The following is a 72,089-nucleotide window of genomic DNA, read 5'->3' on the forward strand; positions in this document are numbered from 1 at the left end:
TATTTTATGGGCATTAATTCTGTCTCATTAAACGCGTAACAAGCTGTTAGAGATAGAAATAATTTTTATACTTTTCTTGTGTTAGCCACAGTGGAGGTGGAAGTAGTAAAAATTTCTGATCAGCTAATTGTTCTCTACAAAGAATAGCAATTAAGAAATAATTTAAGGGAGTATGGGTGTTGAAATGATTATTATTTTATGGATTTTTAAAAAAGAAATTTGTGATCTTTTATAAATATAAATATTAAATTCTGTGCCCATGATCAAGTAAATACCTCTAAGGTAATATTATAATTTCTTACTGTGACATAAAACATATCTAAAAGTGCTTCTGACCCTCCATTTTAGACTATGAATAAACAGAGAAAGTGAGAAATTGCCACAAATCTATAAGGAGCTGAAACCAATTCAAAATGAGAGGTTTTTTTTTTTTTTTTTCTGTTTTCCAGATTATCTTTTCAAGGATGCTTGTACAGCAAAGAGCCTCGGGTGGTAGGGGTGATATCTCCCTTTGGGGGAAAAGGTAGCCCTGCTCAGACTCTAGTACAGAAAACGTGGGTTCTTGACAAGAAGAGGCAGATGTAGCTAACACATGGGGCTTGGAAAATGTGTTGGAGATGTTGGAGTTAATCTTACATCTACAAGAAAGCATAAATATGTTTAAATGAAGTATTCTAATAAAATTTGAGTTTTTAAAAGTAGCTCTTGATGATGAATAACTGTTGTAACCGGGTTGGAAAAGGGAGTTTGAGGTATTTGTGAGCTATTCAACTGAAAAGTTGAGTGGGAGGATGAATAAAGACAATTAGGCTGAAGGGGAAGATTTAGAAGGAGTGACAGATTTCTGAATCCGTATATATAAGCTACAGGAGTAGATGCTGTTACCCAGAGACAGAGAAAGGCCAGAGCAGATCTGTGAATAATTTTATTATTGTTTTTAAAGTTCTTATTACAACGAACTGCTTCTTTGAGCTCTCAAAGCAGCTGTGAATACTTTCACCCTGTGGTTCATAACATTGCAGTACATAATTATGTGTGAGTGTATCTTTACCTCTGTGAATAAACTACAAGTTCTTCTACCATATCTCACTTGTCTTTATATCTGGTATAATACCTCATGTATAGTAGATATTCATTTAGTTCTTACCGAAACTTACTGAAGTAACACCTAGGCCTTTTCTATGAACAAGTTCTTAATCCCAAAAGGTGTGCCAAACTGGTGGAGGATGTTTTGGTAGGGTGTGCTTTGAATCATGAAATTATAAATACAGACAGTCACCCATTGTACCCATTCAGGACTATACTTTTTTAGGCTCCTAACTCCCGTTTGTGTTTATTATTCCCATTCAATCAGCTAAATAATTCCCCTGTATGTATTTAGTTATAGTTCTGGGCAGGAATAAAATGTAACCTTAAGAGTCCATTTAGAAAAAAAAATTTGTAAATGACAATTAGTCAATGAAAATTCCCGTGTCCCTAATTTTACAACTTAGTCACAAATGATTTCTTTCTGTGTAATTGTATAATATTTTTATTATGTGAGTGAAATTTAGGTACAATTTATAGCATTTTTAAAATTTTTAGTAAGTTTTTACTTTTACCATGCTTTTAAAAATGACTTCAAATTATAATGTTCAAGTTGATTTTCTGAGCTTTCATGTTTTTATATGGATGTAAATGGCATCTTGTATAGTTACCTCTCTCCAAGAACTAAGTGTAAATGCAAAATTCTATAAATCAGAAGAGCTGTAGAAAATAATATTTGTCTGTGGCAAAATATGAAGCAAATTGAAAATTAATAGATGAGAGACAGGAGAAAGAAAGAAGGGGTAAAAAAGTAAGAATTAAATCATCAAAAGTGGCTCTAATTATAAATTACATTAGATCCATAATAATCTTCAAGACCTATTTCACTCCCTGGCAGTTTAACAAACTATCTCCTCCGTAGCTTGATGGATTTCCACAACCATTTATGTCAACAATATTACCTGGACCTCAGAACCTTCCTCCATGCTCCCAAAGAATCACTAACAGTGCCTTTAAAATGCAGAGCATGTTTTCATCTATAATTGTGGCTCACACTTTTTAATGTTTAAATCTAGAATATTTCATTATAACTTACTGTCATTTTTATTCTTGAGCAAACGTGTGTAGGTGGATTATAGTTGCTTTGACTTCTGTATCAGGACCTGTGTATGCATAACAACAAGGTGTGTTGATTCTGACAGAGGAGAGGACCAGTGCTCGAGTTCTGAGTATTGAGCTGATCCAGCCTCTTTCTGTATTTATGGTGAGCATCTATCTAATGGCATGTTGTATCACTGGACTTTCCGAGACATCAAGGATAGAGCTCAAGCACTTCTTACCAAGAAGTCTCCATGTTCCGATTCAAGTTTGACAGCCTTTCCCTGAGGAACAGTCTTGGTAACCCAAGAGGTTACAAAAGGCAGTGTTTGTGAAGCTGCACAGAGAGGGCCCCTCAAACTCCTTTTCTAATTTATTATTTAGGTATTCATTTTCATTTAATAACTAAGGTAGCTTCTTAAGGAATATGTCTTTTTTAATCCAAGCATATCCTTTGGACAAATATTTATGTAGAATAGGGATACATTCTAGTAATGAAAAATAGACACAGTATCTGATGTTATGAGAGATACAATATAAATAATCAAGTAATTATACCAATAATTAAGAATTCCATTTGTAGTAAGAGCTACATAGAAAAGACTCATGTGAAAGCAAAGGATCCAAACCAGTGTGGGGAGGAGTTAGCGTGGAAAAAATTTCCCAGAGAAATTGACAATTGAGTTGCTAACTGAAGGGTGAGGAGAAGTTAGCAGATGAGGGAATGGAAGACAGGAGGTTGGGACAAAGAAGGAGAGCATTAAAGGGTGAGAAGAGCATATGCAAAGGTCCTGGGCATGAGGGAGCATGGACATGAATATCTTTATCCTGAATTATTCTACCTTGACAATTTACTTTATATATATATATAATATATACTCTAAAATGATATGTTGATCTTTTATATGACTGCTTCTTTAGAGTTTTGTTTAACTAGATTTCTGGCTGGAATTCTGATTCCCACATTCTGTATACCATATTTCCCAAATATATGAAAATTCTCTATCCCTTATATTAAAATTTTTAAAAACAAATGCAGCCTACTACCTAAAATTATACTTATCAAATAATTACAACTTGGAAAATTATATGTCCCAATTTTAAGGTGTTAGATCCAGTTCCCCTTGGCCCCAGGAACAGAGAGGCAAAGTCACTGAGGCTGCAAAAAGGCAAAGGAGTTTATTAACTAGCCCCGGGCCAGGGTCCAAATTCCAGAGCACCAACGCAGTGGCCTCTCCAGGAACTAGGACCCCGCCCTGGGGTAAAGATTAGGCTTTTATACTTTTCTGTATGCTAGTTTTCACACGACACGTTATTCTGCACACAACACGTTAGTCTGCACATGACATACTAGTCTGTACACGACACACTAGTCTGCACACGACACACTAGTCTGTACTTTATCCCCCTTCAGTTTATTTGTTCCTTTTGTTTAGAAGTGGCTGATCACGTTGGCTTCAGGCTTGTTGACTCTAAGTTTCGGGCTTTTCGCACTGGCGCCAGTTGTAGTTAACATCATCCAGGGGAAGAGGAGGGTCTCCGATGGGGGAGGGGGAGCTGTTGTTGCATACCTTCTAGTTTTTGGTTATAAGCGATACTGGGAACACACGCCCTGCACAAGCCATTCATGCACTGATCATGTCTTGCTCTTCTTATTTACTTAGTTGGTTGGAGGGCACCTGGACTCTCCAGCCCTTTATCAGAAAGCAACTTGCAGTTACCTCCCCGGGGCTTTGTTTTCCTTTACTTTAGTGAAGCCTGCCATGGCTCCACTTACGCTAAGCACCAAGCCAGCAAGCCATATATACAGAAGCAGAACTAGGCTTCTCACATCCAGGAAGCCTAGCCTATCATGGAGTTACCTTTGTTCTTATCTCTGTTTTTCATTCTGATTAACTATATTTATTAAACAACTAAAAGCAAGCATAGTCACAGAAGCGAATAGCATCAGTTAGAATCAAAGAGAGCACACATTTTCCTACTATCAATTCCTGTTCTTCAAAGGCTTGAATATTCCTGAATAATAAGCCCCAACTTGGTACCATATCAGCTGAAGAAATGAAATTAAGGAAAACCCATATAAAAGGTACAGATGTGACTCCACGAGGAGCTAGTTTGCTGCTATTTTAAGTAACAGTTAGCCTTGCTCAACATTATAAGACAGAAGACTTAATTGATTTACATTTAATATTAAATAAAAATCATGAACTAAATTCTTGAATTTTATGATTTAGGAGGTTCTTAATATATCATAGAAGAAATCTAAGAATAATACATTTATATATAAATACATATTCCAATCATTTTTTAAATGAGATTGGATATCCTGAATTTTCAGGTAATTGAATTATTGTGAACCAAAGTCTAGTGTATTTGTTTTTAGCACAAAATATCACAACCGGTACTAAAGAAAATACCATTCTTTCTGCCATCTTATTCTCTTGTAACTCTGCATTCAGGAGATATATGGTTATGATCATAATATATTTACACTGAATATCAACTCCCCTTTCTCTCACTGACTTATAATCTGTTGACTACAGCATATTTTAAAGGATGTAAGAATGCACAACCACATCTGGCTATTTGAATTTTTCAGCAAAGATATTTTGGGCAATGAATTATTTTACTGTTGAGATTGTCCTGGTTCATGAATAAATATCATCAGGGATTTTTGTCTACAGAGAAAACTGACCTCTGTCTATTATATGATCTCAGTGAGAGTGTTTGATCTTCCTAAATCCTTGACACAAAATACAATATGGATGCAAATGAGTTCTGGATTTCCAAAATAAGTTCTCTCCACAACACCATTTATTACATTTTTAAAATCCAGCCAGAGAGAGACAATTCAAAGTGCTCGGTATAATGAATTGAATTCCATTCTATTTTCAGCTGCTCACAAATGCAGAAGCTAAAAAAAATCTTTTGGGGAGAAAGAGAGAGAGAGAATAATGTAATTGAGGAATGAGACATGTATAGATGGTCAAACCATGAAGTCAGACAGCTATCATATCCACAATTTTTTTTCTTGTGCATGAAGAGATACAAATTCTAGGAAATGAATTATGTCCTTTTCTGGGGCATTGAGGCCCAGCCAGAGAATGAATTCTGAGACACATGGAAAAATGAAAATCATGACTATAGACTCAACAACAATGTGAATAAACATTAGATTAACAGTAGAATAAGCATGTGGATTTGTGCTACCTGGGGCACTAAGGAGGCAAAAGTTGAAAAATATCCCTCGCCAAGACAGAGTAACAAGGCAAACAGGGTCCCAACTAGAAAAGAAAATGGGGTTTTGTTGCCATCTAAATGGGAAGTGTGACACTGTTAAGGTACTAAGAGAAAACATTTAGTTTCTGTGTGAAATAATCAGAACAAATGGTATGAAACAAGATTTTCAGGTTCGCAATGACGGTACATTAGAAACTAGAAACAAGGAAGGATTATTTAAAGACAGAAAGGAAGTTTGGTGGGAGAAATGCACCTAAATAAGACAATGCATTGTTTTCATATGATGTAAATCTAAGAGTTCTTCCTTGTGTTTTCCTTTTTAAAAATAAATCCCTGAAAGGGCAGTGATTTAAGAGATCACACAATTTCCCTATTCCTTGCTGCGTCGTAGCTGTGCAGCACGTCCGTCACGCCGCTCCACAGACAGCCGTGCCGTAGTCAGAAGGGCGTTTGCAAACAGCTGCAACAAGGAAGCCTAACCTTTTCATTAACAAATATTTTTAAAGTAAATGTTTTTTATATGAATTTCTTTGTCGTTTTAATGGCACAGAACTTTATTATTTCATTTTTTCTATTCTTTGCAGCTTACTTTGTTTACCTTTAGAAATTTTTACTTTCTACTTTATAGGTGGAGTACAGTCAATTATCTTGGCATTAACATAAAAGCACAGTAAGGCATTTCTTCCTATTGAAAGCAAAGAGAAAAGACACCTATTCAAGTTGGTTTCATTTGCCTCTAATGTAATCAGAATTTATTAAATAACATGAGCACATGAGACAGCACATGCCCAATGCTGTACTGGACAAAATTACGGGCTGGTTTTCCTAAATTACCTAAAATATAGACTCTCACCCAATAAAACAGCAATCACCAAATAATTTGTATTTGACCCTGAAAATATAGTGGTATTTATTTGACTATACTCATATCTAAGGATTTGTGAGGATAAAGTTGTAAAGCAAAATGAATAGCTTGAGTTAATGTTAACATTAATTCAAGAGGATCTAGAAAATAATTTTATCTTTTTCACATTACCCTGAATCTTTAAATGTCTCCTTGCTAATTTCAATTCAGTAATAAACATTGATATAATGTCTATCTTTGTCCAGACTCCTGCACATTCCATACCTGAGATGTGGAATTTAAAAAGGCTTTGTGGTCAATGAGATGGTCATGAATCATAGGACCCTACGCTTGCTTTCCCAGCATTGTTCTGTCTCCTCCACCCCATCCCAGGGTGCTGCAAGAAGTACATAAACCAAAATTTTGGCTCAGCAGAATATGACCTTATGCTGTACATCTGACAAGTCTGTGGGAAAAAGCAGAATAATATTCCATGTTGACCTTAAAGATGTAGGTCCCCAAATTATATAATTTCTATATTAAGTTATAACCCAATTATATCATCCACGTACCTTCTGCTTGTTAACATTACAGTTTATGGAATTATTAAAATTAGTGGTCAAAGAAAATTCCTCTCTTGTTTGCTTTCCCCAGAGTCTTATTCTTCAATTCAACATATATTTATTGGGTTTATATACCACATGCCAAGATACTCTTGACATGCACTGATGCAAAAAAAAAAAAAAAGTAAGGCTCCTCCCCTTTTGTAGTGCACATTCTTGCAGAGAGTGAGAAAGACAGAAGATCGACACATGTAATAAAGTTATTGCAGAGTGTGGAAAATACCATTAGAAAGATACATAATGTGAAGAAGCGCAGGCCGGAAGAGCACCCCACTTGAGTGCGAGAGCTGGAGAAGAGACTGCGGTCGGGCTGTGGAGCCCGGGTGCTGGTGCAGCGTGTACGCACATCTTCCCAACTCTGTGTCCGGTGACACCACACTTTGGTAGTTTGAGTTGAACCGTGGTAGCATTTGCACAACAGAAGTCAGCAGACGTGAGGCATCGGGAGTTTTCTTTCTTTCTTTTCTTTTCTATTTTTTCCAGAGTCAGTTATTAAATATTCACCGGCAAGCAAATACAAGCAAAGGGAAATACACTACTGACCGTAAGGAAAGGGGCGCACACAAAGGTGCTGAGCTAAGAGGAGCACTAGACGGAAAGTTGTTTATGAGCCTTTATTTCTATCATGAAGAAATAAATGTACAATGCTTACTATTAATAATGTACTTTTTTCTGATGCAACTGAATGAATATTGAACAAATACAATATGTTTGTTTAAAATGATACCAAATTGTTACCTTGACCTCATTTACTCATTACTTATTATTTCTTGGTTAAAACAAGGATAATATATCATAGAGATTTGTTATAAAGAATAAATCTAACACTACATGTAGAATATATGGCGAAAAGTCCCTGGCACATACCAAAACCTGGATCAATGTTCGCCGTTGTTATTGTTATTATTAATAACATTATTATTTTACTTTGCTCAGGGCACTTGATACTGTAATCATGCCAGAATCTTGGTAGTTTCTGAAATGTAAAATATTGTTTCCTTGCCTTAAATATCTTGGTCTCTTGGTCTTCTCTTGGCCTCAAAAATCCCTTTTTGGTCTACCTGGAAAAGTTCTATTCATCCATCAATCCTTTACTAATTTCACATACTTTTTTTCTTCCTTTTTCCTTCTTGATCTTCTCATAACACCTCACATAAAAGGCCCTGTATCCGACACAAGCCAATGCTATAACTTCTATGTATATTTTCACATGACTTTATCACACAGTAGATTAAGTCTGAAAAGAAGTTAGCATGTTCTTTTACGGAGATGTTTTCTATCTATAATATACTTCAGGGTTTTGTGACATATGTTAAGTGGTCCGATAGGGCAAAATATCAAATCCATTGTAATATATTTCTCATACATTAAAATGCTACTGAATACTTAACTGACATTATAATGTTTTCCAAACTCTATTACTTTTCCACATCTCTGATATTGTATAGAAACACTCTACATGTTCTCTGCTTGCATATTTGATATAACTATCAATTTTATTATTTTACTAATTTATTAATGTTCTGATTGTATTATATATAACATATATAAAATATTATAAATAATTCCAATATACATAATGTATATAGTATATAAACATAAGTAAACATACATATGCATACTTTATTCTGTCATTCATTAAATTAACTTGTATTTTGTATCCTGCTTGCAACTAACAGTTCTGTGTTCTTGATTTATCACAAATTATATCCAAGAATTAACCAAGATTAATAATGTAAATTCTTAATCATTTCAGTGATGCTAGGACCTTAGAATACTTTGCTTTCAATTACTTTCTCCCTCCTTTAGGTTATTTTAAACATGCTTTTGTTAGTACCTGAAGATATTATTTTTGTGATTAGATATTCAGTTTTCAAAAATTTGAATTAAAATAGCATAATTAGAAATTTCTTACATAGGCAACTTATTTTGTTAACAATATAACATTTTAAAATCTTATAAAACTTTGGCTTATGTATTGACCTTATATTTAAAAGTATTTTTCCAGAAGTGTCAGTAACTGTGACCATTTGAGAGATACAAAGTAAGTGATAAAGCAAATAAAAATGGCAAGAAAATCAAAGCACACTTCTGTTTTTTTAATAACTTCTGTTTGTGATGACCTTCTGTGCTCTGGAACTTCTGTTTTACATGAAATTGGAGTTCTTGCGGTCCTTGTCTTCCCTCAGGTTGCCACCTGTTGCCAGAAATGACTGGGTCCGGAATATCTCACAGGCAGCTTTCTTTTTAGAAAAGGTGATTATTTCTTCATCCAAAATTCCCTTCTTCTCTTCAAGCTTCATTCTCTCTTCTTGGTGATCCTAAGCTTTTGTGTCAAATTATATAGTGATAACTTTTCATGCTTCAGTATGCCTTATTGAGGCTGATGTATTGCTGAGAGGAAACAAATGTTTAAAAGTAAAAACATCCAGGTATATAAACCCTTTTGATAAAGTACCTTTGAACCTGCATGTATCACACTATTTTCAGTAGGATGTGTTATGTACTTGTTTAAAACTCTGTTTTTCAGGGAAAATGAATAAGGTTGAATCATTTCATTAGAAATATTTTTTAAGAAAACGTCTATGAACAACTGAATATTAAACATATAAGAATTTAGATAATTCATATTTCAAGGGATATTTGCATTCAGTGCCTTAGTATTCTGAGAACATTTTAATGGTTTCTAACATTTTCTTAACAGTCATAAGTATATAAATTTTCATTTTTTATAGTTGAATATTCAAATAAAACTGACATTTACATTTGACAAATAAAATATATTTACATATTTAAAAAAATCTTATAAAAGCTTATAAATAATTTTATGTATAAAATTACACTTGCTAATCATTCAGATATCATTGCTACTTCATAATTTTGTAAGCAAAATGTTTACTTTCCCAGTTTGAGGGAAAACATATGCACCTAAACACAGAAATACCCATCTAACCAAATTTTTAAGAGCAATAACAAAATACAAAGGTCTAAAACTTAAAACTTAAATTTAAATTGGAATAAAATAAGATTGTACTTCATCTCTGTTATGGAATTCTGCTAATTTTCATTATATTCATCACTTTACTTCACTAAAATCCATAATTGTTTCTCCCAGATTGTAGAACACAGCTCTTCATCTCAATACGTTTTATAAAATATACTCAAAGACATCTAAACAGTCATTTATTTTATTTTCAGCAATTCTGGAACAAATGACAGATGTTGTTTCCAGAGTTTTCTTCCAATATTCTTAAAAGAACAATAGGGTGGTTTTTTTTTTTTTTTTTTTTAAATTTTTACATGACAAAATATTTCAATTAATGTTTTTTTTTTTTTTTTTTTTTTATTTTTTATTTTTTTATTTTTTATTTTTTGTTTGTTTTTCAGCTCATCAAGGGGGTACAAAAGATCAGGCTATATACATTGCCCATGCCACCCCATCCCCCCGAGTCTGAGCTTTAGTTGTGTCCATTTCCTAGACAGTGCACAACACTCTCATCATGTAGGTGTGCACTCCTCCCCTCCCCCCACCCCATCCCCCCCAGAGAGAACTTCAAACGTGTCCATTCCCATAAACACGTGTCCATTCCCCAGGCAGTGCGCATCGCACTCATCAAGTAGGTATACACCCATCCCTTCCACCCAGCCCCGACCTCTGTCCAATACCCAATTGGTGTGAATCCCAAATGTGCTCTCAAGGAAACCAGTTTGCTGGTGAGTACATGTGGTGCTTGTTTTTCCATTCTTGGGATACTTCACTTAATAGAATGGGTTCCAGCTCACTCCAGGAGAACCAAAGAGATGCCATATCGCCATCATTTCTAATAGCTGAGTAATATTCCATGGTATACATATACCACATTTTGCTAATCCATTCATGAATCGATGGGCATTTGGGTTGTTTCCATATCTTTGCGATTGTGAATTGTGCTGTTATGGTGGTTTGATTATCTAGTCATCGTGTATCACTTTACTCATTCTCCAAATCCTTGGCATACTCAGGTACTCAGATAAAAGGGAGCACTTCCCAGTATCACCTTCTGGCCTCTATTTTTACCTACTTTCTTTCTCTGCTCATAGACGAAAAAGGTTATGTTAATGAAAAAGTATTTTCACTTTTTTATTATATATCATAACTCAAAATTTATTTAATGATTGAAAGCAGTAATGAAAAACATAGTTTCTATGCTGGCACATTGTTCTTTGAAAAATTGTTTATTCTTTAGATTTTCTCCTAAGATCTTTCAGATTGTCTCATTTCTCCAATAATTGTTACTCACTGTTAGCTTCTTAGACTAAATAGATAAACTGTAGATGTAGATAGAGATGTAGATAAAATTATATATCAGTTTTCATTTAAGAAATTAATTTGAGAACTATATTTCAGGTGAAAAATAGTTTAAATATTCCTTAGATGGTTTCTTAGTTACTATCTGAAACTTGTATGCCCAAACAATAGAATTCATAAATCCATTCATATGTTTTTCTTTCACTATATATTAAGATTGTGATTGATGCCTATTTGAAATTCCATTATTTTCTGATATGTATAGATTTTATTTACATTGCTGGAACTGTGTAGAACAATGTATTGCAAGTGTGCACATATGATATATTGTGTATTCAGATGTTTACACCTACATATAAGCACAAAATACCACAATGAATTAGACTATTCACTAAGAAAACTTTTATTGATACATTGCTACCAATCGGGCATCATGCACAACACAAGAAATGTAGTGGTGAACAAAAAACTGTCTTGAGGTAAAATAGTATTTTTGCAAACCATGTCTGGGAATATTGATGTTTTGTTACAAATGCGGTATTTGGGGAAGAAGGCAAGGGGGAATGTACTCTGTGAAGGAGAAGTCTTTCGAGCACGTTAGTAGTGTTAAGGTAATGGCAGTGGAGGCAAGATGACGTGATGAATATTTTACAAAGAAACTTCTTCAAGGCCACAATTGGGTACCATGTGATTAAAGCGTGGTTGCTTCTCATTTCTAATTCTTACTAGACCACATGCTATATGAAAACACAGTCACAGAAAAGCCTTTCTTTCCAGCAATTTAAGAGAACCCTGTAACATCAGAAACGGTTTTTCTTAAAGCTGTCATTGTTGAACTGAGCAATAGGAAATGATGACAAATGCTCTGAAATGTGTCGTCCTGCAGAGAAGTGACCCGAGTAAGTGTCAGCTTCTTTCAGCATGAGTGATTACTCTGCTCAGGGGACCTAAGATAACATGTAAACACGTATTTGTATTAAGAGATTTCAAAACTTCCCTTTAAAACGTGTAAGCTATTGATATATTCAACTTGCTTGTTTGTGGTTCTTTCAGGTTCTCTGTTCTTTTATACAATTCAGAACTGTGTGATATACTATCATCCAAATTCAAGTTTCCTTTGTCTTATTATCCTGGTTTGATCTGTGACATGAATAAGAGCTATATGAAACAATCTAAGGAGACATTAGCTAACAGTCAGAAAAAAAATATTTTGAGATATATGAAGGACAAAAATAATCGAAATAAGGCAAATCTTCTCAAGGTAGTAAGTAGATGTTATCAAAAAAAGACTGAACTAGAAATGTGAGCAAAAATCTGTGAAAATAAGTGTAACTAACCCTGGAGGAACAGATTAAGTGTCTTACTACATAATTAGAGTAGTGAGAAAGGCTGATGTCTATGATTAGGACATTAAAAATAGTTTAATGTGCAAAATATAAATATATAATTAAAAGATATGCAAACATTCCCCTATGGCTGAAACTAGTGTGTTTATTATTATTTTATTATACTGAATCAACAAAACTGCCATCCAATAAGCAAGTAGTTATTGATTTGTTCCTTCATTGTTCAACTCAAAATTAGTCAGGGTACACTAGTTATTTCCAATTAACCATAAACTGAGGACAACGGAAAAACATAGGCAAAGTATGAAAAATAAAAATGCTCGAAGGCACTGGAGAGCTAACAATACCATGAGTTTATTGAGGAACAATCCAGACAGGACAGGAAACTCAAGGAGATGAGCCCTGCTTCAGGGGCTGCTTTATCCTGGGGTATCCTCCAATGTGGAAAGGAGATTGAGACGTTTTGGAGAACTTTGAATATTCTTTCAAGGCTAAGTTAAAAGGGACAGTCTGGGCCCTGTCATACCACATCCACACGCCCTTAAATGTAGGTAGGAAGCAAAAGCAGACAAACGTCACCTCCTCTGTCCGTTTCGAATTGCTCGGTTCTCCTGCCTCCAGCTCTTTTAGCCCCTTGTCTTTAAGTTGCATCTTGGGCTGAACAGCTGATGCCCACAGAGTCCTCCAGGTGTCCGTTCCAGAAAATGTCCCTTCACTAAGGATAACCATCTCGGAAGCACCTCTTTGGGCTGAATTGCCTTCTGGAGACTATAGGGAGAGGTCTCCTCTCGGTCCACACTCTTCCACGTCCTGTACTGAGCCTCCGGTGCTACCTGTGGATGGCCCAGGACGGCCCACATCAGCCTTGTTTATGGATGTTGCGTGTGGGGAGTTAGCTACGCTCCCTGCAAAGAGGTCCTTTTCTCTTTGTTCCGATTATGGTCTCTAAGTTGACTACGCCAGTTCGCAGGGAGTTAGCTACACTCCCTGCAAAGAGGTTTTTTCTTCCGATCAGGTCTCTCAGGCAGGGGTCATCGCAAAGGATGAAAAATATAGTAGGAAACAGAAATAAAAGATAAAGTAATGGCAATAATAATAATACACAGAGCCAAAGATATAGTTTATAAAGTAAAAGTTTATGAAAATAGATAAAGGAGGGTATCCAGATGGAAATATTTTACCCGCATAAAATATTTCCCCGACTGAAACTCCACACAGGTATTATATAGGGTACATACAGGCTCCGGTTGCCAAGGGCAATGGGATTTTCATACTAACAGGCAGTTTGCTCTAGGGTCAAAGTCTCCTAAAAGGCTACTACAGATCCTTTGACTAACTCTAACTAGGGGAACAATGAGTTATAAAATCGTCTTGGGGCAAACTTCTAAGTTTTACGATAAGGCTATTACTTTAGCAACAAACAGAGACATCTTGGCTCTGGTGATTGTGTTCTTGGAGACAGAGATGATCCCAGAAGTCAACATGGGCTGTGCTTTGTGTTAATTACTTTAACCGCATGATTCCATCCCGGCTTGGGCATTAGCATATCTATCTGATTAGCTCTCATCTCCGGGGGTCCACCTGTCAGCAGCACCGGCAACTTTGGTCCTAAGGGAGGCCTGCCTTGTCTTTCAAAACAGGTGAGAACCAAAGGCCCAGTTTACAGCTGTCTCTTTGAGATGCAGCTTCTACTGACCAGCAAGACGCCCTCCTGAGACGAGGCAGCTTTTGAACTAACACATTTATTTTTTCCTTAAGGCAAAGTCTTATTTGACTTCTGAAATCAAATCTTGTCTCCAGAAATACAGGGGGCATTTCTATAACTCAGTATTCTTAGGCTCAACAGTTGCGGTCTTTGAGGGTGTGGCTGTGAACACTCCCAGGAGGAATGGGTTTGGCTGGAACCCAATCAAGGCAACCCCTACAGATACATGGTACTCGAAAATCCCGGGAGCCTGGCCTCAATAGGTTGTGAGACTCCGCTGAAAGCCAGTGACTGAGTTCCTCAGGCCTGTATTTATGGAGAAAAATATTAATAAACAGAAACTAGAAAAAAATCACCAGGAATGATTTCTGGTCCTCCACTTATGAAAAACCTGGGAATGCTGGCATTGAAGTTCCTTACAAGAACAAGGAGAGTCACTTGCAAAGTCATGTAGATAATCAATGTAGGACGAGCTTCACCGAGGTTCTAAATCTTACTGTGCTCACAGGAAGTCCTCCTGACATGAAACCCATGGGGACAGCATGCAGTGCCTTCATGGACACTTCATCCCTTCAGAGTTATAGAAAATCTTACCTGGACACAATCCTAATGAATGTAAGGATTGTGGGGCCGTCTTTGGTTGTCCTTCATCATGTGCTAGAGGTCACACTGGACATGTTATTGTATATGGAAAAATGTGAAGAAAACTTTGTTCTTCATTCCTCATTAAACATATGAGAACTCAGTGTCGAGAAGCCTTATGGAAGCATGGAATGTGGGCATGCCTCAGTCATTCCCAGCAACTCGGAGCACCTACACAACGGCACACTGCAGCAGCTTCGTGAACGTAGGAAGTGGGGAAAAGCTCTCAGCGTTACCAGGGGCTGGGGAAGGGGAGAGTGGGGGGATGTTGGTCAAAGGATATAAAGATTTAGTTAGACAGGCAGAATACGTTCTGGAGATCCATTTTGTAGCATTGTGACTTTAGTTAATAATGGTGTATTCTAAGTTGAAATTGCCAAGAGAGTAGATTTTAAACATTCTCACCACCCCCAAAAATGATAAGTATGTGAGGTAATGGAAGTGTTAATTAGTTTCATTTAATCATTCCCCAATGTATACATACATTGTAGCATTACATTGCATACTGTACCCCATAAATATATATAATTATAATTTTTTCAAATAAAAATAAAATAAATTTTCTTCTAGGAGCAAACTTTGGGTTTTTCTTCAAAGTAGCATTTTTTTCCTTCCAATTATCTCAGCATCTATGCAGACCCCAATAAACTTTATTAATAACTTTTCCATATCTTTTTATACCTAGTGTGCACAAGAAGCACTAGGAGCCAAGAACTCAAAACCCTATTTTGTTAGACCATAAATTTGCATGCTTTGTACTAGAGAAAGACGCCAGTTCACCTAAACAATACCCATGAGATCTACACATACTTTCTTGTGGATCTTAAGGAGATTTATGTTTTTTATCTTTTTCCCTTTGTGATATACATGTGCACGTGAATTTTAAATTATCATGATATGAAATTTGAGAACATTTAAACAAATTAACTTAGAATGTGTTAAAGTCATTTTACAGGTGTTTTCCATGTTAGCACAATTCTTATTTGTAGGTACTATGATGTTTACTTTTTATGATAAGCATAATAAAAATGTTTACACTTATGGGATCTAAACATGGGCATGTTTCCAACTATCCCAGTTTGTATGACGATTTCTGAAATATCTTTTTCTATATGCTTAAAAATAACGTTAAGGACAAGAAATGCTGCTAGAGCAACAATTTATTCACATTTCAAGTGAAGTAGAACTGATTTAACTAAAAATAGTTGTGCAAAATAGTCACTTATAATCACTTAAAATATCCATTAGGAATGGAGCACACACTCTCATTACTCACAGAAATAAATGATCCCTGCTGAGTAAATTTCTGGTTGGTATTTTCATTTTCCCCCAAGTACCTGCCAGTTTAAAATGTGCACACACATACACATATAAAAATACATTCTTAAGATAATGGTATTTTCCGTTTTAGAGGGATGAAAGCTAAATATCAGTCTTATTGTGAGATAGTCATGCCCACATTATCATCATTGAACAATATATTTGGTCAAATCAATGAAAAGACACAACAGTATGGAAGACACATGTTTGTATGATAATTATCTTTGGTCTATATTTAAGAAGCTTTACTTTTGCTAAAAGTCTTACATTAGGATTACTTGAAGGTGACTTGGTGAAAACAGAGGGGAAGCCTGAACTTTCTTAATAAAATTCTAACATGCATACCACTAGTTTCAATATATAAAGTAGATGTTTATTTCAATAAACATATCAAACACATGAAATCAAAACAAGGGAATCATCTTGAGAAACTATCAGCATAGTCTGAGGATGGTTTTGTACACACGAACACACACACACACACAGTTGTATTTTTTTCCTTTTATTTGTGCATTACTCCCATCCAAACTATCATCCACTTCTGCCACCTGAGCCCCAAAACATGTTCCAGATCGGTGCCCTGCCCTCCCTGCTCACTGGCCCCTCCCTAGTGGAAGCCTCATGTCTACCAGGCACGTGCAATGGTTTCATAACGGTTCTCCTTCGGTACAATTCTGACCTCTGTATTGTTCATCAAGCAGTCAGAGCGATCATGTTCAGGCTGTAACCTGAACACACAATTGCCTCTTACAAACCTCCCGCAGTTTCCCTTCGCACCGTGAGTTTACTTCTGCTCCGCTCGGTTTCTCGGTGCAGCCTGAGTGTGTTTATGTTGTGCTCTTCTCACCGTCGCCCTGGAGACTCCAGCCACACAGCTCTCTGCCCCTGCACAGTCCAAGGTCAGTTGCTTCGAGTCACGTGATAGCTCCTCTCTGGGCTTGGTACACTGTCACAATTCATACTTGCCCAGCTGCCTCCTTCCTGTCCTTTTATACTTCTTGGCATTTCGTTAAAATGTCAGCCAACTTATAGAGTCTCCCCAACCCCCCAATCTGAAGAATTTACCCAGTCACTGGCCTTAGCATAGACTTTTCTCTTATTCTCCACATAACACTTACAGTCATGTAATGTTCTTCTTGCTTATTATTATTTTTTGAAGAATGTAAGTTTTCTGACACAGAGACATTTCCTACCTTGCTCCCCATCGTATCTACATGCCTGCTGTAGTATGGCATGTGTGTGGCACTGTGAGGACAGCATTACACTCTGACACAGACTAAACCTTTCCATGTAAGTTTAATTTATTTGGTGAAAATATGAATAAAGATATGAGAATTGATTAAATTGAAAAATAAATAAATCAATGAAAGAGAAGAGCCTTAAGACTACGATTCTAAGACTTCTCTTTAACAATTTTTTTGGTTATAATTAGCATAATACAGGTTATTCAGCATCGCATGATGTGTTCATGGACTGGTTTTGAAGATTATCTTTTATTCTGAATTGATTTAATTAACAGGTGAAAATGTATGTATACTAAAAATACACAAATATATAACAAAGTTTCATACTTGTAGGAGGTTATCTGTAAAATGCTGCTATGGTTTTCTATGGTTTAAAGGTTGTAGTATTAAAATCTTGTTATCCATGTATATGACTATATTTGAGTAAACCATAATGCAAACATAATCTATTTCATTTTTTTCTCCCTTGAGATTGTTATTTTCTGCTACATATCCACTGACAGATGGCTTCTTAATTGGATTATTATTACTTACCCTATGCTAGTGATCGATAAACCTAGCTGCTCACGCCAATTGCATAGAGAGCTTTGTGAAACTACACATTCTAGGACTTTTTCCCTAGAAATCATCATTCAGGACTTTTGTGTGGTGCCGAGGAAGATGCAGTTTTTCATCAGGGCCCCAGGTGATTCTGAGGTGAGGTAAACCGACACAGCATGACACTCCGTCCTCACACCTTCCCACTCTACAGCAAACTGCATCTGATTAATAAAAATGTTACAAACGAGGTTAACCTGGGTTTTCATCTTTAAAGATTTCAGGGGGAGTATCTGTTCCTTATGATTAAATCAACAAACATCCTTCTGAAGAGGTAGTGAGAGCAGAGGTGTCACCTTAACCTGCCGTCTGTGAGTGAACTTGTAACTGCCGGAGACACGCGGCAGGGCAAACCACCTAAATGGACCAAGGCAGCTGAAAAAAATGAGCTGAGAATCAATCAGCATCTGGGCCAAAACAAAAATCCTTAGAACTTGGCGAAATAGTGCGTGAATGAATGAGTTACTTTGACATTCAGCATCCAAATTATTTTTGCCATCAGTTTTAGAAGGAATACCTAAAAATCTAAATTTTACACTCAGGGGCATTTTAAAGCTATAATTATTTACTATTTTCTTTTAAGGTGATTAATATAACATTACATGAAAATTTAAAATTCAGTAGCCTTTCCTAAGGGCAAATCATATATTCTTTTTTTTTAAAAATTTCAATTTGTTATGGGGGTACAAAAGTTTATGTTATGTTTCTAGCAGCACAATTCACAATTGCAAAGATGTGGAAACAACCCAAATGCCCATCAATGCATGAGTGGATTAGTAAAATGTGGTATATGTGTACCATGGAGTATTACTCAGCTATAAGAAATAACGGTGATATAGAATCTCTTTTGTTCTCCTGGAAAGAGTTGGAACCTATTCTACTAAATGAAGTACCCCAAGAATGGAAAAATAAGCACCACATGTACTCACCAGCAAATTGGTTTCCCTGATCATCACTTAAGTACACATTTGGGTATTCTTGATCTCTTATTGAGAAGACATTTAGTTTTGTCTTTCTCTGCTTGTGCTCATGTGCCATCACTTACGATGGCCGACACGCCCTAAGGAGAGTCCCAGTGAGTCGGGTCCCCAAGTGATCCCCTCTCAGTGAGTGTGGGCAGCACCCCTGACTCCTTTCCAATCACCAGAATATGGCAATAGCGATGAGATTTCACTGCCATGGTTATGTTATGTCATATTCTATTGTTAGACTGTTTTTGCAGACTGCAGAGAGAGATTTTTCTGCTGGCCCTGAAAAAGCAAACAGCCACACTGCGAACTCCCACGTAGAGCACCACGTGGCGGGGGCTGTGTGCAGTCTCTAGGACCTGAGGAAGCCCACGGCCAAGTCAGTGAGAAGCAGGTTTCCTCAGTCACTCAGCGGCAGGAAAGCGAATTCTGCCACGACCTGAAAGAGTGTGGAAACAGATTCCTCCCCGGCAGAGCTTCCAGACGAGAACACAATCCAACTTCTGCCTGGACTGCAGCCTTGTGAGAGCCTGGGAAGTGGACCTGACCGAGCCATTCCAGGATTACTGACTCAAAGAGACTGTGCGATTGTATGTTGTTTTAAGTGACTAGGTTTGTGGTAATTGGTTGTGCAGCAATAGAAAATGGATGCACAGATTCATATGCAAATTGCTATTGAAAACTTACCTTTATAATTCTAGTATCCCACCTGACACCAAAACATGGTTTCCATTTTTAATTTACTTATTTCTCCACATATATATATATATATGTTGTGTGTTAGTAATGTGATAGTACAAGAAGCAACAGATTCTCATAAATGGTTTCATCTATGTAAATGTATTTTTTATATCTGTGTATTCAGAATTTATCTTCTACATTAAAAAAATACTAATTGAATTTGGACTCCTTTCAGTAGCCTTGCTTATTTTGACTCCAAAGTCTATTTGCTTGCATTTTACAGTATCATCTGTTCTGCTTTACACAACTGCAAATCTGGAGGTGTATACTGTGTGTCAGGCAGAAAATACACTCTTTCCTTGATTCAGTAGCAGTTAGCTCTCAGTTCATTGATAATCAGATTTGGTAACACGTTGTCATTTCTTCTGGGATGGTCTGAACACCACTTCATTTGGCATTTATGTTATTATATCTCCACTAGCCACACTGTCCATATTTATTTTATATCCTCAAATTTTATGTATTTTTGAATATGGTCATTGCTTTGGTGACTACAATCATAGTGAAAGCTTCACTTTCGTCTGGTGATGATACAATACATGTCAGTTGTCTTCCATTTCCCGGGCAGTTTGCTCTGAAATCTTTTGTCATGAACCCTGACATATGTTATTTCCTTTTCTAATGATGCAAGTATCACAAAATTCCTGTAAGCCTACAACCAAAAGGCAGATGTACCTTCATAGTTTTTCTTTATTTTTGCCCTAGAGGAAAGTACATGTTTTTGACTGATTCTACTTTGTATGTAATAGATTAAGCCCAAATGAAATCTCTTTAAATTTCTCTAATAACTGCATAACACTCTTCAGTATCAGGTGATACTCATTTCTAGATGTTGCCTCAAATCACTTTATCATCATTAGCATTTTGGACTTTAAAGGTTTCCTTTTCATTTGCAGCTGATCCTTCTTCCAGATTAATGCTTCTGCCTTGATTTTTTTCTATTTTCTTATCATAAAAGGTGTTTTAAAAAGAAATCATTAGATGATGCTGATAATAAAATAGATATCAAGATGACTTCCAGAATATATTGATCTTACTTTGTGGCTGGCAGAACACTGAGTGGCAAATACTAGAAAAACTCACATTTAAGTGGATTTGCCTTTTATTCATTTATTTTTTAATACCTCTTTCCTCCCTGGGTGCCTCCAGAAGAAGATGCTTCTAGCACTTCTCCTTAACATACAAGGTTGAAGGTAGTTGCTACTTTGTGGATTTTACATTTATGATAGAGAAAAGCTCCAAAACTAAAAGGAATATAACTAAACAGTTGCGTTTTAGGCACCGTGACAGGCAGTGGGGATGTGATTTTAGGCAGGCACCTGACTTGTGCTCCTCTGTAAGTGTGGCAGGAAATGAAAAATGCCAGCTCTGTCCAGACACAGAGTAAAACCCTCCCTGTACCCGCACCTGCCTGTGAGGCTGTGGACAAGTTAATTAACATGTTCAATGCTCAGTTTCTTCATCGACAAGTCAGTCTGTGGCACGTATGTCACTACTAGAGATTTAAAATGATTCTCTGAAAATATACTGATGCTCTGGCAACTTCCAAAATATTTGTTTGCTTACAATACACACATTAAGTTGAGCAGATAAAAGTAAAAATAATAAAATATGAATGCATAAAATTAATTAAAGGAAGAGGCGAATAGGGTCAAGAACCAAAAAGAGAAACAAATTTAGTCTAACATTGCTTTTCCAATATGTTAAGGTAAAACCAAAACATGATGATGGGTTATGTGTTTTTAATTCAAAAAGAAGAAAGAAAGAAACAAACAAACAAACCCACGTGCACACACACATACACACACACACATTTAGAACATACTAAGTATGTCTATATGGTATTAAACTATACCTTCAATAGATCAATAAGTAGATATATATGGCATTACATGTTAAAAATTTATTGTGGAAAATCTTAAAAGGGACATTAACTAAAACTGATAAATTTCAATAAGTAAATAAAAATTTTCCAGTAAATAAATAATGCCCAAAGAGAAAAACCTCATGTGGAAGATGAGATTTGTTAATGAATGCTAAATGATATAGAGTAAAAAAAAAAGTGTTTAGCGTCATTCATACAAGCACTGTGGCTTCTTAGGGCATCTTACATAACTGAACTCCATTAGCCAGAAATCATCTATAATTCCAGAAGTCACCAACAAATTTAATTTCTAGATCATTTTAAATTTGTGTATATTCATGCATACTTCAACTATTTCATAATTTATAATGGTTAAAGCAAAGCATCTAGCTGTAAATCCAGTTAATTTCCAGCAAACAGCTTAGAGAATGAGTGTATGCAATAATAAAATAAATGAGAAAATGTTCAGAAAAGCCTCTTTAAAAAGCAGTTGACACAATCATTTGCTCATCACCATTCACGATTTACCATCGCTGAACACCCACCTGCCTCGTGCTAACCACTGGGTGAGACAAACAAAAATGAAGGGAAAAATAGTTCACACTTCCTTAGTGCTCACCATGTACCCAGCCCTTAAATACTGTACATGTGTTATTTTTTAATCCCCTCCATAACCATATGAGGTGAATTCTATCATCTTGCTTGTTTCACAGGTAAGAAAGCTGAGGCACAAAGAGTGTAAGTAACTTGCCTTAGATCATGCCGGTGGTACGCAGGGAAGCCTGGTTTTCCCATGCCTGCGACTGGCCCACAGAGACTCCGCTCTTAATGCTCTACACTGATCTTCAAAAATATGTTAATGGGCAATGATGACACAAATCGATAAGTATTTTGGTAGAACTAATCATGGTGGAGAGAAAGGCAAGCGTAGTAAATAAATGTCAGTTTATTTACCATTGATAAAATAGGGAAATTTTGACAAAGAAGAGGAGGGACCCCGTCCAGCCTCCTGTAAAAATATTAGGCCATTTCCAGCCAAATGATAAAATGGGAGTCAGGGTGGTGGAGGGGCATTGCAGTCTGATGACAGAATGTGTGCGAAGGCTTAAAAGTAGGGATACATTTGACAGGTTCAGGTACAAAGAGTGGCTCCACTGACTGCAAGCCAGGAGGAGGAGAGGGATGACTCGTGAGCCGGGCTAGGCAGAGCTGGGGCAGGGCACACAGGCAGGGGCCTGGTCACAAGTGGGTCACGCTTGCTGGGGGAGGCAGGCTGCATCTTAGGGGCTAGACAGTTTGGAGCAGGAGAGAAACTATATCAAGTTCCGGTTTTAGGAAGAGGAAAAACTCTGGCATCAGAATGGATCAGAGAGGGCAGTGTTAATGACAGGAAAATCATATTGTGGCAGAAATCCAGGGGAGAAATATTCAAGTCTTGACAGGGGAAATGGAAGTGAAGGTGTGAACAAACTTTAGACATTGAAGATGTAAACTGGATGGGTCTGGGACCAGGATGGGAGGAAATAGATGCAGGAGGTGAATTCAGATTTCTGACATGGGAAGGGTATGCATAAGCGTTTCCTCATGAATGTTTAGGATTCAGAAGGAAGAGCAGGTTTGGAAGGAAGAAGAGATTGGAAAGTGTGGGGAAAAGAGATGACAGTTGCTCTGTATGCATAGTGATGCCTGAGAAATCTGGATGAATATATCGAGGAGTTATGTCTTAATCAGGCTAGGTGTGTGCAAAATGCCAAAGCAGTGGTTAATTTCAACAAAAGCAGTGGGGAAAAAAATCAGTTAAATATAAAGTAATTAAAATCACTTTAATCAGTTAAAGCGAAAAAATCAGTTAACATAAATGTATGTTAAATAATTGCCACTAGATTTTTGTCATGGACTTCATATTGTGATTAAATTTTAAGCATTAAGATCCACTGTGTTTATACCTCAGAACTCAGACTTTTCTACAAAATAATTTTAGACCAGGATTAAAACACTATTATTTATTTCCATGTCTGTATTGGAATAAAGGACATAAGCAGCTAAAGACTTGTGTTTATATTGAGGATTTTAAAATAAGATGAATGTGTCAGTTTTTATAAGCTATAATACTTAACATCATATAGTGCTTAAGTTTTTGCAAAGCATGTTCACATTTTCTTAATACTTAAAACAATCTTTTGAGGAAAGTATTACTACAAACCACTTTATAAGTGAGGAAACTGACTTTCTAATATTTTATATTATTTTCTTCTAATCAAAATTAATTACCTAATAAGCAGAGGGCCAGGCCATTACTTCAGTCTAATTATTTACATCATAAATTCAATTCTCTTTCTCTATTGTATCTAAGTGAACCTTTAATGTATTTATTTGGAAGTTGGAATTCTGATTAAAGATACTGTCTTCTGAAAACTCCAGGAAAATTACGGTAAGGAACTAAAATGGGAAATATTATAATACATCTATGGTAGCCAAGAAAGTTAGAAATCAGCCAGTTGGAGGAGAGAGATGCCAATACATTTATGGAAGACAAAATTATGTGAAAATACGGAACTAATGGACTGTAGTGGAGACTACACTGTGTAGAATCCATTGTGACAAGACTGGCAATCGTGATGTCTGCTATAGTCACAGTGGGACCCTAGAATGTTTCTAGGTTCTAAGTCTCCAGCATTAGAAGAAACAGCTGAAATATGGCTAAAAACAGGGGCAATAAATAGAGGTCCACCTGTAAAAATGATCTTTGCCTATTGTGGATCATCCCAAAGAGTTCAGGATGAATGCAGAGGCAAAATGTGGGCTATAGATCATGATTTGAAAATTCTCAATCTTGAAAACGTGAAAGCAAATCCACAGTAGGCTAAAGACGGACAGTCAAAAAGGTTAGATAGAGGTAAAAAGTGGGGCACAAACACCTTTATTTTGTGTAGTGGAAAATCAAGAGACACTTTCTAATGTTAATCCACCAATAAACAGAGGGTTAAGTAAAAGCTTAAGTTAAAAGGTAAACAATAGAACTAAACGTAGTTGGCCAAAATTAGCAGAAAGGGAGAAAGTTGAAGGAAGATAATGTAAATGAGAAAAGCATTCGTGCTTCAGACTTGGGAAGCAATAGGTGCCATTAAGAGCTGCTCGCCTGAAGCTTGATGCACATGTGGATTACTTCAAGTTGTCAAAGTAGCAACCAGGAGAATTAAGAAAGGGAAGGGGGGAAAGTGTAACCTCTTTGAACGAAACTGGAGCAGGTGCGAGTGAACAGGAGACTGCTGCTTTTTACATAAATACGTATTTCATGTAAGGATATTCCATAATGCTCTATGCTTTTGTCCAGGAGCATGATTTATTTTGATAAAAATAAAGACATTAGCTTCTAAAATAAACAAAGCATATTGTCCTCTATACATTTTCTCCACTTTTTGTCTTATGACGGTATCTATTGCTTTCTAACATTGAAAGATAAATATTTTATTAAAAGCATAATGAAGTTTAAACATTTTAAAGAGTTTTAACCTACTTGAGTCAGCCCACAAAACCAGCTTCCTAGATTGATTTTCTTTGTTCAACGATCTTCACGTATTCAAGTAATCTTTGACCGCACTGCATTGCATTGCCCTTTGCATTGTCTTTCTTATATTCTTTTACTGGCAAATGCAGAAGAAGCCAAGGTAATTAAAATAAACAGAAAGAGAGAAACAGACAAAAAGTAGCAGCTGAGACCAAGGTACCCACAGGGGCTGGATGACACTTATGCCAAGAGTGGATTGGTTCCCTGCCAGCACTCAGACCTCCAAGACTAGCAGGTTTGTGTGCAAACAGGAACAATTAGGAAATAGTCTAAGCTAATGAGTTTAAAAGTATCATTTGTTTTACAACTTGCCATTTACTTCCTCAATTTTTTCTTTGTATTAGATTGGAACAGTTCCTTTGGAACAAGAGAAAAGGACCCAACATATAAATTCATGTTCATTCAGCAAACATTCATTTAATGTCTGCTGTGTGCCAAGCACTCTTCTAGACACTTAGAATAAATATCGCAATGAACAAAACAAGTGAATACTCTGACTTTGTAATGAATTAGAGAGAACCAAGACTGTTCTCAGATTATTTAAATATGAAGTTAAATTGCTGTGTCTTTACTGGATTTATCATAAATATTCATTCACAATTACTAAGCTATGCAGATATGATATAGAACAAAGAATTAACGTTGCTTAAAAGGCATAAACCACAATGAATAGAACTGGAGTGTAACAGTAGAATGCAACTCTCAAAAGATTAGAAATGGAACCATGACCTGATGTTAATAAGTCAGAACAGCTGCTACCTGTAAATTAGTTTAAGAATAGAATAAGATGAGGAAATACTAACACTCTGTCAGCATAGTAAATGGCTCAATCTCCTAGTTATTAAGGAAGTCGTAGTAAAATAGCAATTATCTGGAGAAATTTATGAATTTATGCTTTTAAATTTATTTAACAAATTCAGCTCTGTAACACAATGCCAGGCATTATTTTAAGCACTTTACCATTATTACTACATTAATTCTCATAACAATCTGAGCATGGGGTACTTTTCATCCCCACTTTACAGATAAGACAATTTAAACACAGAGCTTGAACAACTTGAAAACACACATCTAGTAAATGGTGGAGCTGAAATATGAGCCCAGGTAATTCCGCTCTAGTGTGTTTTTAACCACCACACTATCCTAAGAGGAAAAGTAGACTCTGACACCTTGCTTTTAGGAGTATAAATGGCTACAACTTTTAAAAAAAGGAATATTACAGTGTATATTAAAATCTAAAATTCACACATCTTTTTGCCCAGAAATATTACTATTTTGGGGAATTTATCTCTACAGAAGTAATGGACCAGGATGTTGTACAACATTGAGTATAGTGGCAAAAAAATAAATAAAATAATGAAAATAAAACAAACCAAATATACACAGACACACACACATACCCCACCTCAGAAATAAGCAGGATGATTAAGAATAGGTAAATTTTGAATAAATTGTAATATATCCATTCTAGAGAACAATGTGTCTGTTGAAGTAAAGCAGTCTGATATAAATGTATACACCAAGGAATCATTAATAATATATAATTCAGGCCAAGAAAAAAAGCAAACATTATTCTGCAAAGTATTGTTCAATATAATCTCATTTTTACACAAAACAAGACACTATCTGTACATACATGTTTGTGCTTGTGCTATTCACAATTGTAGGTGAAAAGTGTGTGACAACGCATACTACACCGTGACACTGATCACCTTAAAGAGCCGGAACTGAAGAAAAAGGTATTAATCAATGAACAGTATTAGCTAAAGTGCATCAAGCACTGAACATGTGTCAGACACTGCTCTAAAGAGACCAAAATGCATAATAAAGATAAGGGCAATAATCAGCGAATCATGGACAAAAAACCAAAACCATAGAGATGATTAACAAAGATAAAAGTGGCTCCTTTAAAAAAGATAATAAAACAGAATAATCTGTGTCAAGACTAATTAGAAAAAGACAAATTAGAAATAAGTCTAATACAGAATGAATTAGAAAAAATGAATCCAGACACAATAGAAATTAATAAAATTATAAAAATATTTTATGATAATTTGTGCACCAGTAAATATTAATGAATTGAAAAGTTTATACCACAAGACAAGATTTTTATAAATACAATTTTGGAGAGACTAACAGCCAAAAAATGTTGCTAGGAGAACTTTCCCCAAAATAACCCAAGTCCAGATAGTTTTACATGTGTATTCCATCAGACTTTTAAGAGGCAGGTGATATCTATTTTTATCTTTTATAAGTTGTTCCAGAAAAAGTCAGAGAAAGTTGCCCAGTGAACTTTAGAAAGACAACATAAACTTAATTCCAAAATCAGATGGCACAACACAACCAGCCATGTTTACAAATTTCTTTTTTTTTTTTTATTTTAGAAGAAAGTGTTTCTATTTACATTAACGGAACCAAGGCTTAACAACCCAGCATATTTAAACAACAAACTGATGAAAATACTCACTTTTTAAAACATAATACTATTCTCTCTCTCTCTCCCTCTTCCATTCTTAAACATAAATCAGTCTTCACTTTCTACTTAAATTGCAATGAGCAACCCCACAAATTAGGTATTTGAAAATCAGTGGGCAAACTAAAATTGTTAAATCCAAACTTCTTTAAACCAAGTTATTTCTTACACGTCACACATATTGTCAACTACCCACTGACTCAATATTTCACTACAGAGAGTAGCGCCTATTTTAAAACAATGTGAGAAACTAAAAAAAAAAACAAAAAAAAAACTTGAGGGTTTGATGTGAAAAATATTGCAAGATGGAGTCTATCAACCAGAAACCACCTATTTTAGTTGCTACACTCCTAATGTACTCTTAATTTCAAAACATAGGAATAATTTTTTAAAAATCCAATACAGCAAATACCTAAGTATCTAGATGTGTAACAGTTCAGCTCACAGGCTTGACTCAAGACTTTGAACTTATTACTTAGAAAGATTAAGATTTTGGACCCAATTAATCAAAAATCCACTGACAAACCCATAATGCAGTTTGTGTTAATCGGCTGTACAAATCAACCACGTAACAGCAGTCAGATGATTCTCATCTCAGTCCAACAGAAGCAGCAATAAAATTAGAAAGTAGTATTTCTTTTTAGTGATTAATCAATATAACAGCACTGGGATAAAATGAAGAGAATTTCTTATTTCAGCTTCTTGTTCAATAAACTTGTTCCTCAATTTTATTTTATTTATTTATTTTTTTTGAGACAGAGTCTCACTTTGTTGCCCAGGCTAGAGTGAGTGCCGTGGCATCAGCTCACAGCAACCTCAAACTCCTGAGCTCAAGGGATCCTCCTGTCTCAGCCTCCCGAGTAGTTGGGACTACAGGCATGCACCACCATGCCCGGCTAATTTTTTCTATATATATTTTTAGCTGTCCATATAATTTCTTTCTATTTTTAGTAGAGATGGGGTCTCGCTCTTGCTCAGGCTGGTCTCGAACTCCTGAGCTCAAACGATCCGCCCACCTCGGCCTCCCAGAGTGCTAGGATTACAGGCGTGAGCCACCGCGCCCGGCCTTGTTCCTCAATTTTAGATGAGGATAAATGTATCACAACCAAATATGGTAAATTGCTTTCTCTTTATTTAGACTTTCGGGACAAAACTAACTTTGGTCACATATTATCTAAAAAAACAAAACAAAACCAGTTTTACATATTTTTAAATAGATAGGACTAAGTGACTACACATTTAATTTCTTCTGTAAAATCTGGCCAAATTTTATCAAAAACCTAACAAAATGTAATGCAAATTATATAAAGACTGCTTGGGATCATAACATTCCAAATGTATGACAGTGGTTACTCCATCCAAATAGGTGTGAAAGTACTTGCTCTCATGTTGCTTTGGTCCAAAGAGAAGAGCTGGGTAAGAGGAAACTATCTAATCTTTTGCAGAAATATCCATGATGAATAGTTCTACTATAACAAAGGATAATTAAAGAATATTTCTCATGAACATATCACAGTATCAAATTTTTATAAGAGAAAAATATGAAGGAACAAAAATGCTAAAATAGCTACCACAAACAAAAAGAAGGGTCCACCCATCACTGCATCTGAAGGGGTAAAAAGGTGAGATTAGAGGGTTGATGATGCTAATATGAAAGGAGGTTGAGTGCTGTATTTATTTCTTATTTTGTACAACTCTTACTCTTCACAAAAAGGCTATAGTCACGCCCATAAAAGTGTAACCAATGGCATTTGAAAGCAAAGACTCTTTGTAATTATTTAAAAGGGACTTTTTAAAAATTATAATACAAAGGTCTGTGCTCTATAAGCAGTCCTCCACTGTGCATCATAACCATAAGGCTTACTTTTAATACAAAGACTAAGTGTTTGGGAGTTACGAACCACTGGATTTCACAAACATCATTTTATAGTTGCTTTTTGCATCTTTTTTGGTTTTGGGATCCTCCACCTCATCAGGGTGCTCAGCAGCTTGGAGTTCTTCCGCAGATTCTCCCTTCTCTGACTCTGAATCACTTTCAGAGTCATCTGGACTTTCAGGATCTGGTGAATCATCATCATCATCGTCACCATCTCCAGCCACGTCACCTTCTCCATCAGGATCTACCTCACTGCAGCCAAGTCCACAACGTCGCCGACATCTTCCTGATAATTTACTTGTCCATATTTTGCTGATACTGAGACTCCAGTTCTCCGTTAATTTTCTTGTCTTCTTCCCCCGTTCGGAAGTGCGATGTTGATTTGTGATCTCCTATAACAAGACGACCGGTCTGTTCTTTCTTTCCTGCACCATCAGTCTCAAGAATTTTGTTTTCTCTCTTCATTACCCACTTCTGCCGCCTCCCGATTGCTAGATCCAAGACCGTCGTCTGGGGAGGCTGAACGCTTCGCCCGGGGGGTGAGACCCTCTGGCCCCGCTCACGGCTGTCGGGGTCCCGGCGGGAAACGCCGAACCCACCCACGTTCCCTCCGCCGAGACACCGGCAGCAGCGCGACTCCAGAACGCCCATATTTACAAATATTAATAAAATCTCATGTAATATAATCTATATTAAATCCAACTATAATTTTCCTATAGTTGTCCATTATGATGAAATGGCGATTCAGGATGGTTTAATATCGGAAAATCTATTTATATAACTGGCATTATTAAGGACTAAAGAAAAATTTACATAGTTATCTCAATAGGTTTGAAACCATCATTTGATAATATCCACTACCTACTGTAATGACAAAAAAGTGCTCTCAGATGAGTCAGAAATTTAGGGAAATAACCTGATAAAAACCACCTGTAAACAAATATACAAAAAATAATTCGGAGAAAACATTACATCTATTACATTTTATGATTTCATCAAGATCAAAAATGATACTCACAGGGTACCCCGGGGACTGTGTGGCTGGCGCCGTGCAAGCAGGGCGAGTGGTGAGTGAGTGACGGGAGCCGCAGTCACCGGAAAGGAGCGGGAAACGGCATGTCACCAAACAGTGACACTGCACTCGGTGATCACAGTGGAGCATTCACCCCGGCTCACGGCTTCCGTGGTCCCGTGCACGCTACCTATTCCTGTCCCTGGCCTTGACTGCGCTCTCTCCTGCGGTTCTACCACAAATGCCCCGCGGCCTGGGCGCTGCAGAGCCTCCTTTCTTCAACCCAAGTCTCTTCCAAATTCCCTGGCGGGGTCAGTGACACCGCCGCTGTCTTTCCATGGAACTGACGATGGAAACCTGGAATTTGCTCCAAATGGCCCCTTTTCTCACAGGTCCACATACACTCAAAGGACCCGTTTATATCTCTGATCTTTTTCCTTTCTGCTCCTAATGTCATACACTAACTTAGATAGCCATAGAATAGGATATTTAGGACACCATGGCAACAACCATTTAATTGTTGGAGGTTAAAAAGAAAAGAACAAATACACAAAATAGGTAGCAAACGCTAGGGTTAACACAAGAATTAGCATGAACAGAGAAACAGCAGTGTCAGAATCAACTCATCCACTCCAGGTGATAACTGAGGAATTCTGAACTTCATAGAGATTTTTTTCAGAACAGTACATACCACATTAATGCTGCACACAAATCTATTTCACAGTTCATTATTGCGTTAATATAAATTTGCAGTACTTCGTTAACAGTAAGTACATGAGTAAATGCAAAATGGGGAATTTTTAATTTAACTATGTAGAATTAATATTTTTAGTAGTGAATAGTGGGGTGGAGGATTACTTTAAATGACACAACAAAATGGTGGTTCAGTTGGTTAAAATGAATTCATTATGAAAAAGGAAAGTAATGGAAAAGATAACACAAATGATTATACTTCCTGCACAAAATCAAAAGAATCAAGTTAACCCATTGCCCAGGCTACCTCTTAATCGGGCTATTCTTCAATAACAGTGATTCTCTGACATATATACTTCCAAGTGTTTGCATATGGCACTCCCTTCCTTTGGACTTTCTCATCTTTTTTCTGCTCTTATTTATTATAAAATCTTACTAAGCTAAAGTAACTCCTCTTTGGAAAGACCTGTTTGTGGAAAACTTTATATTCTCAGAAATAAAAAAATATATAATGTACATGACATAGAAAACAATGATACATAATATGGGAAAAATAAAATGCAGGTGGAGACATGGATTGCTGGGTTGGGTATGGGGAAAGATATTGCAACTTTAAATCAAATGTCATTTCACGCCTGTTGGAATGTCTACTATCAAAAAAAAAAAAAGCTGAGTGGTGGTAAGGATGAGGAGAAAAGGGAACATCTGTATACTGTTTTGTTTTTTTTTTTTTTTTTTTTTTGAGACAGAGTCTTGCTCTGTTGCCCAGGCTAGAGTGAGCGCCATGGTGTCAGCCTAGCTCACAGCAACCTCAAACTCCTGGGCTCAAGCAATCCTTCTGCCTCAGCCTCCCAAGTAGCTGGGACTACAGGCATGTGCCACCATACCCGGCTCATTTTTTCTATATATATTTTTAGTTGTCCATATAATTTCTTTCTATTTTTAGTAGAGACGGGGTCTCGCTCTTGCTCAGGCTGGTCTCGAACTCCTGACCTCCAGTGATCCACCCGCCTCGGCCTCCCAGAGTGCTAGGATTACAGGTGTGAGCCACCACGCCCGGCCCTATATGCTGTTGATGGGAAAATGTGCAGCTACAATGGAAAACAGTATGGAGATTCCTCAAAAAATTAAAAATAGAACTACTATAGGACCAAGTAATTCTAATTCTGGGAATGTTTCCAAAGGGACTGAAATCAAGATTTTGAAAAGATCTACTCTTTAACACTCATTGCAACATTATTCACAAAAGCCAAAGTATAAACAAATTATCCATCGGCAAATGAATAGATAAAGAAAATGTCACACACACACACATACACACACACACACATGCACACACCCCACAGTGGGATCCTAGCCTTAAAAAAGGAAGGAAATCTTACCATTTGCCCTTTGCAGCATTGCTAACCCTGGAGGACATTGTACTAGATAGAACCAGCCAGACACATGGCAAATACTACGTGACACCACAGAGATGAGGAATTTAAAACAGTCAAACTCATAGAATCAGGCAATAGAATGGTGGTTGCCAGGTCTGGGGGCAGGGGAAATGGGCAGTTATTAGTCAAAGGATGCAAAGTTATACAAGATGAGTAAGTCCTAGAGATCCACTGTGTAGCATGGGGCCCATACTAACAATACTGTATGGAATACTTAACAAAATGCTGCACGGGTAGATCTTATGCTAACTGTTCTTATCACAAAATAGTAATAGTAACAAAATAATAATAAATAAAGATAAAGAGGGAGGGAGGAAAATTTTGAAGGCGATAGATATGCTTATGGCATAAATTGTGATGATGGTTTTATGGGTATAAACTTACCTCCAAACTCATCGATTTGTATACATTGAATATGTACAGCTCTTTGCACGTCAATCAGGCCTCAATAAATGTATTTGTTTTAAAAAAATCAATAAGGCAGTCTGGAAAGGCTTCACAAAGAAGGTGACATTAGAAATGCAATTATTGGTGTATTTTTCATATCTCCATCCCAAAGTAAAGAAGAATAAATTATAACATGTATTTAAATCACGAAGTGTGAGTTGTTATTCAAAAGAACTTATGCTTGAACAAAGGTAATTTTGACTACAGTATATTTAGGATCCTCATTTCTTTGGTATAATTGATGTATTTTAAACATACAAACTACAAATACTATTCTGAAAAATAAATACAGTTGAAATAGATCAAAACTCTACAGTAACTCTTACATATACACTTAGAATGTTTTTAATGGACCATGTTTAATTCCTTGTTTGGACTTGTCATTAGCTATAGTAAAATAATTTTGCAAACTCCCAAGATAACGTAGGTATACAGAGAGTCCATAAGGGCCATTAAAAATGCCCTGGATTATTTTATTTGTCAGCATAAACATCAGCCAGGACGGTTATTAAACTATTAAATAAATTAGTGAGAAGCACAGAGAAAACTCAACACAACCAGTAATTTATTACGGATTCCCTGTGCTTTGTAGATTTGAGTTTAATGTAATGAATGGGCAGAGGGCATCTTATAGAATTATTCGGTCTGGTTTTATATCTCATCATATTGAATTTGAAATCCCAGCATATACCTTGTTTATCTCTTAAGATTTTTGCAATAACCACTTCCCACTTCCAATATTGCTTGCTGCTCTATGAGCTTAAATTGAGTAAAATAATCCCACTTGCCCTTATGTTTATCCACAATCAGGTCAGAAGGAAGCAGTTAAAAGGCAACACTAGAAAACATAACTATTTTACCACTGAGTGGAAAAGGAATTGTTTCCTGCTTCAATGGCTACATAAGGTTCCTTGGTTTCCCATGAAAAACAAAATACTGGGTTTGGGAATATAAATTTCATACCAGTATGGGCTCTGGTGAATCCTAGCTTCACCACGTATTAATACAATATTGGCCAAATTATTTACAATTTTTGTATCTTTATCTATAAATGGATATAATACTATAATAGTAATTACTACATCGGTTATAGAGAGGCGTCATGGAGCGGCTGTATGGAAAGCCTGGCACAGAGCAAGCGCTAGATGCATGTCGCCCTGCCTCCCCCTCCGGCCCCCTGTCCCTCCTCCTCCGGCTCCTCCTCCTTTTCCTCCCTCCTCCTCCCTCTCCCTCTCCTCCCTCTCCCTCCTCCTCCCTCTCCCTCTCCTCCTGTCTCCTCCCTCCTCCTCCCTCTCCCTCTCCTCCTGTCTCCTCCCTCCTCCTCCCTCTCCCTCTCCTCCTGTCTCCTCCCTCCTCCTCCCTCTCCCTCTCCTCCTGTCTCCTCCCTCCTCCTCCCTCTCCCTCTCCTCCTGTCTCCTCCCTCCTCCTCCCTCCATAACCATCGCACAATCATCCTGAAGAGAAGGAACTCCTGTGCGTTCTCGACCCATACAGATGACTTGGTGGCTGTCATCTCTTCCAGTTTCTTCCCAAGAAAATACAAAATATGGAATGTTCAGAAATAGACATAGGAACTATTACAACGAATGACTTGTGTAAGCTGAGCTTGCGACCAAGTGGCTCTGACTGCGGAACGGGCATTCTATCATCTCCTTTCAGACACTTCAGTTTTCCAAATGGCAAATCTTAAACTCATGCGACACCTCTCACATGTCTAGCATGTGAAAATATTGGCCCAGATTTGTTTTTGTTTTCCTTTCCATTTGCGGGGGCAAGATACTCTAAGACCTTCAGTGGGGAATGGTCTACTTTTTCTTTTAATTTTGAAAAACGGGAGACAGTTGTCCCTATTAAGGAGGAAAAAGAGAAAAACGACTGTGGCATTGGGCAGGCCCCCTGGAGGGTGTTTTGACTTCTAAAGGGGTCACACCTTACACAGAGCAGCCCCATGCCTAATAGAACAATAGTAACAAGACAAAGACATCCTAGAAAAAGCGAACATTAAAATATGACCTTCTTTACAGAACCGTGAAGCGAGAGCCTGGGCGGGGCAGCCGGGAGAGCTCCCGGGGGCTGGAGGACCGTGGTCCCCGCCCCGCAGCCCAAGGGCCCTGAGGCCTGATCAGAAACTGATGGCTTGAGACAAGGGTCTACACTGAAATGCCAACCGCAGACAGAAATGTATTTACACCTGTGATGACAAATATAAAATAATGGAGGTGGCCAGGCCTAGAAATGAAAGATTACGTGCCTCATATTTAAGGAACTGAAATAAAAAAGCAAAAGCCAATGTGCAAGCCAATATAGTATCTGCCCTCTGCAGGATAAGTAAGAGAAAATTTATACTCTGGAAGTAAATATTTTTTAACCTCTACTTGGTATTTGGTGATTATGTAACTATTTGCCAAGCTTTCCTTACGGATGTAATTTTTTTAAAATTTTATTTTGTTAGGCTAGTACTAAAGTCTGTATATTATCAGTTTCTTGTTATAGAAATGTTTGCCAAAATATCTGCAGGCTGATCATCTGTTAAATAGGATACAGATTAATATATCAATTTATATCAGTCAATCGGTGTCTACATATACCTATATCTATGTGTGCATGCCTGTGTGCAACCATAAACAGAGCTTGTTTTACCATAATGAACTCTATGAGGATTTTGAAAACAGGTGAAATTATTTTTCTTTCTTTAAAATCATAGTTAAATATTATTAATTTTATAACACTTCATATTTTACATAACATGTTAATCCAACACTAACTTGATCTTTAATTTTTTTCACTCATTACCAAGCCATATTGTCAATAGCTAAATTGTTTAAAATCAATGTTAACAATAAGTATACTGACGTTATGTGTGTAGTCATTTGTCCATATTTTCAGCATGGGAACTGAGTGTGTGGGAAACCATAATTAATCCTGAGTTATGCTGCATCAGTCACCTCTGATGCACAGGCACAGAGTCAGCATCTACTTTCTTTTCATTAGGAGTTCCTTTTTTTTTCATTCTAAATTTCTCTCCCTCAGGACCTTCTCACTCTTAATTTCCATTAGGAATTCCTCCGAGGGGATCTACGTAGCAGGGCCTCACAGAGTATTTTATAGCTGAATTATAGCAGCTAATTCAGGCTTTCCTAAAGCAGCCACAATGTTACAGGAAGGTTTTTTTAATACAAAATTTATGAGGAAACGTGCACAGCTATATCTTCTTATCTATTTTTTTCTTTCTTTGCCAAGAAGAAAAATTCCAATGTGATTAATCACTGAAATATTTAAGAATACAACTCCATTTGACTAACATAAAAACTGCTTTTCTAAATACAAGTTCTCTACTCAAAACTAACATTGATTTTATGCAAAACTGGGTCATTTCTACTCCTAAGATATTGCATATCTAAGTATTCCCAAATGAAATGCCTTTTCCTTTAATCCAGTTTCTGTTTTCCTTGTTCATAACCTTATTCAAACACTCCATTTACCACCACCAATAACAACAAAACCAACCAAACATTTTGCTATTTACTCTAAATTTTATTATTCTTCTATTCACTCACTCACTGTTCTTTCAATATTTCAATGCTCCTTTTTGTCTGTTTACGTTGGTATTAACTGGAATTCCAGCATTCAATAAATATTTGCTGAATGAATGAAAGAACACAAGATGTTTTGCCTGTATATAATTATATTCTACCTGATTTTTCACTCAAAATGGTAATTTCATTACATTATTACTTTTAAAACTGATTGTAATGAGTATATAAGCCACATGGCATTGTTTAGCACCACATGGTGAAACTAACTCCTTCCCTGCTACCGGACAACTCCCAAAGTCACTGCCCTGTTAACAGGCACTGCAGGAATCTGAAATCTGTTAAACAATGAAGCTCAGGAAAATTATCTCAATTTGCTACACTAGTGAGCGTTGACAGATTGCAGGGCAATGAATTCGATTCCGCATATGGATTCAAAATATATACATGCCTACTGAAGGAAAACGTTATAGTCACGATATTGTAGTCATGCTGAAATCTTTCAACTGGAGGTGTTCATGCTTTGATAATTCTTAGGTATTTTTATTAATATCTTCCAGTATTCAAATATGATTTCTGAAACTTTTAAAAAAAAATGTCAGTGTGATTCTCAGATTGTGGATGCTTCTGCAAACCTTTGTTAACTTTCTTTGTGGAAACTGAAGCTAATCCCGATGGCTGTCTTTAAATGGCTTACAGAATGGTACTCATGTTTCACAGAAAAAAGTAATTAAATGATCAAAATGCCTCCAACAAACCATTTATAGGAAATGTGCTGTCTTCACTTTCGTTTTTCATTTCTTACAATCTTTCCTAATTAAAATGGCAACTATTCTGTGTCTCTGGGGCCCACAAAAAATACTCTGAAGCGTCATCTTCTAACTCCTGCTTGTAACATTTTTCCAGTAGGCACTTTGTTGCAGAAATACCAATGAGTAATCGCTCTGAGGATGATGCTGAGAGTATAAATTTGATCAAGACACCAATTCTGAAGGCTGTAGCAACTGGAAGTAATTTTTCTGATGCTGACTAATGAAAAAGAAAGCAGAAGATGTATTAACTGTGCCAAATTCATTGATTTCTATTTCACAAGCAAACACAAATATGAACATTTCTGGGTTGATTAAACAGCATTTCAGTGAGAGAGCAATAACAGAGAGATCCTCCTCGGGGTAGGAGCTCTTATGTTTTTGCACCGTATCATCTGCTTATACACAGCAGCTTGAAGTTGTGTTTAAAACTAAAAGAAGCTTAAACACAAATTCTGAATAAATTATAGGTATGAACTTGATTACTGAAATCCAGAGTAATAAACCATTAAAGTATGGTGCAATTCTTCAGCACTTACACTCTTCGTCTCGGCTAGCTCATTCCCGCACACAGCTTTGAATCTCTTCTCTGTGAAGACATCATCTTAATTTTATCTCCCATTGCATCTGAAATCTAGCACTGCATTTCTACCTCCTTAATAAATATATCTTCTCTCATGTTCCATGGAGATCCCAACATCAGCGTATCTCTCAAATCTCATTCATTCAAGGCCCTTCATTCCTTTAAATTGAAATACTGAATTTGTAATCAGTGGCAGGCTCTCTATTGAGTGCCTAACTACTGAAATTAAAATACTACCCTCTTGCTTCAAGACTAAAGCAGATGAGTTTGGACTAGTAGAAGGTGCTCAGGATGACCTTCCAGGAGTTAGCAAAGCGTTCAGAAGAGAGATAGGTGAGCACAGGTGTGCTAGGTCCCAGGGCACAGACAAGGGGCTAAGGCATGGATCCCTGAGACAGAACACACAACTGGCTAGGAGCCAGTTTGTAAAGGAACCTGTATCTTCTTACTATACAGTTAATCAACCTTGAACTGTCAGAGTGACTTCCTCCCTGGTCTATCCATTTTCAACTTCCCACTCAGGTCTGCCTTACACACCACTGTTAACACACACTTCTTAACATGCAACTTTGATAACTTAGCTCCTCCAATGCTTTATTAAGCCCACAAAATACGTATTTTCTGCAATATGGTTCCAACTCTCTCTGCTCCCTCCGTCTACATATTTATGTACATGGCAAGGTGCGGTGGCTCACGCCTGTAATCCTAGCACTCTGCAAGGCCAAGGCGGGTAAGGTCAGGAGTTCGAGACCAGCCTGAGCAAGAGTGAGACCCCGTCTCTACTAAAAAAAATAGAAAGAAATTATCTGGCCAACTAAAATATAAATAGAAAAAATTAGCCAGGCATGGTGGCGCATGCCTGTAGTCCCAGCTACTCGGGAGGCTGAGGCAGTAGGATCACTTAAGCCCAGGAGTTTGAGGTTGCTGTGAGCTAGGCTGACGCCATGGCACTCACTCTAGCCCGGGCAACAAAGCGAGACTCTGTCTCAAAAAAAAAAAAAAAAAAAAAGTCTACATGTATATACATAATATAATTTATGATATACATATATGTCTGTGTATATCTACATCTATATCTATATTATAGCATCAATATCTATATCTATGTCTTTAAAGAGTAAAATACAACTCAATTCAATTGCCTTAGAGTTGCTGGATAATCACACAACATAAAATTCAACAAATATTTGGTCCATCACCTGCTGAAAGGCCGTACGACTTTGTCAGCTGTGTTAACTTTCTGTTATGCTGTGGAATGCAGAAACCGTGTGGGAACAAACCAGTTTCATATCCTCCGTGGAAACACACCAGGATGATCGGTACTGGAATGAGGACTGTCCACTCTCATTCGTTGCACTGCCTAAGTGGGTTGACTCAGAAAGGGAATGGACTCTTTCATGACTAAATTGCAATAGGTAATTTGCAGACAAGCATGGAAGGATTTGTTTATCAGAACCTTGTGGTTTGTTTACCATAATAGGAAGGATAAAGTTTATTTATTCTGTGAGAATCATTGGTCATTCTGGAAAGCCACAGAGACCCTCCCGCTGCTTCTCAAATGCATATGAGAAAAAAAATTCTCCATATATTATCAGGTACTTGGTGGTTTAAAGCTATTTTTTGGCAGGATGTTATGTAGCTAAGATGACGGGAATGGGACAGAGAAAGTAGGGAAAGAGGAGGACTTTAGCAGAAGTGAAAAAGTGTTTCAAGCATAATTAGCAAGAAGTTACACCCTTTGAGAGACCTTGTTCAATATCTTAGATACTTTACATGACTGCCAGAGGAAGTAAAAAATCAATTATCACCACTATCTCATGCCTCAGCCCAAATAAACACACTGTCTCACTCCAGCCTTCCTAAAATGTAAATAAGAACGGCAGAGCATATCACCTAGCCTCATAACCAATCCACTTTTCCTGACTTTTTAATGGCTGATGTGAAATCTTTGAGAATAGGCTAATTATGTCAAGTATTCACAAGAACACACAAATTCAATCCATACACAACTAACAACTATGTGTATGTTATATACTAAAACAGTATATCATTTTAAAATGCAAAATATAGAAAATATTTCTGCAAGATCATTTATTCATCTAAATGGTCTTGCAGAAATATTTTCTATATTTTGCATTTTAAAATGATATACTGTTTTAGACATTTTTATTTGCCTAAAGAGAAAGCAAAAGATTAAGAGAATGGGATATACCTCTCTCTCTCTCTCTCTCTCTCTATATATATATATATATATAAATATAATGAACTTAAAATACTGCCAAAATACATAAAATCAGATAATTATGAAATGGCAATATGTTAATCACATTTTAGCAGTCGGGAACAGCAACTACAACAAAAGACCCATGGATTTACAACAGAACAAAATAATTTTTTAAGCACCATGTTAACTATGACAATAACACAATGACAGATTGTTGAGCTAAGCCAGGATGTATATGACCTTCCATTTCCAATTTCCCACCAAAGCGGCTCAAACAACGTTAGAAAGATTTTTATTTTTTACTGAAGAAAATAGAAAGAGGTCTTACCCATCAATATTCAGCAATTTTTGGGAAAATGGTGGAGTGGTAATAAAAAGTGGACATTATTGACCTATTTTATTAACTAGTAGCAATCCACAGAGCTTGGGGAATAGAAGAAGGCTTGGTTTTGTATGCTTGTGGGAAAATGCAATAGGGCACAATGATTGTCACCAACTCTGCTACTGTGCACTTTGACATAACCTGTAGAAAGAATGGAAACTTCTACCAACTTGACAGCCTGCATCTGTCAATTTCATAGAGAGAGCAAAGGGTATTTCTGTGTTCAATATCCTCATGGTAGCCCACTGGAGAAGTAGCTGTTACGTCTGCTGCCACAGGTTGTCTGAATAAATATGGAGAACGGTGAGATTCTATACAAATGCACGTTCTCTGGCCCTCTCACACTCTCTTTTCATGGAGCTGTATTCTTAGCTTTTCCAAATTAAATGTTTCCAATACTGGCAAGGAAAAATATCACAGTGAATACATTGGTGCTCATTCCAATAGAATGATTTTGAGGATAGTATTCTATTTCTCCAGCTTTCCATTAACTGCAGAGAATTCACCAAACAATTATCTTTTACATTAAATAAATTCACACTTATTTCTGGTCACTCGATGCCTAATAGCTAACAAAGCACTCAGGTGAGGTATGTGTCCTTCAAAATGCAAATGGCCTCATAAGGCACTGCGCTTCTTTCCTGTTGGTGGGATTTAGCAAAGACAGTAACTTACCTCATGCTGCCTATGGAACGTCTCTTGTGTCCCTAGCTCCAGTTATACCCAAGAATTTAACTGACGTGTCTGGCCCTGTATTTTATCTGACCAAATAAGCCAGGGGCACATGCTATAGCAATTCTCACATATCCTTTGTCTTTCTCCGTGATATCATCAATGCAATAAATTCAGTTGCTTTTATGATGAATCATAACTAAATACAAACAATGGCACCTCGGGCAAGATTCACATGGACACTTAGCAGGGTAAATGAATCCTTAATAGCAAGAATTATGAAAACAAAAAACAAAATGAACTAGGTCTCTAGCATCATTCCATTTGGGTACATTAAAAACACATGCACATGAAACTATTCTGTATGACCCAGTAACGCTGGACACGTGTTTATTTGTCAAAATCCATAGAATGAAGCACACAAAGAGTGAACCCTAACTATGGACTTTAATGAATAATAATGATATATCAATACTGGCTCATCAATTGTAACACATGCAATAAATATGTAATAGGGAAAAATGCATGGAGGAGGGGATATGTAGAAACTCTCCACTATTTCTGATCCATTTTTCTATAAACCTAAAACTTCCTTAATAAAGTCCATGAATTTAAAAAGTAAAAAATTAAATTAAAAAACCACACACATGTAGAAAGTGAAGGGGACAAAATATAATTTTTTTAACCCTCATAAGTTCTTAGGAGAGGCACTCCCCTGAAAACAAAAGTCAGGAGGCTGGTGGATCGTTAGAGCTTAGGAGTTCAAGAACAGCCTGAGCAAGAGCGAGACCTCATCTCTACTAAATGTAGAAAAATTAGCCAGGCATGGTGGCAACTGCTGGTAGTCCCAGCTACTCAGGAGACTGAGGATTGCTTGAGCCCAGGAGTTTGAGCTAGGCTGATGCCACAGCACTCTAGACCAGGCGACAGAGCAAGATTCTGTCTCAAAAAAAAAAAATCCGTATGTGAACATGGATACTTTTATTCCTTCTTGTCCAATTTGTATGCCTTTTCTTTTTCTTGCCTAATTACTCTGGCTAGAACATTCAAGAACTTCCTGTACTTTGTAGACAAGTACAGGCTAAGTATCCCTTATCTGAAATCCTGGGAACAGAAGTGTTTCAAGTTTCAGATGATTTTTTGGGCTGGCAGATTTTGGAATATTTGCATATACATAACTTGGACATGGGACCCGAGTCTAAACACAAAATTCATATAGGTTTCATGTACACCTTATACACTTAGCTGGAAAGTAATTTTATACATTATTTTAAGTGATTTTGTGTGTGAAACAATGTTTGTACGTTGAATCATAAGGAAGCAAAGGTGTCACTGTCTCAGCCGCACATGTGGACAAGCTGTGGTTGTTTGGCGTCGCCATCACTCCTGACTCCACTGACAAGCAATCACTTCCTTATGCTTATTCACACGGAAGTATGAGCGCACGCTGCTCCGGTCCTTCAATAAGCCCGTCACATATTTTCATGATGTCATCTATGCACACTTTTTCTGCAATGTTAACACCCTCTTCATCATTGAGGACTATCTTTATATTTCAGAATTACAAAGATCTGACCCAAGAAACCTGGTGTACACTCCCTAATTACACACCACGGGAGAGTCTTATTTCCCTGACTTTTTTTTTTTTTTTTTTTTTTTAAAGACAGAGTCTTGCTCTGTCACCCTGAGTAGAGTGCAGGGGCATCATTATAGCTCACTGCAACCTCAAACTCCTGGGTTTAAGTGATCCTCCTGCCTCAGCGTCCTGAGTAGCTGGGACTACACGTGTGCACCGCCATACCAGACTAATTTTTCTTTCTTTCTTTCTTTCTTTCTTTTTTCTTTAAATTTTTTTGTAGAGATTGGGTCTTGCTCTTGCTCAGGCTGTTTGTTCTCAAACTCCAGTCCTCCCACTTTGGCCTCCCAAAGTGCTAGGATTACAGGCATGAGCCTGGCCTTGTATCACGTTTGACCATAGTTTTAAAAATACAGTGTTTAAAGATTCAAAATGTTTCTAGAAACTCAGGAAGACAGACAGTAAATGAGATGAAAGAATATGATAACTTATGTTAATTACTAATTCCTTTTAAATAAAATGTTGTGTTATTCTAAATGAACTGGGTGTTAACTTGGTGGTGAGGGAATGAAACCACAGGTTTTTCCCTTTAAAAATTCAGTTTCTGCTGCTTGAATCTATGCCAATAAAAAAAATAAAATAAAAAACAAATAAATAAATAAGTAAAAATTCAGTTTCAACTTCGGTTCATTTGTCCTAAGTAGGATTTCACCCTTCTTCTTTTGTGACCTTGGTTTATGAAAACTGCAAATATAAAACATGCATATATAAAAATGAGGCAGTTTTCACATCTCAAAAATTGAGGTGTTTTTCATATATTACCCTAATATCATAACTCACATCATGAAACACAATGCTTCTGGCTACCCCTCTTACAGTAATAGAAAGCCATTAAAATTTTCCCACTTTGATGATGTCAAATATACCTCATTTTCCACTAAATTAGGATATTACTCAGTAAGTCCCTAATACCAATCAAGATAGTGATATTAAAATCTCACTAAGTATATAAAATTTAATTGTAAGAAATAAAAGACTCTCTTCCATGTGGAGTAGGCAATATAGAAATACATTTCATTTTGTTTGTTAAACAGAGGGGACACTCACTGCCTTCTGAGACAATGTAAACATATCAGTTTAACCTAACACGCACATCTCTGAGACGCAGGTGGAAACTGGAAACCGGAGCACACGAAGAAAACCGACACAGACACGGAAAGGACATGCAAAGTCCACACCAGCGGCAGACCCGACCCAGAATCCATTTTTTTCCTCATCGTTATAATGAAAAATTGAGCCAAATGACATTATTTAAGGACCTGTTATATACATGTATACAGTTTTAAGTGTAGCTGTGAATTTTCATAGGTGTATAGTTACACCATCACCAAGTCGGAAAACAATCAGGTGGAGAGGAGATATGTGTCACCATTTTTTTTATTTCAGCATATTACAGGGGTACAAATGTTTAGGTCACATATATTGCCTTTGCCCCGCCCAAGCCAGAGCTACAAGTGTGCCCATCCCCAAATGGTGCGCACCACACCCACTAGGTGTGAATATGCCCATCCCTCCCCGCCACCTGCCTGACACCCGGTGAATGTTGCTACCACATGTGCACATGAGTGTTGATCAATCAATACCAATTTGATGGTGAGCACATGGAGCTTGTTACTGAATCCTAAACCTTTAACCCCTGAGGGGGGTTACATCCCCATCCCTTTGCCTTCGCTAGAAATTATACAAATAAAACACCATTTGCCCTATGAGTCCCTCTTATCAGATTTGATGCCACATTTGCAAAAGTGCCTAATTATATGAAACTGGCAGTATTCTTCTGAGTTTGATCCTTGGACAGTGCCCAGGACACGTGGTGACACATTCGGCCATCACACGAGAGACTCTATTGTTACGAGGTGTACGAGTTTGGGTAAGGCCCTGTGCTCCCTCTAAAATGGAAGGAATGATTTTGGGGAAATGGAGAAAGGATCAAATGAGATACTAACAACCACGAAATTGCATAATCTCTAAAATGGGAAGAGAAATTAGAACTAAAAAAGGGACAACGACTGGATTTCCTCTGTTCTTAGATAACACGCTAAGCTGTTACTCCCCACCTTCCACGACCTGTTTTGAAGTCTACTCGTATGGAAATGGTACCTGCGAATAGAAAATGGACCCTGGGGATTTGTGGATCACTGGAACACAATGTTTCCAGCTATTCCTCTTACAGAAAGACATTAAAAATTCCCCACTGTGCAGATGTCAAATATACCTGCCTTTTCACTAAATTATATTACTCCAGTGATAAGCTCTGTCTGCAGCTCACCCCAACTATTCCTTGGATAACTGCCCTGAGCATCCATAGCTCCTTTTGGTATTTCAACCCGGACATCACAGCGGACTTGCACAGACACCACTCTGCTCATAGGAAAACACCATGATGGGCCAGCACTGTGTAGATGACCAGTCCTTCCTCAAACTAGGAAAAACTCCATTTTAAATGGTGTACCTATTGCATCACTCACTCCGTACACCAGCAAAATGACGCTACCAAATATCAAAGGCTGTTTAAAATCTTGAATGACATTGAACAGATACACCACAAACACCTGTGGCCCAAAGTGATGAGAAGTCTCAAGTCCTAGAATTGCATGTCCAAACTTAAGGTGACATATTACATGCACTAAAACTTCTATCCAATGCAAAAATGAAGATAAACTATACCTGTATGTTTACCTCTAGGGGAATCATGACTTCTAATCCCCCAAATTCAGGACTGGTTATATTGCTCCCTAATGTCTACATCCACACTTGGGCAGTTCCTGACAAGTGTTGAAGATGTATTAGATGTGGAAACAGAAATGATCAGTGATGATATCTTCACTGACGCTCCTATCCTCCGTAGAGAAGACACACACACACACAACTAGCTTTCCTATTATCTCACATGTCATCATTACACTTTCCTTTAATCTCCATCCTGTGCTTTTCTTTAATCTCCATCCTAAATACCAAAGCGTTACCATTCATTCACCACCTCTTTTTTATCACAAAAATATAAGCACCACAATTGCAATGATTTGTTTTCTCACGCCTCTATATTCAGAGCCTGAAGGTCCTGGATTATTTGCATTTAATTCTGTATGTTTTTAGTCCACATCTAGCACAGGAAGAGTGTTGAAAAATTAGCATCAAGAGCACATTATCTGAGCAAGGCTTGACTGGAGTGATACTGTCTCTGTCCCTTCCTAGGCTTGTATTCTGACAATTTACCTAAACATTTTGGCCTCTTTATACTTATAAAGGAGATTTTTTAAAAAGCTTTATATAGCCTGCTAAGGAGTGAAATTATTTATTTTAACTGAGGTACAGACAATCCCTGACATACAATAGTTTGACTTACGATTTTTCAACTTCGTGATGGTGTGAAAACAATTTGTGTTCAGTAGAAACTGTACTTCAAATTTTGAACGCTAAACTTTCCCCGGCTAGCAGTATGTGCTACGATGCTCTCTCTTGACGCTGGGCAGCAGCAGTGAGCCGCAGCTCCCAGCTGGCCACATGATCACCACGGTAAACGACTGATGCAGAACACCGTATTCCATAAATCATATGAGACGGTCAGCACTCTGTTATAAAATAGGCTTTGTGCTGGATGATTTTGCCCACTGTAGGCTAAGTGTTCTGAGCACGTTTAAGATAGCCTAGGCTAAGCTATGATATTTGGCAGGCTAGGTGTATTAAATGCATTCTCAACTTATATTTTCAAATTAAGACGGGTTTATTGGGACGTACCAACACAGTTAGTTAGTGGGGGGCCATCTGTGCTTTATGGAAAACAGTGTCCAATACATCACAGGAAATATTTCAGTGTTTGGATAATAAGCAAGGCAAAAACAGTTCCAGAAGACTAGAATCCAGTCTCAACTCATTGCAAATTCTTACGCTGTTAAAAATTACATCATATACCTCAAATATTAGACCGTGCTCCTCTGTAACCATGATGGACCAAGACAAAAACAAGGGCTTTCTGTGACCAAGTCTCTAAAACTGGTAAAGGAGAACACATTCCCAATCACAGAAATGACAAAATTTCTCCTTTTCCTCACTACTAAGACTCCTAATACAGGAAGTCCTCACTTAACATAGTTGATGGGTTCTTGGAAACAGACTTAAGCGGAATGACATAGCATGACATAGCGGATATTGTACCGTATCCCATAGGAACTTACCTCTTGTGCGTACCAATTAGCCAATGGTAAAAAGTTTCATTATTTAGTAAGTCATTTCACTTAAAGTCGCAGTTTCCAAGAACCTACTGAGGACGTTACGTGAGGACTTACTGGACTTCTCACGAATTAGGTTTCCCTCCCCTCCATTCTTGCTGCCTTCCAGGTAAGAACTATTACGACTGCCAAGGACAGAATCAAGTTCACCCCTCACTGCATCCAACAGAGCGAAACGTCTCACTTCCTTAAACAGCAACCGATCCACCAAAAACAAACACAGATTTGTAAGAAATTCTATTGAGAAGCCACTTACTGATAAATGACGCAGTCATTTATGGTTTGAGGTCGTATTTATTACCAGAATTTATTACACTCTCTTTGACATAAGGTATGGTTCTGGTGTCTTTGGCAAGAGATCACTCCTACAGCATGATTTAACTTTTGGTATTATGAGTGAATGAGAAATTGCTATCAAAATAAAAAGTGTAACTATATAAACATGAAAAGTAAAATTTATATAAGAAAAAAATGCCTAAAGTTGTATATTCCTGTAATACTGACTCACAATGTTGAACCAATAACTTGGCAGTTATAAATCTGATCCGATCCATAGTGCAATATTTTAATATATCTTCTCAGTAGATAAAAAAGATAACAATTGCTAGTACACAAGTTGTTTAAAAATAATAAACATCTAAGAAACATAAAGAAATTTTGTTTGAAAAAAATACACACTGTGTTTAATCACACAACCGAACATAGCTGAAAATGAACTGAGGCAGCCCATTCAGCAGTGACAGGAAACACCTGCAATCTTCCTGCTAGTAATAAAAGGAAGGTGATTATCATCACATGAGTACAGGATGAGACCAGTCACAGCACAGTGTGGCAGACGAACAGGCATTATTACGCCGATTTCACAGATGAAGAAACCAAGGCTCGAAGAGGAAAAGCAATCATCCCAAAGCCACCCAGCAGAGCCAAAATTTCAGACCAGATCTGTCCGAGGTCACTCCCACTTTCCCAAAGCTCCAGCTGGGACCCTGGGTTCAAGGGACTCACCTGCATGATGTTGGCACTCTTGTTGAAAATCTTCATGTAGGGCTTCAGGATTTCAAAGTGGAAGGCGGGCGTCAGCAGGTGGCGGTGGCGGCTCCAGTTGTCACTGGCACTCACCTCCTAAACCATGGGGATAGGAGGCCAGCAGTTGAGTCAGGACCCTCAAGCCCTGCTCTGTGGGGTGACCTGCAAGGTGGCTGTCACCTCCCCAGAAGGAGCCACAGCCCATCCCCCCTGCAGCCTCCAGAGGAGGGTGGCCTTGGCAATGAGCTGCGTGTCTGGATTCTGCACAGATGGAGGGAATCTCTGCTAGTCCTGCTCTCTTCCTCTGGGGACCAAGGTGCATCCCAGGACAGAGAGAGAAGACCCACCTCCGCCCATGGAGAGGGTCCCCTTGGTTCATGGGGAAGGGTTTCCTCATTCTGAGAGAGCCCCCATCCCGGGGCAGCCCCGGCGAGAATCCCTGCAGGGGAGGCTGGCAAGAGGCAGGGAGCCCCGGGCTCTGCACGTCTGAGGTGGTCACTGGGCCAGGGGGGCCTCTCCTGCAGCTGGGGCTGGGCAGGCAGCATTCATGCCTTATCCTCAGAGTCATGGGTTTTCAGCCCAGGAGTGTCGTGATCTAAACTAAATTTTGGAAAAGTCTCTGCAAGGCTGAGGAGAGAGTGGACCAAGCGGGGCAGGAGAAGCAACAGGGGGGCGTCCAGGAGACAGATGGCAGCGTAGGGGGCCGGGGGTGACAGGAGGATGCAGAGAAGGGACCGATTGAGGAGAGATGGTCCAGGTGTCAGCACCATATGTGCTGAGAGATGGAATGTGTGGGCGAGAGAAACAGGGGGTGAGCGGACCCCAAAGCGTGGGGTCTGGGCAACTGATGGACTAGACCGAGGGTGGGGGTGGTGCAGGGAAGGGGCCGTGAGTCATCTCAAGGGAGCATGATAGGGCTGGGGAGCAGGGGAGGAGTGAGCGGGCAAATAGAGGCAGGGAGTGAACACAGCTCGTTGCCCACGAGGGGACGGCAGACGAGCCGGCTGGCAGTTTGGGTGCAGAATGAGGTGCCCTGCACAGGGGGCGGGTGGGAATTTACATGTCACCCGTCTGTCCTGTTTTGTGACTCTCTCCTGCACCCCTGCAGAGAAGCCTCAGAGGAGTTGGGTGGTTTATCGCATCCAAGGGGAAGGTTTTTCCAAAGAGCCATGAGGACGGGGGTTCCAGGCTGGGCTCTGGGACGCATCGGGACAACACGGACACTGGACGCTAGGGTGAGAGGAGGAAGCTGCCCCAGGAAGGGGGTGGGGAGAGACTGCGATTTCTCTCCGTGGCCCAGCTGTGTGTGGGCAGGGGTCGCAGCTGATCCCTGTGGGGAAGCCGCTGGCCGGAGAGAGGCAGAATCTGTCCTGAGGCCGACTGAGATGGCCCAGGCAGGGGACAGACCCCGGTCAGTGCTGTCTCTGAGGAGGTCTCAAGTCCAGTGATGAGACTATGGGTGGAGTGGGGTCCCTGCTCTGTGCAGCCCGCCCTGGAAGCCCCCAAGTAAGAGAGGGGTGCAGTACAGTGAAACAGACGGGCAGAATTTGACCCGAAGCAGGCTTGGGGCATGGAAGGGCACGAACGGGAAAGGCATGGGGCATGGGCTGGACGGAGGGAGGAAGGGATCTGGTGGGGCAGTGGGAAAGAGGGGCTCCCCTCAGCCACCCTCGCTTCTCCTCCGTCCCAGACCCCAGCCCACCTCCACCCCCGGCTCCCTGAGCCCCTTCCCGGCCCTGGGGATGTCCACCCACCTTGACACCCCAGTCCCGTCCTGCTGCCACACTCACCAGGCCCAGGTGACCCCAGAGCCAGCTCCGTGTCGGGGACTGCGGGAAGCAGCGGAGGCGGCTGCAGGTGCCATAGAAGGCGTAGATCCAGGCCAGGACGCGGGCCAGGAGCCAGGAGGCCCCGACCAGCAGCAGCAGCAGCCACGGGGAGGCGGCCACCAGCCTCAGGCCCAGCCAGGACAGGCCCAGCTGGGGCATCCTGCAGGGCAGACAGGTGCAGAGGGAGTTCCTGAGGCCCAGGGGAGGGAAGGGGGCTCCAGGGCCAGTGCAGAGGGGCAGGGGTGGGAAAGGGGAGGGCTCAGAGATGGGGACCCAGGGACCCAAAGTGAGGGGACTCCCAGACAAACCAATCTTTTGGGCGTTGGTGTTTGTACAGGCATAAAGGAAAAACTACTACCAACCATTGGAATGGGAAGGGGGAGTGGAAGGTAGAATTTTTCTCATAAATGTCTACATTTACCAAGTGTTTCCTTTTCTTATGCAAAAGCTGTATAGCATTTTTAGTTATACTTACTGATCTATATAATTGTAAATTATATTTTTAAAGGAAATTGCTTAGCATCATGCCTGACACATAGTACGACACAATCTACGTGACTGGTGAGAAGGCAGAGAGGGTCATGATTAAAAACAAGGATTCCAGATACAGACAGCTTGGTTCAAATTCAGAACAGCTGTGTGACTTTGGGCCAGTCTCTATACTTCTCTGTGCCTCAGTTTTCTAACTTGAAAACGGGGGCTAACAACAAGGTGACTGTGACAATTAAATGAGTTGAAATGAGGAAAGTGCTTACAACAAGCATCCCCAGCACACAGTCGGTACCCAGCGTGCTTGGCTTTATTACTCTGATGGCAGAACAGGGACACGGGCACCGGCCATGACCTTGGGACCCTCTGGCACAAACATCAGGAAACTTCCTGGCTTTGAACATCCCTCATGAATTCCTGTGGCCCTTCGCAGGGAGGAGTCTCTCAGGAGAGGAGCGAGTGCCCAATTTGGGGACAGACAGGCCATTGTCAAAGCCAGACTCTGCCACTGGTCAGCTGTGTGACCTTGGGAAGGTGACTTGCCTACTCTGAGCATCATAGTCCTCGTCCATGAACAGGACACGATGATAGGCTGAAGGAGGTTAGAGGAGAGAGCTGACGTGCGTGCCTTCCCTTGGGTTCCCTGGAAGTCGATCCTGATGCAAAGATTCGAATGCAAATATTTCATCTGGAGGTGACCCTAAGACAAGAATTCAACTGGGAGGCAATCCCAGGAAACACCAGGAGGGCAGTGGGGAAGTGAGATGGGAAGGAAAACCCAGCAGTTAGGGGGACTCATTAGAGGAATTTCCACTGTGGGCAGCAGGGGCTCGGCCCTGCCTGGTGCCTCTGGGAGACAGCACAGGACACGCACCTCGGAGTCATCCCAGAGCGAGGGGACAGGGGCATCGATCCACCGACACCCACCCGCCATTACGCAGGGCCGCTTCCAAGGGCATTATTTCTCCAGAATGTCCTGCCGGCGCTGCCAGGGTCAGACCTGGGGACGGGGTAGGGGCTCTGACATCAGCTCCAGCGGTGAGCAAGAGCACAGCCGGTGTGGGCTGTTACAGCCTCTCAGTGACACCGACACACACACACACACACACACACGTGCACACACCACAGTCACCCTCCAACACAGTATGTAAGCACACACACACACATGCACACATACACACGTGAACCCACACATGCACATATCATACACACTAACATACACACAGGCACACGCTCACATATGTCACAAAAACAAACACATGGACATTGAACTAATGGAGACCAGACTCCTTAGAGCCCGTTGTCCCCAAACCATCCAGCAGAAGAGGGAGCATCCTTCACACTCAGGAGAGGAAGGAGACTCCCCCCAGGGTAGCCCCTGACGGGACCAGGCCTGGGTGTGGTTTGAGAACTACACACTCAGGTACAGCAGAGTCCCGGGGACCCACAGACGTCAAGTGTCCCCGCTCCCTCTCTCATCCATTCACCATCACTCCCCTCGGGGATCCCAAAGCCTGTTGGAGTGGGAGAGGAGAAATCTGACACCCTGACGTGCAAGTGACTCTTTGAAGGAGTTTGCTGCATCATGGAGCAAAGATACGGAGCCGCAGCTGGCGAGAAAGTGAAGCCAATAGAAATTTCTTTGACAATGAGGAAATAGCAGCATTATTTGTAAACCAGTGGCAATGACTCAACAGAGTGCAGGACACAGTCAACATACAAAACTCAATTCCATTTCTGTATTCCAGGGGTCAACAAACTATGGTGTATGGACCAAATATGGCCTACGGCCTGTTTTTTATGGTCTATGAGGTAAGAATGGTTTTTATATTTTAGAAGATTATAAAAGGAAAAGAAGGAGAAGGAACCAGAAGGGACATCCAAGGCCTAAAATATTTACATGGCCCTTTATAGGAAAAGTGTGCCAACCCCTACCATGTAAAATAGTATAAGCAAAGTGAAAGTAAATGTTTGAAACCATAAATTTTTTTAGTCTCCTCCACCAGAAAAAGTGAAATTCTCAGCTGTAAATTCAACAAAATACATGCAGGATCCTCATGGTGAAAGCTTCGAGACATTGATGAAAGAAATGCAAGAAGACATAAATAAATGGAGAGGTATACAATGTTCAGGGATTGGAAGACTTGATATCATGAAGATGTTAATTCTTTTTCAATTGATCTACAGATTCAAAGAAATCCCAGCCAAAATCCCAGCAGGTCCTTTTGTAGAAATAGACCTGCTGATTATAAAATCTACATAAAAATACATACGACATAGAATAGCCAAAAATTAATTGAAAAGAAAAAACATACTTAAAGCATGCTAATTACCCCTTTCAAGGCATATTACTATATAAAGCCATAGTAACCATGGCTATGTGGTATTGGCAAAAGATGGACCATAACAGGGAGTTCAGAAATACATCCACCCAAATTTGGTCAATTGATTTTTTACAAACCTGCAAGCCATTTTAACACAAAAAGAATAATCTTTTCAAAAATGAAACTGGAATAATTGGATGCCCACATGCAATAATTAAAAACAATGAATAAACAAATAAAAATAAATAAAATCAATTTAAGAAATAAAAATAAGTCAAACCTTACCTCACACCTTACAAAAAATTTTACTAAACAAAGATAATAGAATTAAATGTTAATCTAAAACTGTAAAACTTTTAGAAGAAAACATAGAAGAAAATGACTGTGATCATTGGTTAGGAAAAGAGTTCTTCCATGTAACAGTGTAAACATAATTCATAAAAGGAAAAAATTGATAAGTTGTACTTCATACAAATTTAAAACTTTTGCTGTATGAAAGAAACTTAATGAAAAGACCAGCCACAGACTAGGAGAAAACCCTTGCAGATCACATATCTGATGAAGGGCTTGTATGCAAAATGTATACAGAAGTCTCAGAATCCAACAATAAGAAAGCAAATAACCTACGGAAAATTAGTGGGCACAAGATTTGAATAGACACTTCACCAAAGAAGATATACAAGTGGCCAATAGGCACATGAAAAGGTGTTCAACACCATAAGTCATCAGTAAATGCAAATTGAAGTCTCAATGATACACCAGCTCACACGCATAAGGATGGGTAGAAAAAAACTGACACCACCAAGTGCCAGTGAGTTCGTGGAGGAACTAGAATTTGCAGACATTATTGACAGGGATTAAAAATGACAGGCACTTTAGGAATGGTTTGGCAGTTTCTTACAATGTCAAACGTGCATTTATAATATGATCCAGCCATTCCACTATGACAGCTACGAAAACGCAAGTTCTCATGAAAATCTGTACACAAATATTCATAGCAGTTTTATTCATAATAACCAAAAACAGAAAACAATTCACAGATCCTTTAATTGGTGAGAAAAACTGGCCCATCTGTGCTCAGAAACGAGCACTAAATATTACAAACTTTATTGATGAAAATTTGAATATAATTATAAGATGACACAGAGGGTGATTACACATATTATTTGCCTAAATATACTATGAAAGGCTACATAAAAGTAAAAGTGTTTACCTTTATGATGAAGAAGAAACTGGGCAGATGAAGGCCATATGTAGCACTCATATTTCTCACTGGGTGCATTTTATTTTGTACATGAGTGAATGTATTTCCTGTGAAATTACTACAGTTGAAAATTTAGGCACCATCTGTCAAAGGGTCCAATCTGTTAAGTGGTTCCCAGGTGATCTGATGTGCTGAGGGCTGAGACCCCCTTTGAAAACCACTTTCTCTGCAGGTTAAGGCATGACCTCTGAAGCCACACTGATCACATTCACTCCAACTCCACCTACCACTGACCTTAAGCAAGTGAGTTAATCTCTCCAATCCATAAGACCAGTGTGAGGAAGAAATCGACATATTTACCTGGGGGAGCTGGAGTATCACCTTCTCCCTTCTCAGTGGTCTACCTCTGTTAATGGAACCAAAAAGTCAGTGTTTGTGGAGTCTCCAGGCCATACCTGTTCTGTGAAAGGTGTCTCACCACACCCATATCTACTATGAATATATGTGCATCTATTGCTACAAAAATGAAGTATCTACCCCAACATTATTTGATGAAGAGTAACTCAATTTGTAATTGACAATGATATCTCAAGCCATCAATGTGTATGCAGAGAATTCCTCAAAAGTGAGACAAAGCACTTTTAAATTGTTTCCTAACCTAATGCCATCTTTCTAAAAAATAAATAAAGGGTGGCTTGAACACTTAACATAAACATTTTAAAGATAGCCAAATAATATTTCATAAGATGATTTAATGTCATGGAAAGATGTTCACAACATATTCCTGTGTGAACTACAAGATTAACAAATAAATAAAATAGCAATTTTTTGAGATAAAACTGTATCACATAAAATTCACCATTTTAAGCATTTTAGTTTTGTACAATCCCATAGCATTTAGTAAATTCACAATGTTGTGCAACCTTTACCACCATCTAGGTCCAGAACATTCTCATCATTCCAAGAGGAAATTCTTTACTTATGAAGCAGTCTCTTCCCATTTCCACCTCCCCAAGCTCCTGGCAACCGCCAATCTGCCTTCTGTCTCTATGGATTTGCCTAGTCTGGACGTTTTACATAAACAAATCATAAAATATGTGAACTTGTGTGACTGACTTTCTCCTAAGTTTAATGTGTTCAAGATTCACCCACGTTGTAGTGTGAACCATTACTTTATTTCTTTTACGGCTGAGTAATTTGTGTGGATGGAGGACACATTGTCTACCCATTCATTTCTCAGTGTGTATTTGGATTGCTTCCACCTCTTGGCAATGGTGAATAGGGCTGCCATGAACATTTGCATACAAGCTTTTTGTTTGAACACCTGTTTTCAATTCTTTTGAGTCTATACCTAGCAGTGAAATATACTGTATTCGGATAAGGTCATAGGACAGTTCTCTGCTTCACTTTTGATGAACCTCCAAACTGTTATCCACAGAACCTGCATCATATTACGTTCCCACCAGGAAGGTGTAAGGGTTCTTATTTCTCTGCCGACATTTGCTATTTTCCCGTTTTCATAATAGATTCTAGCCATCCTAGTGGCTGTGAAGTGGCACCACACCGTGGTTTTGATTTGTGTCTCCCTAATGACCAATGATATTGAGCATCTTCTCATGGCTTCTTTGTATTTAAATACAAAGCATTTGTATTTAATGCTTTAACATAACATAGCATTTTAAGCAGAAAAGTACACACAAATGGAATTCATTTGGATGTCAATAAAAGTTTTCACACGTAAAAACATTACATATAGCTTGGTGAGTGGGCTCCACCAGGCGGAGGTTGGACCCCGCCGGTATCCCTGTGGGTTGCCATTTGGAACTCCGGATCCTAAACTTCCTGTCTTGTCCTTTGTATGTTTTAGGTTGGGGGCCGTCCCGCACCTAAGGCAGGAAGATGGTGGCTGCAAAGAAGACGAAAAAGTCGTTGGAGTCTATCAACTCAAGGCTCCAACTTGTTATGAAAAGTGGAAAGTATGTGCTGGGCTACAAACAGACTCTGAAGATGATCAGACAAGGCAAAGGGAAATTGTCATCCTCGCCAGCAACTGCCCAGCTCTGAGGAAATCTGAAATAGAGTACTACGCCATGTTAGCCAAAACTGGTGTCCATCACTACAGTGGCAATAATATTGAATTGGGCACAGTATGTGGAAAATACTACAGAGTATGCACACTGGCTACCATTGATCCAGGTGACTCTGATATCATTAGAAGCATGCCAGAACAGACTGGTGAAAAGTAAATTGTGCAAATTTTTTCTTTAATAAAATTTGACAGTGCCTATGATATATATATAAAAAAGAATACATATATATTAAAAATCTGGAAGTGCATGTCAGAGAATGTTAACATGTTTATTTTGACATGCTGCGATGATGGAGGATTTTCCTTTCTTTTGCTTACTTGTATTTTTTCTATAAATACACATCTTTTCAATAAAAAATGTAAATAAGAGCTCTAAAGGCAAAAAAGCAAATTTGACTTTTATCTTAGAATATACATCTAATTCCACTCTAATTAGATATATATTCTAAGATCAAAGTCATTCCACTCTAATTAGGTCTGTGACCCCTCCCGCTTCAACCCAGAAAACATCAAGGAGAGGTCACCTCTGGCTTTTATTCCCTTCTCCGCAGGGCCCAGGTGAGGGTGGTGTGTGGCCCAGGCAGGGATGGGGTGATGGGTGCGGGGGTCTGGGCATGACAGTGGGAAAAGGTTGGGGGAAGGGAGCTGCAGATGGTCACAAATCAACTGTCCTTCCCCCTCCCACCCCTCCCCCACCTCCGCCGAGGTGAAGGGCAAAGTTCCACAGAATGGGGTCCCTGGGAGGGGACAGCAGTGTGCTCAGAGCCCCCTTCCCCTGGCTGCTGTTGTGAGTTGGGGGCTGCAGTCTGGAAACTGAACCATTCACACAGGTTTGTCCGGCTGCCGGTGGTGTGTCTACACACCCGTCCATCCTTCTCTCTGCCCCCGGGGGCTTGAGAGTACGTGCCCTAGGACACACCGACATTGCAGCGCAATAGTGTGAAAAGCACTTGGAGGGGAGAGACATGGCTGTCTTATTATGGGCTATTTGTTACATGTGATAATAGCTATCATATTATGGGCTATTGCTTACATGTGACAATGGCATGGTGGCTCTATCTATAAAAGTGTTAGCTTTGCATACTGTCAGTATCACAGCCAATGAGGTTTATCCGAGGTGTGATTATTGCTACAAAAATAAATAAGTAAATAAATAAAATAAAGTGTCACGTGTCAGAGGTCCATACTGAAGTCATTATGGGTTAAGTAATACAGTGCTTGGGATTTTCTTAGCAATGCTGTAGCCAATTCATGGCAGGGTTATAGATGAAACAGAACTGGTTTAGTGTTTACAACTATTGAAGCTGAGACATCAAAAATCATTACATTTTTCTTCTACTTCTGTGTCTATTGGAAATTTCCACATAAAATGTAATCAACACAATTTATCTGTTATTAACTATTTAAAAAGAAAAACATTGTTTAAAATGAAAATCAGTGAAGTTGGAGTAGAAAGGAAATGTCTTAGCCTGTAGAAGGCAACTACTCATGAACCTTCCATAAAAATCATGCTTAACAGTGAAATGTTGAGAACATTCTATTCTAAGTACGAAACAGTCTGTGCATTCCCACTGTTGTTATTTCTCTTTAACATTATAGCGCAGGACCTAGCCAAGGATGCAGGAATAAAACAGAAATGCATTAAAAATTGAAAAGGATGATACAAAAGTATCACAATTCATAGATGTGACTAATTTTTTCAGAGATACAAAAGAATCTACCCAAACAACTTGTTAGAATTGCTAAGTATGTGCCAAGTTTTTTCATTCAGTGCACAAAGATTAATTGCATTTGAACGCAACAAGAACAAATTGAAAGAAAAAAAGAAATATATAGAAAGATTATATTTACAACAGTGTAAAATACACGTATTCATAACAAATTCTGATATTTTAATGTCTGTAAGTGAAGAATTAACAAAACTGTGTACAAACACATATCAGAAGGCCCCAATAAATAGTTGGTGATAACCTGTTCCTGAATTAGAAACTCATATTGTCAAGATGTAACTCTCAGAACTGCTGCAAGAACTTATACTGAGGGAGAGACATGGGCAGGATGGTGGAATAGGCGATCCCAGCCTTTCTGCCCTCTACAAAGAACAGCAATTTGGCAGCTAGTCGTGAATGAACCTAACTCTGGAAGAGCTCTGGAGTCCACTTAAGAAGGTTCAACAACACCGTGGAAGATGTAAATGAGAACAACCACACGAAAAGGGGAGCAGGAAGCTTCATCTGGGCTGTATCATCCCATCCCCAGGTCAGCCCTGCCCAGCACCAGAGGGAAGTCCCTGGCTCATGAGCGCCCCTTGCAGAGTACAGGAGAGCCAGGTGGAAAACCGGCATCCCCAGGCTTTGAGGCACTACTGGAATGACTGGCTTCACTTTCGCCCTGCTGAAATTGCTGTGGGAACCAGCATAGCTGAGCTGTCTGCAGACAGTGGGGAGCAAGGAAGAGAGACAGGGGTTACCCGTGTCAGGGACCTACTGGGCACAGGCCTTCAGCAAACTCCTCTGCTGAGCACCTAGTAGGACTCCAGGCTGCTGTGCACCCCCCACCTCGCAGTGTGCCAAGGACCAGCAGTGCTCACCACTGCAGACCCTGGGGGGCTGAACACACAGGACCTAGCGGCTCTTGACCCTGAAGAAACCAACAGCCAGCTCAGCAGTAGCGGACCTCCTGCAGCTGTCACCACTAAGGGCCCCGTGATTTGTCCCCTTTGCAGTCTCCAGCTGCCTGAGCCAACATCCTTCCCTCCATCCCGCCCTCTTCTCTTTCCCCGCCCTCCCACGCAAAAGCCCAGTCACCACCCTCCTCCTCCTCTTCCCTCCCTTTCCCCAGACTGTGCCCCAAATTCTTTTTTATTCCATTTTTCATACAGATCAAAAAATTTAAAGAACTCCCTTCCCACTAGCTTACACCTTTACACCTGCTCACTTTCTCAGTCTCTCTCTCTTCCCTCCCCCCACTTGTATTCTGACATTCTTCCCTCAACTCAACTCAAAATATAATGTCCCCTCCATTAGGGTACATCTCTCCCAAAGACAATGAGAGGAACTATAAATATTAAACCATTTTTTTCGGAGACAAATAGATTATTTTCCTTTGCAAATGTCTTCTAATTTAAAGGATAATATTTATTACACACTGGTCACAGTGCCTGAGACATAGAAAAGGTGCAATGCTTAGTGGCATTAATATTTTCATTATTTTTTCTTGTTTTTTCTTATAGTACAGGACAATAAAATCTTTCCTTGCTCCCCCAGTCAAGAAGAATCATGTGCATAAGTGCCCAGACACATCCATGTGATGATCCCCACTTGTCCATAGGCAGAAAACATATTTATAGGCACAGATAATTGGATGAAGTCCATCAAAATAAGTCATAAGGGATTATGATCACTTGAGCCTAAGCAAGAAGTGGGGGAAACAATAGCTAGCATGTATCAGACACCCGTTGATGTGGGTATTTTCAAACCTGAATCCTTACCACAGTCCTACAGAGACAGACATTGTCATCCCCATCCTCCTGTCATATTTCTCCACCACCTAGCTGGCCATCGGGAGACTAGGGTGGAGAATCTTCTGCGGAAGCTTTCTTTTTTTTTTTTTTATTTCAGCATATCATGGGGGTACAAAAGTTTAGGTTAGATATATTGCCCTTCCCCCACCCCTATGTCAGAGCTTAAAGCGTGTCTGTCCCCTAGATGGTGCACATCGCACTCATTATGTATGTATACACCCATCCCATCCCCCCCAAATCTGCCCGACACCCAATTAATGTTATTCCTGAATGTGCTCTTAGGTGATGATCAGTGAAACCAATGTGATGGTGAGTACATGTGGTGCTTATTTTTTCATTCTTGGAATACTTCACTTAGTAGAATGGGTTCCAGCTCTATCCAGGAAAATATAAGAGGTGCTATATTCCCATTATTTCTTATAGCTGAGTAGTACTCCATGGTATACATATACCACATTTTATTAATCCACTCATGGATTGATGGGCACTTGGGTTATTTCCACATCTTCGCAATTGTGAATTGTGCTGCTATAAATATTCAGGTACAGATATTTTTGTTATAGAATGTCTTTGTTTTTTTTTGGTAGATACCCTATAATGGGATTGCTGGATCAAATGGTAGGTCTACTTGTATCTGTTTAAGGTATCTCCATATTGCTTTCCACAGAGGTTGCACTAGTCTGCAGTCCCACCAGCAGTATAGGAGCGTTCCTGTCTCTCCGCATCCATGCCAACATTTATTGTTATGGGACTTTTTCATAAAGGCCATTCTCACTAGAGTTAAGTGAGATCTCACTGTGGTTTTGATTTGCATTTCCCTGATGATTAGAGATGTTGAGCATTTTTTCCTATGTTTGTTGGCCATTCTTCTGTCTTCTTTTGAAAAATTTCTATGTGTCTCCTTTGCCCAATTTTTGATAGGGTTGTTTGATATTTTCTTGCTGATTTTCCTGAGTTTTAAATAGATTCTAGTTATCAGTCCTTTATCGGATGTGTAGCATGCAAAATTTTTTTCGCATTATGTAGGTTGTCTGTTTATTCTCATGACAGTTTCTTTGGCTGTGCAGAAGCTTTTTAATTTGATCAGGTCCCATTTATTTTTGTTGTTGCTGTGATTGCCTTTGGGGTCTTCTTCATAAATTCTTTGCCTAGGCCAATGTCTATAAGAGTTTTTCCACATTTTCTTCTAGAATTCTAATAATTTCACACCTAAGGTTTAAGTCTGTTATCCACCGTGATTTGATTTTTGTGAGAGGTGAAGGTGTGGGTCTTGTTTCAGTCTTCTACGTGTGGCTATCCAGTTTTCCCAGCACCATTTATTGAATAGGGATTCTTTTCCCCAGGGTATGTTTTTGTCTGCTTTGTCAAAGATTAGATGGCTATATGAGGATGGTTTTATATCTGGATTCTCAGTTTTGTTCCACTGGTTTGTGTCCCTATTCTTGTGCCAATACCAAGCTGTTTTAATAACCACAGCCTTGTAGTATAGTTTGAAGTCTGATAAATTAATACCTCCCATGTTGTTCTTATTGCCTAAAATTGCTTTTGCTAAACGGGGTGTTCTCTGGTTCCATACAAAGCATAAAATTATTTTTTCTGTATCTGTGAAAAATGATGTTGGTAATTTAATAGGGATTGCATTGAATCTATAGATCACTTTGGGTACTATAGACATTTTAACAATGTTGATTCTTCCAATCCATGAGCATGGTATGGTTTTCCACCTGTTTATGTGCTCTGCTATCTCCTTCCTCAGTGTTTCATAGTTCTCCCTGTAGAGATCTTTTACCTCCTTAGTAAAATATATTCCTAGGTACTTTATTTTCTTTGTTGCTATTGTGAAGGGTATTGAGTTGGTTCTCCGTTTGACTGTTATTGACATATATGAATGCCTCTGATTTGTGTGTATTGATTTTGTATCCTGAGACTTTACTGAATTCATTGATCAATTCCAGGAGTCTCTTGGTTGAATCCTTGGGGTTTTCTAGATATAATATCATATCATCAGCAAAGAGTGAGAGTTTGATCTCTTCTGTCCCTATTTGGACACCCTTGATTCTGCTCTCTTGCCTGATTGTTTTTGCAAGGACTTCCAGTATTATGTTGAATAGCAATGGGGACAGTGGGCAACTTTGTCTGGTGCCAGTTCTGAGTGGGAATGCTTTCAATTTTTCCCCATTCAATATGATGTTGGCTGTGGGTTTGTCACATATGGCTTGTATCATTTTTAGATAGGCCCCGTCTATGCCTATTTTGTTAAGATTCTTATCATAAAAGAGTGTTGAATTTTATCAAATGCTTTTTCTGCATCTATTGAGAGGATCATATGGTCTTTGTTTTTGCTTCTATTTATGTGGTGAATTACATTTATATATTTATGTATATTGAACCATCCCTGCATCTCTGGGATGAACCCGACTTGGTCATGATGGATTATTTTCTGTTAAGCACCTGGGTTCAATTTGCTAGGATTTTATTGAGAACTTTTGCATCTATATTCATAAGGGATATTGGTCTGTAGTTTTCTTTTTTGTTGCATCCTTTCCTGGTTTTGGTATCACAGTTATGTTGGGTTCATAAAAATGTGTTGGGGAGGATTCCATCTTTCTCAATATTGTGGAATAACTTTTGTAGGATGGGCACCAGTTCTTCTTTGTAGGTGTGGTAAAATTCAGGTGTGAAACCATCTGGTCTGGGGCTTTTCTTTTTGGGAAGGTTTTTTATTGCTGTTTTGATTTCAGTTCTTGATATTGATCTGTTCAGGAATTCTATTTCTTCCTGGTTGAGCCTAGGGAGGCTGTGTGTTTCTAAAAATTTGTCCATTTCTTCCACATTTTCCAGTTTGTGTGCATGAGGGTTTTTTTAGAATTCAAAGATGATATCTTGTATCTCTGTAGCATCAGTTTTAATTTCATGTTCCTGATGGAAATTATTAGAGATTTTTCTTTTCTGCTCTTGGTTAGCCTAGCCAAAGGCATGTCAATTTTGTTTATCTTTTCAAAGAACCAACTTTTTGTTTTATTAAACTCCTGTATGGTTTTTCTGTTGTCCATTTCATTTAGTTCTGATTTGATCTTATTAATTTCTCTTCTTCTGCTGGGTTTGGGGTCAGTCTGTTCTTCTTTATCCAGCTCTTTGAGTCCATTCATAGGTTGTCTATTTGGGAATTTTCTGTCTTATGGATATAGGCATTTGTGGAAATAAATTTTCCTCTCAGGACTGCTTTAGCTGTGTGCCACAGATTTTGATAACTTGTGTCTCCTTTGTCATTTAGTTCAAAGAATCTTTTGATTTATGTCTCAATTTCCTCATTTACAAAATAATCATTCAGGAGAAGGTTGTATAGCTTCCATAACTTTGAGTAGAAATGAGAATTTCTGTTAGGGTTAATTACTACTTTTATTCTGCTGTGATCTGAGAATATGCATGGTATAATTTCTATTTTTTTTTTTAATTTTTAAAGACATGCTTCGTGTCCTAGGATATGGTCAATCTTAGAGAATGTCCCATGAGCTGATGAGAAGGATGTATATTCAGTGGACTTTGGATAGAATGTCCTATGAATGTCAGTCAGGCCCATTTATTCTAGGGTTCTGTTTAATTCCATTATTTTTTTGTTTATTTTCTGTTTGGACGATCTGTCCCGTGTTGTCAGCGGGGTGTTGAAGTCTCTGGCTATTATGGTGTTGCTGTTTATCATTTGATTTAGATCAAGTAGGGTTTGCTTTATGAATCTGGGTGCACCTAAGTTGAGTGCATACATATTAAGTATAGTTATGTCTTCTTGTTGAACTTTACCCTTCACCATTATATAGTGAACATCTTTGTCTTTCATTACTTTTGTTGATTTAAAAACTAAGTTGTCTGAAATTAAAACCACCAAGCCAGGCTTCTTTTGGCTTCCGTTTGCTTGAAATATCAACTTCCACCCCTTTATTTTCAGTCTAAATGCATCCTTGCAGGTTAGATATGTTTCCTGGAGACAGCAGATACTTGGCTTGTATTTTTTTATCCATTAGGCCAGCCTATGTCTCTTGAGTGGGGAGTTCAAGCCATTCACATTTATTGAGAGAACTGATAGGTGGGGCAGATTTCTGTTCACCCTGTTGGGGAGAACTTCATTGCTATGTTTTCTATCTTGAGCCATTGTGGTACTGGCTTTGATCTTTAGCTTTTGAGTAGTTTTACATTCGTTTGTGAGTGTTTCTTATACTGGTCCATGTGCAGCTCTGTTTTGAGTACTTCTTGGAGGGCTCGTCTTGTTATGGTGAATTCCCTCAGTCTTTGTTTATCTGAGAATGTCTTAATTTCTCCTTCGTATACAAAACTTAGCTTTTCTGGGTACTAGATTCTAGGCTGGGCATTATTCTGTTTTAGAAGAGTAAGGATGGGGCCTCAGTCTCTTCTTGCTTGTAAGGGTTCTGTTGAGAAATCTGGCATTATTCCGATGGGCTTTCCTTTGTGTGTTACTTGTTTCTTTCACCTTACAGCTTGAAGAAGGTTCTCTTTAGTGGATATTTGGTCAGTCTGATGATTGCATGACGTGGTGTCTTCCTATTTGCAATGAATCTCTCAGGGGTCCTTTGGGCTTCTTTTACCTATAATATCTAGATTTTTAGCAAGGCCTGGGAAATTTTCCTCAATTATATCTTCAAATAGTTTATCTAACCCTTGTGTATTATCTTCTTCACCCTCAGGAATGCCCATAACTCTCACGTTAGTCTTCTTCACATAACCCCACATTTCTTGCTGACTTTGGTCTTTTCTCTTATTTCTTTGCTCTATCTCTATGACTGACTTATTCAATTGGAAGTTGTTATCTTCAATCTCCGAGATTCTTTCTTCTGTTTGATCTACCCTGCTCTTGAGTCTTTCCACTGTGTTTTGTATTTTCCTGAATAAATTCTTCATTTCCAGGAGTTCGGTTTGATTTTTCTTTAATATTTCGATTTCTTTAGTGAATTTTTCTTCCAAGTCCTGGATTTTTTTTTTTTTTTTTTTTTGGTTTGTGTTGGTTATCCATTTTTTCTTGCATATATTGAGTTTTTTTATGATCCACGTTTGAAATTCTTCTGACATTTTAGTGTTCTGAATTTGGTTAATGTCCATTGCTAGAGAGCTGGTGTTCCTTTTGGAGGGTGTATTTTCCATTTCATTCTTCATACTTCCAGAGTTCTTTTGCTGAACACTTCCCATCTGGATCAATGGTTGCTTCCCACCTTTCAGCTTTCATTTGGAAAGTAACATGTCTTGTTCTCTGTTCCTAGGCTGCCTAACAGCCTAGGTGTGTTGCTTCCTTTGTCACTAGGGGGAGCCACTTATGTGTTGTTCAGGGTTCTTCTACCACAGTTGGGGGGCTGCTCCTGGTGGGAGCGGTTACTTGGGAAGCCTGTTTTGGCCTCTTGCCAGGGTTTTCTTTTCCTGGTCACTAATCCCCCTGTTGGCAGCCAGCAGGAAGAGGTAATAATCCAGCTGCAGGGTTTTGATTTGACCTAAAACTGGTCTGACGAGTAAAGTCACTGGGCTGAGGACTTTGATCTGCAGCCAAGATTCACACTGATTGCATAGAGAAAGTGGCTTTTTCTTGTCTCTCCCTATCTCCAGAGTGGCCTACCACTTTCCGAGTGGAAGATGCTGGCTAGGGGGAGGGGGTGGTGCCACTGTTTGCCCAGCGCCCCAGTGCCTGCAAGATCCAGGCGCTAGTCTCTCACGACTGGGGGAACACTCAGAATTCACATATCAAAACGGGACCATTAACCGTAGGTCATGTAAGGGCGGAGCTCATCGCCAGAGTCCCCAGGCTGGGGGAAGAGAGCCACCCGACACGGTATCACACTGCAGCAGCTAGGCTGTGGGACCCTGAAAATGGCGACCACCTGCCTGCAGAGTGTTAGCGCTGGGGAGTGATTTTTCAGGGGTTGGTAGGTGCCAGGTCAGGGGGCTAAGTTATCAGGATGCCTGCCTTGTCTCTTTTATGTCACTGTCCCACAATCTCACGCCTGCCCAGTGGGAGCTCTCGCTCTTTCTGATCCACACTGAGCGGGCCTATTTGCCCACAGCGATTTCCAGGTTAGAGTCCCCTACTTAGTTTTCACCTCCCTCGATCTGGACCCACTGAGTGGTAGAGGCAAGTTACCTGTCTCCTAACTGCCTCCAGTGGTAGCCCAGACCAGCCCCTCCCCCGCCCAGTGCAGTCCTGGCACAGAGCTCGGGGAGTCCAAGATGCTTCCCGCTAATGTCTCCTCTCCACAGAGTCCCACGTCTCCTGTAGTGATTTTGCACTGACTTCAGACAGGTCCCTGACTGAGTGGGTGTGGAGGCCAGTGGGGAAGCAAGACGTTCTCCTGTGGGACTGATCCCACCTCACTCGCTGGTGAGGCAGGCGCAGCCGTCCCACGCTCTACTCTCTATTGATTGTCTCTCACTGCCAGATTTTCGAGATCTTATCTCCTGTTCACCTTTTCTTTGTCCTGCTTTTTGTGTCCCATGCTGATCCATCAATTCACGATTCACAACGCTGTTCTTGCAGGGGAGCGATCCACTCATGTGTAGCAGACCAAGATCTACGCCTCCCTCTCTGGGAGCAGGAATCCAGGAGGTTGCCTCCACTCTGCCATCTTTTTCTCCCGGAAGCTTTCACTGATGGCATTCTTCAGCTCCTTGTTCCTTAGGCTGAAAGTGAACAAGGGCTAAGGAAGGGGGTGAAGACAAAACCTCCACAGGAACAGTGAATAGGCCAAAGAACAGTGGAATAATACCAGAAGACCTAGGGGGATAACTTGTAAAAACAGGGGGAAATATCACACAAGTGAAATATAAACATGCAAATAGCTCTAGGTACATAAACAGCTATAGTTTAAGCTGAAGTATTATTCATGCTAGGGAATATTGACACAAATATAACAACTAGGAGTTCATCCATTCATTCACTCTCCATCCCACTTGTGAGAAAATGTCGCAGACTATACATGAGGTTCTGCACCTCACAGTCTCCATTGGTATCGTATCTCGCCCCTCTTGACATGCAAACATACAGCAAGGAAGGTACATTTTAAACAAACTCTTTTCTTCTTTGATGTTACCACTGGTTATGTTTGAGGTCACCACTATGGAGCATCTACCTTCTAATGTTTTTTAAAGGAATAGAACATGAGAGAGAGAGAGAGAGAGCGCGAGCGCGCACGCATGGTGAGCTCTCCGTCCTGGGGCGCATACAAGCAGAAACTGTCAGGGATGCAGTAGCTTGGTGGTCCATGGCTCATCTCTCATTGGGTAGGAGGTAGAATCCATGCACTGACCAGCCACCAGCTGCCAAAACAGCAGAAGTCCTCCCCAAGAATCCAGCTGTGAGCAGTGCTCAACACCTGGCAGGTGTTCAAGGGTTCCTGTTGCTACTTCTCCATGGAAAACTCTTCTGGATTCAGGCCAAGACTCCCCATGCCCAGGAGGGTGCTCCCCGAGTCATTATCGATGGCCAAAGGGACCAGACGGTGAGAACAGGCTGGACCTGTAGGGCCCTTCTTCAAGACAGTGCAAGGTCGACACCTCTGACCCCTGCACGTCCAGTCCAAACCCCATATCCAGCTCACACAGCAACAGTAGCAGCATCAATAACAACGAGTAGCATTTACTAGGCCCTTGCTCTGTCTTATGCAATATTTACATACTTTGTCTGTTTTAATCATCACCACAGTCCTGAGCGGTGAGTTCTGCTGAAATGGCCGTTTACAGACACAAATGAGCGCAGCCCAGTGGTGGAGGGTGCCAAGGTGAGGCCGGGTGGTCTGGGGCACAGCCTGGCTCCACCAGCTTTGTGACTGTGGGTAGTCACATAAATATCTTCCAGACTCTATTCCTCATTGGTAAAATGGTTAAAACAATGGTGAATACAATTAAAGGGCTTAAAACAGGCTCAGTGACTTGTGTTGGCGAAGGGTGGCGGCCGCCATTCCTGCTGTAGGCTGCCTGCCCAGCCCAGGCACACAGTAGGTCTTACAGTGAGCTGAGCCCCTCTGGCCATTCGGGGCTATTTCTTCTGTATCTCCAGGACTGCCTGGTTTTTCATACTCCGGATTTGCCCCCAGACCCTAAAGTGCATGAACCTGCCAGCAGGTGAGGTCTTCCCAGCTGCAGCAGGAGGAGATTCAGGAGGGGCACACCCCACCACCCGAGTAGGGGGCGCAGGGACCAGCTGCCCAAATCCTCTGGCTGATTGAGCTGGACGGGGACAGAGGGAGGTTGGAGTCTCCCTAACATGCTGCCAGCGTCAGGACTGTCTTTTCCCGCCCTCCTGCTCGGCAGCTCTGCTAGGAGGCCCCCCTTCAGGCCCTCCCTCACCTGAGACCACCCATGGAGCAATTCTGATCAGAATTCAGGGAGAGCCAAGGGTGGGGATTGTACTAGGTCTGTTGGGTGGAGCATCCTGGGTGTGGGAGGAGGCAGCTGGTGATACAAGGGCTCAAGACATTTCCTCTCTGGGGCACCACATTGACTGATGTTCCACTATTATAGATGTCCCTGGATTCGTATGGCATTGTGCCCAATGAATGGGAGCAGAGTAGCTTGGCAGAGGGAAAGGTTGTAGGCTTGAGGGTCTGACAGACCTCAGTTCCTATGAGCTCTGCAACTTGGGCTAGAGACTCTCCCTCTCTGAGCCTCAGTTTGCTCTTCTGTTAAATGGGCATCTTCCCTCCTCTGGAGGCCATTGCTTGGGTCTCTCCGTCAATGTCCAGAGCTCTGCCAGAGAGTTGAGGGGAGCGGGGTGGAAATGCACTGTGCATTGTGATGCAGGTGAGAATCTGACACAAAGAAGGCACCCTTTCTGTAGAGTACCTGGCACACAGTGGGCTTACTTTATGTAGAGCAGCCGGCCCACATAGTAGGCGTGATTTATGTAAAGCACCTGACACAGCAGACAGGAATTATGTAGCGTCCTTGGCACACAGTGGGTGCACTTTATGTGGGTCACGAGACACATTGTAGACATGCTCTACGTAGAGCATCTGACACACAGTAGGCATCCTTTACATAGAACACGTGGAACACAGTAGGTACACGTTATATAAAGCACTGTGCTCTAAATAAGTTTGCTTTATGTAGAGCACCTGGCACACAGTAGGCATCCTTTACATAGAACACACGGAACACAGTAGGTACACGTTATATAAAGCACTGTGCTCTAAATAAGTTTGCTTTATGTAGAGCACCTGGCACACAGTAGGCATCCTTTACATAGAACACGCGGAACACAGTAGATACACGTTATATAAAGCACTGTGCTCTAAATAAGTTTGCTTTATGTAGAGCACCTGGCACACAGTAGACAGGATGTATGTAGAGTGCCCAGCACACAGTGGGGGCACTTTATGTAGAGCACACACTTTATGGGTGCACTTTACGTAGAACACACAGTAGAAGGACTTCACAGTCTCTTGCGCAGAGCAGAGCTCTGGCCCACAGTGGCTCAGGGGCCACTTGCCAGCGTTTCCTTCACTTTCTCTTTTTGGGGCTCCCAACTCTCTAGACCCATTTTCCATCCCCCACTGAGGACCTCATGTGATATCCCATTTCCCAGATGGGAAGACTGAGCCCCAGATGGCCGCCACGGTCCAAACTCAGAGCAAGGGCAGGGCAGCACGAGGACTCCACTCAGGGTCCCCTGGCTCTGCCCTCCCTGCCTGGACTCCGTGTGCTCACGGCCCCTCTCAGACTCACCCCCAGTGCTTCCCCTCTGTCCTTGGACACTGAGCCCAGCCTCCAGGTTTGCCCTTGCTCTGTCACCCAGGCTAGAGTGCAGTGGCGTCATCGTAGCTCACAGCAACCTCAAACTCCTGGGCCGAAGCGATCCTCCTGCCTCAGCCTCCCAAGTAGCTGGGACTATAGTCACGTGCCACCATGCATGGCTAATTTTTCTATTTTTAGTAGAGACAAGGTCTCACTCTTGCTCAAAATCCTGATCTCAGTACATCCTCCTGCCTCGGCCCCCAGATTGCTAGGATTCCAGTCGTTGGCCACCACGCCCTGCCAGCAGCTGGGCCCTTTATCCCTGGAATCTGCCTGGGATAATGGCCAGCAAGGCTGGATTGTTTGTTTCTGTTCCTAGTAGTCATGTCTCAGCCCAGGGCCTGGGCTGCCTCCAGGCAGCACTCCAACTCCTGCCAGACTGCGCAGCCTGGGCCCCTGGGCTTTCATCTCTAAGCCTCCTAATTCTGCACTGAGAAATGGTACGTGATGCCCTACAGGAGCTCAGGAGATGATCGGGCACAAGGATTGGCCTGGCCGTGCTCGCCTGGCACCTGAACTCTCACGTTCATGCCTTTGCCAGCTGCACCTGGTGTGTAAACCTTGGGGCTCTGAGTCACCTTTGATCACCCCTGACTTGCTCCCCTCCCCCCACGCGGGAGGTGCTGAGATTTGAGGATCCAGTGCCTCCGCTGTGTCATCCCCAGCTGACTGCTCTGCAGCCAGCTCTCTCCCCACCCCATGGCTTGGCCTCCTGCCCTGGTGGGGAGGAGGCAGCCCTGCCTGCAGGGATTGGCTGGCCCAGCCCCCTCAGCCTTTCTTACATCAGGGCCCAGAGCAAAGACCGCCCAGCAGGGGGAACAGGAGGTTGTGTGGACAAGCTGCTCCTGAGAGAAGGTGCCAGGCTGGGGGTGGTGGGCCTGGGGGGTCCTGGCCCAGGATGGGGAGGGGGCTGCCCAAGCTGGGGCAGCTCCAGGGTTATGGCTCTGGGAATGGTGGTTTCCTGGAAACCGAGCCCCTGGCAGCGTCCCTGTGATTCAGGCTGGGCCTTTCTGGACTTTAGCCCTCAGGCATTGTTTACCCATCTCTGAGCCCTCCCCTTCCCGCCCCTGCCCCTCTGCACTGCCCCTGGAGCCCCCTTCCCTCCCCTGGGCCTCAGGAACTTCCCCTGCACCTGTCTGCCCTGCAGGATGTCACAACTGGGCCTGTCCTGGCTGGGCCTGGGGCCGGTGGCCGCCTCTCCGTGGCTGCTGCTGCTGCTGGTTGGGGCCTCCTGGCTCCTGGCCCGAGTCCTGGCCTGGACCTACGCCTTCTATGGCACCTGCAGCCGCCTCCGCTGCTTCCCGCAGCCCCCGACACGGAACTGGTTCCTGGGTCATGCTGGACTGGTGAGTGTGGCAGCAGGATGGGACTGGGGTGTCAGGGTGGGTGGACGTCCCCAGGGCCGGGAAGGGGCTCAGGGAGCCGGGGGTGGAGGTGGGCTGGGGTCTGGGACGGCAGAGAAGCGAGGGAGGCAGCTCACTCACTCCTCTGTTCACTGCCTCAGTGCTCTGCTGTGCCGTCCCAGGCCTCTGTCCCTTCCTTGTCCTCCCAGCCCAGCCTGCTCAGCATCCTTTTCCTGCCTGCCTTCCCACACTGGTGCACCGTGAGGGCTCCCAGGGAGGGCTGCACAGAGTGGGAACCTCCGGTGTCCCCAATTCTCCACTGCGGGACTTGAGGCCTCCTGAGGGGTCTGCACCCTGCCTGGCCCATGTCCTGTGTCTGCCCCTCTCTGGGCTGTGACTCCCCCACCCCCCAAACACACAGGGGCACCGCTGGCCCAGAAGACAGGTGGGGACAGTGTGCCACCCCTGCCCTTCCTGGGCAGCTTCCTCTTACCTGCTCTTCCCCACTGACATGTCCCAGTGGGCCCTGCTGTGCAGCCTGCATGAAAGTTGGCCCCTCACGTCCCCTCTCAGGAGCCTTTCCTAACTCCCTCCCACACCTTGGCCTCTGACTTGGACCTGCTCTGTCCTTTGGGGGACTTGGCCCCAGTCTGTTCATTCGTAATGGCAGGGGCCATGGGCGTGTCCTTAGGCTCAGTGGGAGGGCGCACAGCACACATGATGCACAGAGATTGACGGACAGAGATGCTCACAGGTGGGAGCCACCGTCTTGATGGACAGTGAGAGCTCCCGTCTGCTCCCCTGAGGTCAGCTGAGGCTGGAAGGTCCCGAGGGTGCAGACCCTTCTCCAGAGGAGGAACTGAAGCCCGCGTGCACCAGCCAGGACATGAGGGCATGTGGAAACCTGCCTTGGGGACACGTCCTGAGGTCACACTGCTGCCCACAACCCCCTCGGTGGAGACATCGCCATATGGCTGCCCCCAGGCCGGAACCACTCCCAGGACAAGAAAACCCTTCCTCTGGAGCCAAGGTGGCCCCTGTGTGGGCAGACAGCGTGTCCTCTCCCTCTGCCCTGGGGTGCACCTGTGGCGTTTGGAGACGCCCCAGGAGAGAAGGGGCAGGAGGAAGCAGAGATTCCCTCCATCTGTGCAGGATCCAGACATGCTGTTCACTGCAGAGGCTGCGCCACCTCCAGAGGCTGCAGGGGGGACCTGCGGTGGCCACTCCTGGGGACGTGGATTAGTCAGTGTTCTGCAGAGACACAGAATCGCAGGGCACACAGATCTGGGTGTAGGTCTAGGCAGATAAGAGGGGATTTACTATGAGAACTGGCTCACGTGACTGTGGAGGCTGAGAG

At 40.4% G+C, this 72,089-nt stretch overlaps 1 protein-coding gene and 3 pseudogenes across 1 annotated transcript in view; 3 read left to right on the top strand and 1 right to left on the bottom strand.

Moving 5' to 3' along the window:
* Positions 1–29,480: 29,480 nt before the first annotated feature.
* LOC138383626 (small acidic protein-like) lies at positions 29,481–51,400 on the bottom strand (annotated as a pseudogene).
* A 4,459-nt stretch (positions 51,401–55,859) lies between these two features.
* On the top strand, positions 55,860–56,277 carry LOC138383641 (large ribosomal subunit protein eL30 pseudogene; annotated as a pseudogene).
* Positions 56,278–57,155: 878 nt separating this feature from the next.
* Positions 57,156–57,228, top strand: LOC138385499 (U4 spliceosomal RNA; annotated as a pseudogene).
* A 12,970-nt stretch (positions 57,229–70,198) lies between these two features.
* LOC138385060 (cytochrome P450 4F2-like) overlaps positions 70,199–72,089 on the top strand; it is a 16,398-nt gene continuing 14,507 nt past the window's right edge. Inside the window, exons 1-2 of the mRNA XM_069470683.1 lie at positions 70,199–70,244; positions 70,537–70,735. Of these exons, the coding sequence (XP_069326784.1) occupies positions 70,538–70,735 (198 nt within the window). The 5' untranslated portion in view covers positions 70,199–70,244; position 70,537. The remainder of the gene's footprint in view (positions 70,245–70,536; positions 70,736–72,089) is intronic.

This window comes from Eulemur rufifrons, chromosome 6 (genome assembly GCF_041146395.1).
Source record: "Eulemur rufifrons isolate Redbay chromosome 6, OSU_ERuf_1, whole genome shotgun sequence".
NCBI lineage: Eukaryota > Metazoa > Chordata > Mammalia > Primates > Lemuridae > Eulemur > Eulemur rufifrons.